General features: G+C 40.6%; 2 protein-coding genes across 4 annotated transcripts; both read left to right on the forward strand.

Annotated features, from left to right (window-relative positions):
- Positions 1-1891: 1891 nt before the first annotated feature.
- Positions 1892-3367, forward strand: LOC148025306 (uncharacterized). Its single transcript, XM_087692243.1, has one exon. It carries the CDS (start codon positions 1892-1894, stop codon positions 3365-3367), a length of 1476 nt encoding a protein of 491 aa, XP_087548369.1.
- A 1754-nt stretch (positions 3368-5121) lies between these two features.
- On the forward strand, positions 5122-47460 carry LOC148025307 (uncharacterized). Of its 3 annotated transcripts, XR_015693041.1 has the most exons (4): positions 5122-5385; positions 45285-45446; positions 46655-46797; positions 47080-47460. XR_015693041.1 is itself a non-coding variant. In XM_087692333.1 (3 exons), exons 1-3 carry the CDS (start codon positions 5233-5235, stop codon positions 47188-47190), a joined length of 426 nt encoding a protein of 141 aa, XP_087548459.1. In that variant the 5' UTR covers positions 5124-5232; the 3' UTR covers positions 47191-47407. The 3 variants fall into 3 exon arrangements, 2 of the variants coding, with proteins under 2 accessions (XP_087548459.1, XP_087548460.1); XM_087692333.1 differs by lacking the exon at positions 46655-46797 and having other exon boundaries at positions 5124-5385; positions 47080-47407; XM_087692334.1 differs by lacking the exon at positions 46655-46797 and having other exon boundaries at positions 5144-5385; positions 45281-45446.
- The last annotated feature ends 24629 nt before the right edge of the window (positions 47461-72089 follow it).

Consider the following 72089-nt stretch of genomic DNA (forward strand, 5'->3'; position numbering starts at 1 on the left):
TTCTTTTTCCAAATGGAGAGGATGGATGGCATACTAAAGTTCCATATGCATTTATGGATGCTCATATTAATGCCAATAATCTTGTAAATAAAGATTTTGTCACTCAAATGCAGTATTACGCTTTTCGACTTTAGATTCGAGACGATACTAATGCATGCCTTTTGCGTGGTGGTCGCTTGCTACAACAATACATTATCGATGCTTATTGTAGCATTGAACAATGTAGATTGGCTTGGTGTCGTTGTAATCAAGCAACACTATGAGTTGAAATGTATAGGGCATTGGCTGATATGGTCAATGGTTCAGATGCAGTTGATACTAATATCGCTGGGATTGGTGTGGGTAGGAGAATAGTATTGCCATCGAGCTTTACAGGTGGACCAAGATTCATGTACTAGTTACATCAAGATGATATGGCAATTGTGCGTAGCAAAGGCAAACCTGATTTGTTTATCACCATGACATGCAATCCTAAGTGGTTTGAAATTACAGATGCTTTGTTGCCTGGTCAAACTGCACATGATCGACTTGATTTAACTGCTAGAGTTTTTCATTTGAAACATAAGGACATGATGCAGTTGATAGTGAAAAAGGAGTTGTTTGGTAAAGTTGCTGGATATGTATACGTCATAGAATTCCAAAAGAGAGGCTTGCCTCATTCACATACGCTCTTGATATTAGAACCACGCTTTAAGCCACTAGAAGCACGTCATTATGATAGACTGGTGTGCGCTGAGCTACCTAATAAGGAAAGGTTTTCGGATTTGTATCGAATTATTACTAAATGTAACATACATGGTCCGTGTGGTGAGTTCAATCCAAAAAGTACTTGCATGGTGGACGGAAAGTGTATAAAGGATTATCCAAAAAAGTTTATACATATAGCTACAGTTGATAAAACTGGTTATCCTTTATACAGACGTCGAGAGGATGGAAGGACTCATAATGCTAATGGTAACCTCTTGGATAACCGATGGATAGTGCCTTACAATTCTTATTTGAGTTCCAAGTATAGTGCTCACATAAATGTTGAGGTTTGCTCGACAATTGCAGCTATCAAATATTTGTATAAATAAGTATATAAGGGCCATGATCGAGCAACCGTTCAGTTTACAAGTACGTGTGGTTCCGGATCCAATGATATTGACACATAAAATATTGATGCATAAAATATTGATGAGATTGAGAGATACTTAGATGCACGATATATTTCAGCTTCTAAAGCATGTTGGCGAATATTTGAATTCAAACTTCATGATGAGAAACTCGATATTCAACGATTGCAAATACATTTATCTGGAGAGAATACTGTCTCCTTTCGTGACTCTGATAACATTTGTGATGTGGTGCAAAATGAAAATGCTCAAAAGATAACTCTCACAGAATGGTTTACATACAATCGTTTGCACCCTGACGCTAACACAATTCTCTATCAAGACTTTCCAATGTTTTGGGTTTGGAATGCACACAAAAAAATGTGGACAAAGAGATAGCAAGGAAACACATGTGGTCGAATATACATTGTTTCACCTACGTGTGGAGAAAAATACTATTTGCGCCTACTACTCATTGTATGCAAGGGGTGCACATCCTTTGAGGCATTGCGTACAATTGATAATGTGGTATATTCAACTTTTAAGGAGGATTGCATTGCAAAAGGAATGTTGGAAACATATGATGAATGGAAAATGTGTTTACGTGAAGCTGCATTGATGCGAACTGGTGCTCAATTAAGAAATTTTTTTGCATCCATCTTGGTATTTTGTTTGCCCGACCTGGGGCTCTATGGGAAGAATTCTTAGTTCCGTTGACAGAGGATATAAAACATCGACTCTCCTTGCAAAATAGGCAAAATGTTGATATGCAAGATGAGGCCAATAATCATGCGTTGATGCATATTCAAAAACTTTTAGATCAACATGGACGCAATTTGGCAGAGTATCATGGATTGCCTAAGGTGACAATGCAAGAGTACACAAATCCTTTGATCCTTGATGAACAACTATATGATAAGGTAGAACAAGAGAATACTTTCTTAACAATGCAAGCTATGTTGAATGATGGACAAATAAATTGTTCTATGGCAATAATGAATGCTATTGATAGTGGTTTGGGTAAACCATTTTTCTTAGATGGCCCAGGCGGTTCTGGAAAAACATTCCTATACAAATGTTTGCTTGCAAAGCTTTGTAGTCAAGGTCACATTGCCATAGCTACAGCATCCTCTGGTATTGTTGCATTGCTTTTGCCACATGGTCATACTACCCATTCAAAGTTCAAAATTCCATTGCAAGCAGATAATAATTCTACATGCAATATACCTGTTCAAAGTCACCTTGTAGCACTGTTAAAAGAGGCAAGTCTTATTTTGTGGGATGAAGCTCCTATGTTGCATCGTAATACCTTTGAGGCACTGGACAGAACTTTAAAGGATATAATGCAGTGTGATATGCCATTTGGTGGTAAAGTTATTCTACTAGGTGGAGATTTTAGGCAAATATTACCTGTTGTACCAAAGGGTACCCGTGAGGATATTGTTGATGCTACTATATGTTGTTCCAATTTGTGGCAATATTTCAATGTTTTGAAACTTACACAGAATATGCGGGTCGCATCAGATCAGGATCAGTTTGTTGCATGGTTGCAAGACATTGGAGATAGAAAAGATTTGACACATACTAATAATATATTGCAAATTCCACCTGCATTGTTGTTAAAGGGAGGATCTATGCAAGACTTGATCAAATTTGTCTATTGTGAAATGAATTGTGTAATTGATTACAAAACGTTCTTTAGTGGACGTGCCATTCTTGCACCTCGAAACAATGATGTGGAAATGATAAACAATCATGCATTGCAGCTGATGCCGGGAGAGGTTAAACAATACTACAGTTCTGATTCTGTGGATAGAACTGAGGAGAACTCATTCCTTTATTCTGTGGAATATCTAAATTCCCTTGACCTCGGTGGAGGTATTCCTCCTCATATCTTGCTGCTCAAAGTAAATGCTCTAATAATATTGCTCAGGAACTTGAATCCTTCTAAAGATTTATGCAATGGTACTAGGCTGGTATGCAAGGCTTTCAATAACAAGGCCATTGATGCAAAGATAATTACAGTTTTTATCCCAAGAATAACTTTCATCCCAACTACATTGGAACTTCCTTTCTCAATGAAACGCTTGCAATTCCCAATCCATTTGGCGTTTGCAATGACAATCAACAAATCTCAAGGCCAAACGTTATCATGTTTGGGGATATATCTAAAAACCCCAGTCTTTACTCATGGTCAACTCTATGTTGCTTTCTCAAGAGTAAAGTCTCCGGACAAATTGAAAGTCTTGATTGATGAGATTTTTCTCTTCTAAATTGGTCTTCTAATTTCGATATTGTAAAGTCATTTTTTCTTTTTTTTAAAAATTTGATCAATAATACTAATTTTTATGTTTTCTAAATTTTATTAATAGATGGCCCAAACAGTATTCGAATATTATCGTGCCTCTCCTTATTAAATGAGACTTCAAGAAGCATTGTGAACTATTGCTACGGATGATATTATCCATAGAACTTTGGCTAGGGTAATCGAAAGATTACCCAATGATGGATTTACTAATGGAAACACTCCTTTATATGTAGAAATTTTATATTTTGGATGGATCCAATGCTACTATGTTGGATGGATTTACTAATGGAAACACTTCTTTATATGTAGAAATTTTATATTTTGGATGGATCCAATGCTACTATGTTGGACAAACAGATGTTGAGTACTTCATATCTCGGTCCCACACTAGACACATACCGAATGATTGGAGTAAATGGGAGTTTCAAGATTTATCATGTTTTGTAACTTTGCATCAGTTTCATCCAAATTTCACCGACTGCTCTACTAATGTTAGAGCCAATCATATTACGTCCCCAGGTAATACTTACTCACCATTTTCATTAATGTTTTGCTTTATAAATTTAATATTGTTATTTCTAAAGTTCTTTTTTTTTTGTTTTTAGATGTTGCAGCACAATCTGGGGCGGGGCGTGTCACAACTTCGCCCACACATGTTTCCCGTGCTAGATCCACTATTGATAATTCATCTAAGAAGAGAAAGCTTTCTTTTCGACAGTATAACTATCTTTTTGAAAACATTATATACTTTCTTTTCCATTTACCTGTTGTTATAGTTGGAATTCTTTTAGTGATATTTAAAAATCACTTTTGCTTTTGTTATCTTTTCCAATTATTATGGTTGAGATAATCAATGTTATTGTATTGAATTGTTAGATTTAATAATGAAGTTTAAAAATTGCAAGACTATTTGATTCATTACTAAGTGGAAGAATGTGTGAACAAATTAAAACATTTGTGCTTCACATTTCGGCGCGAAGTGCCAGGAGAAAGCTGGCACTAGGCGCTAGGCGTGGAGTGCCTAGTACATACATAAAGCTCGATAGGAGTTGAATTGTTGAAATAGTGTGCCATATGGATTCAAGGAAAATCCACAAGAGATATTTACAAGAGTGCACATTTATATAAAAAGTGATGTATGTGTGAAATTTTTTTGATGTCCTCAAGTCTCTTTAATTCAATGATGTGGGTCAAGCAAATCTATGTATATATGCCATTGGCATTATATTTGACATAAATATTTGTTGGTTAGTGTGTTCTTTCTCATTAGTAACATTCACTTAGAAAACCAAATAGGTTACATGCTAAGTATCCTCAAAGTTGCATCTAAATGGTTCAAGCATAATACAAAGCTTTAGTTGATTCAACACCCACATCTTAAGAGAATAGTCACCAACATTTTGAAAAGAAAATGATACAAATGTATATACATATATTGTACCACAATCACACGTGCTTTTAACCTTTTTGATGTAATTCAATCATAGTTTTACGTTTAATGGAAAAATAATAAGGAGAAAGTTGGCAATTGCATTGTTGGTAGGTAGATGACATTGTATCCATTACAATCATACTATACCATGAATGGATGTAATAATGGGGCACTCCCTAGATGGATCAAACTATATTAATAATGTCGATAACTTTAGTTACGTTTACTTTTGGATGTAAGCCAAATATAGTTTTAGCTTCAAATGGAAAAATAATAGCTTCAAATAGAGGGGTAAACCCAATAGCTTTAGAGGCGCCGTGCGGACCAGCGCACAGCACTGGTTTACAGACATATCCATCATACACGGCTGAATTTTTATTAGGCTTCGAGAGCTAAAAATGGCTGATCAGTCGGCTTCATCTTCTCCTCCACCGCAACACGTGTTCGTCTATGGCAACTCAAGGCCGGACGTGCCCGGCGCAGCAGAAGCCCCTCAATGTGTCCAAGCCAAGCGAGCATGGCTTCTTGGAAGTCGCTTGTATTCTTGCAAGGTAAGAACCTTTCATCCTCTGAGAGAGAGAGAGAGAGAGAGAGAGAGAGAGAGAGAGAATCACTTGTAAATCAAAGGATCCAGACAGGGCTATTGTATCCATTATGTCTTTGCTCCATCCACTGCGCCGGGATGGCTTTTGAACTTCTCCTTGCTTCAAGCCTTTAGTTGCTGTAAGGTCTGATACCAGACTCCAAGTTCGTCTTGACATCGATCCACAGGAATAGACCCCTGACATAGCTGCAATTAGCGTTACGTAGAAGATTGGTAGTGCCAACGTAAGAGCCACATCGTAAGTCTTTCAATTTTGCATCTGCAATCTGGCCTCATTATCCCTCTTTTTCTTCTCTTTCACATACGCTCATCTATTGTGAACATTTCTTTCTTTGTTCGCACCATACATAAATCCTAATCCTGCCATCGGCTGCCGATGACTTGAGCGGGCAACAACATGTTCGGTGCTGTAATCTATTTCTTCATTTTCTTCTTCCCAGATGTATAGTATTGAAATAACCACATTTTACTTGTGGATCGGCTGACAACGATCCAAATTTCATACTGCCCTTTAGATGTTCTGGACAAAATCATGCATAAATTCAGGACAGAGGAAGTAGATGCTGCAAACCTTATTTGAAATTTAACATTCTGCACGCATAATCAAGACTTGTAGAATCTCTTTTCAAAATCTTTTATGGTAGAAAATATTTATTTTATGTGGCAGCTTGGAATTTTACAATACGTCTCAACCTTCATAATATACACGTGTTCATGCCACATAGTAAACTATCTTTATTGTGGCGAGTCACAAGTAAGATATCCTACAAACCTATCCAAAATCTAGCATTATTAGCATAGAGGGTTGTGATACTAAGTTCTTATGATACCTGATGCGTAATATTCTCTCATTTGTTTTAGTATAGTTCGGTGGACCGTTTGTGAAATCGATAACAGTACATTTTGCACCCTCGCCGGAAGTTGGGCTGCATTGATGTCGAATTTCATACAAAGACTAGACAAACATCAGGTAGTGTAAATCCCTGTGTAGAGTAGACCTCGAGTGAGGAATACATCAAGCTCCTTGGCAATTAGGGGCCCCGCATCTTGCACACCCTACCTCCACCCGCTTGTACCAACTATGTATAGAGGCCCATTGGTAGTGTGGTATATGGTCAACTCCTACAACCAATGCCTTCTAGGAGTTCAGAGTTCAAAGGCTTGATTGACTAGTCCATTGGAGCTTCTTTGGACTTTGGTTCTCAGGTCGATCTTATATCCCTTGTGGGAGTGGGAGAATAGATGCATCCTTGGCTGCTAAGGAGAAACACCCTTGAGGTATCTTCCCCTTTAGAGACTTGGTAGAGGAGTGTTCTGGTGGTGGCCCTATGCTTAAGCTAGTCATGCAATAGATCCCTAGGCTAGTTAAGCTAGTTGTTCAATAGGATCCTCAGGCTAGCTAGGCTAGTCATGTAGTATCGTGAATAAGGCATTATTTTTATTTAGAACAAATGTCAAAAATCCCCTCTAAAAGGACATATTGTGCATTGAGTCTCATCCATGATGCGTGATTATCCATCGTCATATAACCATAAGAAATTGCCCACTCCTTTCCTGTGCACACCCCTTGGGGGAGCTGCCATCCAGCCAGAGGAGATGCCACATTACTGTCTGGAGGTGCTGCCTTAGCTGTCCAGCCTGCCACTTAGCGGCTGGATGCTGCTGTTTTGTCCTGTAGGACATCATTAGATGCTGCGTAGCTTGTCTTCATCATTGACAGCTGCTGCCTACTATTTGCCACTTGCATAATCTGCTGCAGCCTGTGTTTTACATTGTGCAGTTTGGGTTTTCTGCATACAGTGGACAGCCAGCTGACATCATCATTTTACCCTCATTCATGGCCTGATTGGGCTGCGTTTTCAGCCTGCTCACATTGCGTTCATTGTTCCGAGTCTCTATCGAGATTCTGCTGGTCATGAGGGCTGCCTTTCTCTCCCTCTAGTACGACCCATCTTCATAAGCTATGGTGGATTGCTGTGTCAGAGTGCAGCGATGCGGAGGCGTAGGACAAAGACTGAGAGAGAGAACATAGAGAGAAGGGAGAGAGAGAAAAGGAGACAGTGTAAACACAGAAAATCTGCGGTGTAGTATGCTGTATAAGAGTGCAGAAATACACAAGGGGGCAAAGGAAATATCTGCGTATGTCTCTGACTTGATGACCTTGATCTCCGTCAGCCCGAGCACAGTCTGTCTCAGCCAACAGATCTTCAAGATCAGAATCTGAAATCACTGAAGAGTGAATGATGAAGTGTGCCACAAGAACCGGCTATTAAATAGCTAGGAAATAATAAAAAAACAGCATCAGGTCGGCTGTGGCAGAAATCTGGCCGATTGTGCAGTCTGACTGCACTGCTGACGTGGCACTGATGACATGGCACCTCCTTTGCCATACTGCACTGACTGTCCAGGAAATGACTGGCTAACACCCCCTCTCAGATCCTGGACGGGTGAAAAGACTGAGGGATTTGGAATGCTACTGAAGAAGAGCTTGGGGAAGCGCCTTCGTAAACAAATATGCAAGATTATCCTCCATCTTGCAAGACTCCACATCAATGGTCCCATCCAGAAGCTTCTCCTGAATGAAGTGATATTGGATCTCAATGTGCTTCGTCCGGGCATGGAATACGGGATTCCATACCAAGGCAATGCAACTCTCATTGTTGCACTGCAGAAGAGTAGGACAACTCTGGGGGCAGCCAAGCTCCTCAAATGATCTCCGAAGCCGCACAACCTCACATGTAGTGGAAGATGCAGCCCGATACTCTGCCTCAGTAGAAGAAAGGGCAACCATGGGCTGCTTCTTGCTACTCCAAGAGATAACACCTGTACCCAAGATAAAACAGTAGCCTATAGTAGACTGTCGGTGGTCCACATCTCCAGCCCAATCCAAGTCACTTCAACCTGCAAGAACCAGATCGGAAGCATCTGTACCGACGGGATAAGAAATCCCTAAGTCAGAGGTCCCCCTTAAATACCGAAGAATCCTCAGGGCAGCCTACCAATGTACCTGTTTGGGTTCCGTCATGAACCTTGCCAAAAGACCCACAGCAAAACAAAGATCAACACGAGTGTTGAGAAGCCAAATCAAGGATTCAATCCACTGACGGTAGTGTGAAGCATCCATTATGGGAGAATCGGAGTGTGAAGTGGCCTTCCAATTCAGATCCATAGGAGTAGTAAGGGGCTGACAAGTCTCCATCTCAAAAGTCACCAAGAGCTCTTGAATGTATCTTTGTTGAGAGATGAAAATCCCCCTATGAGACTGATAAATCTCGTGACACAAAAAGAAATGAAGAAGCCCCAAATCCGTCATCTCGAATGCCTGATGTAGAGCTGTCTTGGTCTCTTGGACCTTCTGCGCATGATCCCCTATCAAAATCAAATCATCAACATATAACACGAACAACACACGACCAACCTCGGAAGTGTGCATATAAAGCTGCGGATCAGCCTTGGAGCGTCGATATTCCAACTTCGTCTGAAGAAATGAGTCAATCTTCTCGTTCCATGCACGCGGAGCCTGCTTAAGGCCATACAAGGCTTTCTTTAACCTGTAAACTTTCCCATCTGAGGAGCCAAAGCCAAGAGGCTGCTCAACATAGATCTCCTGCTGCAAGTCACCATTCAGAAAGGCCGACTTCACATCCAACTGATAAATAGGCCATCTCCTATGGCCAGCCAAGGCAAGAACAGCTCGAATAGTCGCCATACAAGCAGTGGGGCCAAAAGTATCATGGAAATCAATGCTTGGGTGTTGAGCAAAACCTTTAGTAACAAGGCGAGCCTTGTGCTTGTCCAAAGAACCATCGCTAAGGTACTTGGTCTTGAAGACCCACTTGATACCAATCACCTTCTTGTGAGAGGGACGAGGCACAAGAGACCAAGTGCCATTCCTCTCAATAGCCTCCAACTCGGCTTCCATGGCTTTCCGTCAATGATTAGATTGCAAAGCCTCCTTCACTGAAGTGGGCTCTCGATCTTGCATAACACGGGTCAGCAAACAATAGTTGGAGTAAACAAGCTCCAAAGAATGTGTCTGGTGTCTCCATGACCTCAGCGGTCCATCTTGTGGTTCCCACTCCTCAGGGACCCCCTTGATCCCTAAATCTCGGAGGGTGTCACAGGCCCAACGAGGACCTCTTCCCGTCTCTCTCCAACTATTGAAGACTCAGGAACATCCATCGGCGGAAGCTCCTTGGGGGTGGCCGGTGGAAGAGAAGACTCTAAATCCGAAGAAGAATCTCCATCAAGAGGCTCTGGCTCCAAAGAAACTGTCTCGGGAGTCCAACTTTTCCCTGGATCTCCAAGGACGGGGTGCTCCTCACCCCCCTCTATGGCCGGTACTTCCACAAACCGCACATCTTGACTCGTGTAAACATCGCGTTTAATAGGATCAAACAAACGATTACCTTGGGATTGGGAGCTATAGCCAACAAAAACCTGTCGTCGGGAAGCCGCCTTGAACTTATCACGCTACGTCTTCGGAATGTGCACATAAGTGTCACACCCAAATTCACCTCTCTTGTCTGAATGCAAGGTCTTCAATTGCCGGCCTAGAATGGTTCTCCTAAAAAAGAAGCCAATCCTTGAAATGAGAGAAAGCCTCTGACTTCAAGTCAAAAAATAGACCCAAGTCATCCTGTTGTAGTCATCTACGATCAACATGAAGTACGAGCTCCCCTTCAGGGACTCGGTCCTCATCGGGCCACAAAGATTCGTAGATACAAGCTCCATGGGTGAAGTAGACCGCCTAGAAGCTTTGTTGGGAATCACATCCTAATGCAGTTTCCCACGAATGCAAGAGACACATGGCTGATGGCTCACCACTATGTCCGGCAAGCCTCGGACAAATGACCCTCATGACGCCTTCCGAAGATACTCGTAGTTCAGGTGGCCAAACCGAGCATGCTATAGCTCGGACTGTGTCTGAGAAGTAAGAAGAAAAGTAAGAGCTAAAGAAGACTTCAATTTGTAGACTCCATTCTACTCGTATCCTGCAGAGAGAACCTTCCTCGATCCACGATCAAGGACTCGAACAGTATCACTGTCAAACTCCACCAAGAGGCCAAGAGCACAAATCTTATGAACCGAAAGTAAATGATATCCCAATCCTGGCACATGCAACACCTCAGAGGTATGGGTACCACCACATCCGTCTGGAATAAGCTGCATCTCACTCTGCGCAGCAATAGACATAGAAGAGTTGTCTCCAATGAGAATTTGCCTACGTGAAGGTCGCAAATGGGCAACACCAACGGAAGGAGTTATGTGCCGTGAGGCACTGCTGTCCACAATCCACTCTCGAGCTTGGGGAGCTGTCATCGCAGCATCAGAAGTTGTCGGTGTAAAGTCCTCAATGACTGCTAAGTGTAGAAAAGCAGCTGATGAGGGTGCAGCCACTGCTCCAGAGTCCTTTGTGTCCTTCTTCTTGGTATCCTTCTTGTCTTTGTCGGGGCAATCTTTCTTCCAGTGACCGGTCTTGCCACAAATATGGCAAGTTGATTCTTTCTCCTTGTCCTTCTTGGATTTGTTGTCCTCCTCCTCCTTCTTTTGGTCCTTCCCCTTCTTTTGAGAGGCTTGACCAACCAATGCCTCCGATTTGGAAGCATTCTATCCCTTCAATTGTTCCTCCTGGTCCAAGACCATAGGAACCAATTCTTCCCACCGAAGAGTCGACTCCCGCCTTGAAGCAATAAGAGCGGAATAAAAAGTACTGAATCGTGGCGGCAACTGGGATAGTAAAGTGATCGCCATGTCTTCGGAAGAAATAGGCTTCCCCGCATTTTGAACCTACATCTGAAGCTGCTGAAGCTTGTCTTCTTTGCCATACTGCACTGACTGTCCAGGACATGATTGGCTAACATGCTGTTAATGTCTTTCGGGAATCGAGATCTTTTTCAAGTTCAACACACTCTTGTAGCTGTTCTTGGCATCTCCAAGACCATTCTCAACTCATGTTCTCCTTGTCCTTGAGGCATTGAGCTTGAAGGCCTCATTTGTATCATCTATATTCCTATAGTCACATTCATTAGATTTTGTTCATCATATTGTCATATTATTTGCGTTTCTCTACATTTCTTCATTGGTATGAGGGATGGGTGCTCTCGACTTACAACCAAAAAAGCTTGGCATTTTGAGAGCATGCAAGAAGGCTCTTCATGATGTCTCAACCATCTCCACCAAAGCAGTCTCCCTTAGAGCCTATATCTTTGATCCCAATTTTCCCTCATTGCAAGCTTTGGGGGAGTGTATCTTGACCCTCCTTTCAAGTTCACAAGCATATAACTCAAAGAGAAGGATTATTATTGTGTCTCTTGAGAAGATACTACAAAATCTTGAGATGGAGGAATAGAGATAAAATAAGTAGGTCCAAGTAATCCTTTACCTCATGACCCTTCTCATAACGCTTAGGTTCCTTTGACATATCATCCCAATGACCAAGTCTACAAATTGGAGGGAGGTGCGCGGCAGTCAAAACTAGAAGTTGGTGAGAATTTAGGATCCCTAGCTCAAAGGGGATATATTAACAAGGGTATAATGTCATGTCCAATAGACCCACTCCCATCAGAATTAGTGCAAGTAACATATGATTTTCATTTTGCTAGTTCTTCCTTTGTTACTTCAATTGTTGAGTAGGCTATTTGAAACGTCCCCCTAAGGTCCAACTTGCACACAAGATATGACACGAGCCAAGCTCGACATAAAAGGGATTGGATATGAGACTCACCTCCTAGCTATAGAGCCAGACAGGCTCACTCCTGAGCCTAGGAACTAGCTACATTTCGAGCCATGATCACATTCCAAGGGTTGGGGTCCCATACCACCAGCCTATATCATCCATGTATACGAATGCGTTAGCCAATGGGCCAAGAGTCCAAAAGTGGTTATCACACAATGAATGTGCACAATAGGGTCGTGAGTCCTATTTATAGGACTCAGTTGCCCTAACCCTAAGGTGTCCTTAGTGCATTCATACTCACTCACCTCATGACCACTATGACTAGTGCTACTAGCACCCACCATTCGGATGTCCAGGGACATAACACCTTCCCCCTTATGAATGATTGTTGTCCTTGGTAATATCCTTAGGAATGGAGTGAGAAAAACAATTCTTCAATGAATATACTAACTCATAAGTAGCCGTCTTCACTTAACTAAATACTCGAGACAAACGGTTTGACAGGATTGTTTAGTCTTAAGGTCAAGAACCAATTTAGATTTCAAGTGGAACATAATGAGTAGTACTCTCAAGTTGTGGGACTTTTTCAATTGGAACAATCTGCTCATCGAGTCATTCTTTCAAACGATTCAAGTTTCCAAAGGTAAGTCCAACTCATAGGATATGCTACTTATCTTCTTGGGAGTTTGAAAAGGATCATAATACTTGAAAGAGAATTTATAACACTTGTGGGTAGTCATCGAATTAGAGTTCTTTGGGACTTTTGAGGTAAATCCACATACCTTTTTGGAGCTCTTTGGGAGTATGATGTCGGTTAGTATAAAACGTGGCACGATCCTGGGCCGATTTAATACTTTTCCTAGCGATTGTTAATATCTCATGCATATTGTGTAGAAAGTTGACTACAGACTTTATTTTCACCCCCTTGAGTTGTATCGCAATTAGTTGTTTCGGCTCATAACTGTCTATAAGCATAAATGGGCTATAAAGAGTAGCCGAATGCTTAGTACTATTATAAGCAAACTCAATTTGAGAAAGGTAATGCTCCCAATCAAATTGCCTATGGGAGACATATGCTTGAAGCATATCTTCCATGGTTTGATTCATCCATTTGATCTGCCCATTGGTTTCTAGATGTTTCAAGGATGACATGGACCATAGTTTTTTCATACGCATATGCATATGGCTAAGAAAGTAGGAAAAAGTTTGTTTCACCGATACTGTTTGAAACACATGTGACCTAAAAATTTAACATACCTTTCCTTTGGGTTATTCACACTACTATTTGGGAATTCAATTCACCCAAAATCAGCATGGCGTTAGCATGCTGCAATGATAATATATGGATACGCTTTTGCATAGGTTTAATATGCAAAATTACAAATCTATGTGCACTCCTATGGAGCTAGGGCTAAAGCTGTCCATGCATGATGGTGAAGAGATGTTTGATGTTGAAATTTACCGCCCGGTTGTTGGCTATCTTATCTACCTTTGCAACACATGCCTTGACATACAATTTGCAGTATTCCAAGTGAGCAGGTTTATGCAGAATCCATGGACAGTACATTGACAAGCTATTAAGTGGATCTTTAGATTAAGGTACTCCGTCATATGCATTATTATTTCCTAGGGAAAGAGACTTGCACCTATAGACTTGGAGCGATTTAGATTGGATTGGTGATTTAAACACTAGGTAACCTATTAGTGGACACTGTTTCTTTCTGGGCCACTTATGCATTCCATGGCCAAATAATAGACAACCCATAGTAGCTATGTTGTCTTGTGAGGCTGAGTACATGGCAGCCTTCACAGCAATAGCGGAATGTGTGTGGTTATGTAGATTATTGGTTGATCTACAGATTTCATTGGGTGGTTCTACACTCATTCTTTTTGATAGTATTGACAAGCTATTAAGTGGATCTTTAGATTAAGGTACTCTGTCATGTGCATTATTATTTCCTAGGGAAAGAGACTTGTACCTATAGACTTGGAGCGATTCAGATTGGATTGGTGATTTAAATACTAGGCAACCTATTAGTGGACATTGTTTTTTCCTAGGCCGCTCATGCATTCCATGGCCAAATAAGAAATAACCCATAGTAGGTATGTTGTCTTTGAGGTTGAGTACAGGGTAGCCTTCACAGCAATAGCGGAATGTGTGTGGTTATGTAGATTATTGGTTGATCTACAGATTTCATTGGATGGTTTTACACTCATTCTTTTTGATAGCTAGAGTGCTATTGCGGTGACATGGAATCTTGTGTTTCGTGCTTGCAACGAAGCACATTGAGGTACATTACCATTATGTCAAATAGAGATGCTATGCAGGAGAGATCAACTTCATATATTTTCCTACATAGGAAAATGCTGCTGACGTTTTTGCCAAAGCACTACCTTGTAAGAAGTTTGAGGATAGGCTTTTCGAAAGTCATTGAACTTGCTATCCTTTGGTGATTGCTCTTCTTGTACTTCCATCACATTGGCACTGCAGAGGGGTGTTAGAATTTACTAATTCCATGGGGTAGTGTCCAATGTTTTAGTTGTTTAGCTTGTAGTGTGAGCACAACTAAAGTAACAAGTTGTGTCAACTTTTACAGTTACTACTAGAGTTAGTTGACTCAAGTTGAGTTAGGGCTTAGGTCTATCTTAGACCTTAGTTCTACTTTTATACTATCACTTTCAGTTTAGCAAGTATACTCTCCATTTTTTCAGCTTACATACTATCTATTGTCCACTCTCTCATTTCTCTCCTTCGTAGCTGGTTGTATTTCTTGCACAGAGTTTCACCTATACGACCTAGATTTCAGCATTGTTTTAATAATGTATTTGTAAAGAGCTTTCACATGACATCCATAATTTTTTGGGGAGGGGGAGGAGAAAAGGGGCTAGGGGGGAGGGGAGGTAGTGTCTAAATTTTAGCAGGGAAAAGTGGTTCCTAAATTTTAAGAGACTCTTAAAATTTAGGAGATCCCTAATTTTTAGGAGTCTCAGATCGGTCAAAAAATGCTAGTCCTAAAAATTAGGAATGACATTTTATAAAATAACAAGTTTTGTATTTTGATACTGCTTAGTAAATTTTGTTGTTTTTGTTCTTAACAATACTTAATTTAAAAAAAAAAAGCCATAGAGGAGACACTTGTTACACAGACTTCCAAATGCCACACCATTTGTTGCATCTTGTGACATGTGGTTGGACATTTGTTTTGTGCTATTTCATTTTTCTTTTTTGCACTAGCTCCCCCTTTTCCTCCATAAAGAAAACTCGTTTTTTCTTATTTTACATTAGTTTTCTTAGCCATAAACTGTAGACTTGTAAATTCATTATAACTATTTTTCTCGAGCTCTTTTTCTATTTCAAGAACAAGAACTAAGCTATATCAATGTGTTGTTGCTCATTGATGGAGAAATATCGATTTTTTCTCTTTTTATTCTTATCTTGTAAATAAATCAGTCGTTTTTATTGCATACTAAGTGATGCATGTACATCTTTTTATGATCTTGTGAGAAAGAGAGCTACTTCTTTTCTCTCTCTGGTTCATTGTAACTCAACTATTTCTTTAGTTGATTATAATTAAGCTCTTTCCTAAAGGACTCGGGGTTGAGTTGAGATAAACTCCTTCGCAAATGAAACATAACATAAAAATTTAGGTATACTTGTGGATGTATGTCTACTTCTAGAGCCTTCTCTATTGAAAGTAATATAATCGAATTGATCATGATTAGGATCCTGTGTATTAGAAAGAGAAACAGGGAAGGTTTTTGTTTCATATGACTCAAAAAGGGTTATATGAACCTGATACTACCCTTGGCTATGATGAAGAGATGGGTCGCTGGTTGTTCCGAATACATGTCCTCCTTGATTTGAGAGGCGGCCATTCTCACCATCAAAAGTTTGATGCTTTGCAGTCTAGAGAAACATTAGTATAGTTGGGAAATTTGATATGCATGTACCCTTTTAACTTTTCATTGATATGCAAGAGTTCTTTAAACTCTACATCCGCCATTCGCTTTACATCTACATTCGGAAAGAATATGAAGAAGTTGATGCATTATCTTCCTCGCTGGCCATAATGTCTCCTCAAGGCCTCTAATGATAGAGAAACTAGAGAAGGTATTATAGCATTCCAAGAGGAACAAGTCTCATCCATTGTGAGCTGGTTACATATCGTTTATGTATCTTGCATAAACCAGGCCTCCACAATAGGCATATGTATTTCTTTAGAAGAGCAGTGGGTTTGATACTGAATGAAGATATGCTAGGGTGTTTGCACAGAGAAAACACAAAATGTATGAACACGACTAAAGCACAAAAACTTAGAGAAACACACAAAAATACAAGTAGAGAAAAAAGATAACTCTTAGAGAAACACACAAAAACACAAGTAGAGAAGAAAGATAACTCTGAAGTAAGTGAATGAACGTTGAATGAATTAATGAGTGTATAAGATACTCAAAGGCAAAGCTGTCAATAATTGATGGCTCTCATGGGAGGGGGACTAAGGGAGTAGTCGAAGAGTGATGTATACTGGAGATGGATCTTGACGATTGTAATGACTAATGGGAGTAGGCAGGCATCAACATGTAGCCTATAGAAGAGTGATGCAGAATTGATGCGCGGTTTAAGAGAGTTTTAGTGGTCCCCTAAAACCCTAAATTTTTTGGGGGCACCCATTAAGATCTATAAATAGATGGGTTGCCCAACATTCAACCTTATCCTTTTGTGTAGGTTTCTCTCTCTTTAGTGAAGATTTTAGCCATTAGCCTTCACTCACGTGGTGGTATCACGAGGACGTGAAATTTTGAGATGCTTTAATCTTGTTGATAACATTTGATCAACTTATTAATCGAATGTGTAAGGTTGTTTAAGTACATGTGATGCACATGGCAACTATTCCAAAGTAAGATGCCAAGGACCTCGAGAATGCAGAAGCAAAAGTTGTGATAATGGTCAATTGGTATCAGATGTGACCCTAGGACATTGGTTTGACCAACAAGTGTTAGTGGTGACACTGGAGACTAGCATTAATTAATTAATTAATGCAAGTCTACGGGCCAATAGAGGTTTGGGACTACTTTAGGTTGCAAATGGCCTAGCCAATTAAATTATGGATGGCCATATTTAATTTTGGGCATGGTTAGAATGGCTGAATTTAATTTTCAGAATTATTTAATTTTGAAAGTTGATTAAAAGGTTGGATAATGCTGAAAATTTTTAGAAGTCTGCCACTCGGCAAAAATGCCCATACAAGATTGGAAAACGTCGTTTGAGTCTAGAAAGAGACATTCAATGCATTTAGCTCGCAAGAGAGAGAGAGGAGATGTTGTTGGTCTGATCTACAGCCATTGGAGGACCTTCTGAGGTAGCCAAGGGCAAGAGAAGGGCAATCAGCAGCAGGTGACAGCAATTTTGAGGCTTCTTGAAGCTAGTGATAGCAGCTTGGTGGCTAGTGATAGCAAATTTTGACATCCTTGCAAATAAGCAATAGCTTGTAGGCCTCTTTTGACGGAATCTGAAGGACTTTCTTTCCAAGAATTCTTGATCTCTCCTCTTTTGGCATTCTCTCACCTTCTCTGGCTTGTGGTTAGTCAATCTCGACATTTCTCAACCTTTTGGATCAGAGTTCAATCAAATTTGGTGGATGGTGGAGAGATCTCTGTTGGAAACCTTGAGGTTTTGTAGAAGTTATGGTTTGATAGCCACCTTGGGATCCATGCCAATTGGTGAAGGCCAATGTGCAGTGAATTTATCACCTGAAATTTATGAATTTGTGTAATCATGAGGGAATTCGGATGCCAACCCATTCATTGTAATTCGGGGCAGCATTTGGCCAGTTGGAGGTTCCATTTGTGCAAGTCGGTGGTGAAAAATCAAGGGGCAATTGGCTTGAATTGATTGCTGATTGATGCTATAGCAAAGGGGCTTTTGGAACAGCAAAGGAGATTGTGAATCTCAGCTTATACTCATTCCACTAGCAATCAAGTTAAAGAAATACCGAAAGGGGCGCTAGTTTTGGGGCCAACAGGGTGTGCAATGTCCGAGATTATTAAGGTAATTTGTGCAATTTAAGTTATGTTCATTTATTGATTGCTGTAATTAAGTGCTTGATCAGGGAATTATGATTCTTTCCAAGAATGAAGGCTGGTTTCAGGTGGTCTACTGTTCATGACTATTGCCACTTCTCCATTAGTCCTTGTAGTGCTTGGTGCCTGCATCCTTAGCCATCATCCACTGTTTGGTGCCCTTCTTCTTGCTGCCTTTGGACTCTTTTGCCATTGCTAGCTCAATCTGCCTCCTTTAGTTTGCGTTTGGACACTTCTACACTAGGCGATAGTTGACAGTGATCTCCCACATCTTTCGGTGACCTCCTTTTGCTTGCATTTGGCCTTCACCCTACTTGGTGGAAGTTGGCGAACTTCCTTCTCCATGTGGCCCTTCTACTGATATGTTTGTAGCCTTCTATTATCGCCCTCATCATCCTTTGTAGTTGCCTAAGCTCTTTGATACTTTGGTTATCAATGTTTGGTGTTTTTTTCACTTCAACACTCAGACTGGTGGTCATAGCACTTGGGGTCCATCTCCAAGGGATGTCACTCTTCGACATTGTATTGCTCTGCCCTTGTGCATTCTGTGCACTCTTACGTTCATTTACAATATTCATTCATGTCAGAGTTTCTTCTCTCTGTGTTTGTCTCTGTATTTGAGTTTTGTGTTTTGCATTTTGTGTTTAGGGCGTGAGTTTTACTTGTCTCTATGCGAGGCTTTGTGTTTCAGTCTTGGTCATATATATTGTATTTTCTTAGTGCAAACCCTGGCATATCTTTACATGGTGTCAGAGCCGGTACTCATATAAAGAGTATTCTACGGTGATTGTGGAGGCAAGTGTTTATGTAAGACTCACAAGCGGTTCGATTTTGACTCATTATGTCTTAGGCACATTTTTCTTAGAATCTTATAAATGCCCTATTAGGCTTTGAGAAGACATTATGGCCTTGAGAAGGAGGTAGATACACCATCACCTTTTCTATCTTTTTTTTCTCATTTTGGTCACCTTATGAAGAGTTTGAGGAGTACTTGTGTGTGCATCACATATAGTTCGGTTTACACTCCTCCAACGAGTGCTACTACTTTGCTTGGACCAATTGGTGAGATTGGCCACCTCTCTGATCTTGGAGGGACTATGACATTTAGTTCATTTGGCGATCCATCTTTTTTATCTTAGCCAGGCCTTATGTCAAGTTCCTATAATCCTTTTGAGTAATATGAGCCAAAACCCTCTCTTGTTTCTTCTTTTGTTGTGCAGGATTCGGATGATTTTCAATATGTTAACTTTAATAGAGGAGGCTGTCAAAGTAGACACCCTTCATTAGGTATATCACTATCATCTGTTTCATTTAAGGAAGTAAACCATGTTTCTCGACTCTCTCCCATCCCACCACTATCTTCTGTCACGAGGACATGAAATTTTAAGATACTTTAATCTTGCCGATAACATTTGATTAAGTTATTGATCAAATGTGCAAGGTTCTTTAGTACATGTAATGCATATGGTAGTTATTTCATAATAACAGGCTAAGGACCATAAGGATGCAGTGGTTGTCAAAGGTAAAAGTTGGTTAAGTTATGCCAGCTAGGCTTTGGGGTTCAATTGGTGTAAGATTTGACCCTAGCATAGTTATTTGGCCAATAAGTGTCAGTGATAACACTAGGGACTAGCATTAACTAATTAATTAATGCCAGTCTAAGGATCAATAGAGGTTGGGGACCACCCCAGGTTGCAAATGACCTGGTTAGGGATGGCCAAATTTAATTTTGGGCAAGGTCAAAAGGGCTGAAATTCATTTCTAGGATGATTTAATTTTGAAAATTAATCAAATGGCTGGATAATGTTGAACAATGGGTTTAGAAGGCTGCCACTTTGCAAAAATGCCCATGCAAATTGAGAAAACATTTTTGGCGGGTAGCTAAATGTCAGCCATTCAGTTAGTTTACAACCTAGGGGAGAGAGGGAGTTGTTGGTCCATTTTTTGATTAGAGAACAACAATTTGTTATAGAAGACAGCCATTTGGGGACCTCAGTAGGTAGGGGACAATAGGGAGAGACCTTCTAGGAATTGGCAATAACATTGTTGATTAGGTAATAATATTTTGGAGGTGTGCGGCAGTTGGTGACTGCATTAAATGCAGGCTGGAGCAGGCAACAAGCAGATTTTAGGGTTTTTATGTGAAGAAAATCAGTTTCTCTCTCATCTTGACTTTCTCTTACGTTCTCCAATAATTAAAAAAAAAAAACTCAGCACTTCTTAGTCATTCTCAAGAAATCTTAGCCAAATTTGGTGTATAGTAGAAGGATTTCTACTGTGAACCCTAAATTTTTGCAAAAATTAGGGTTTGATAGCAACTTTGGGACCCGTGTCAATTGGAATAGGGATTGTACACTGAAATGAGTACTTGAAATTCGTAGAATTGACAGGGATTTTGGATGCCAGGTCATCGAATGTAAACCAGGGCAACATTTGGCTAGTTGGTGGTTCCACTTGTGCAATTCCTGGTTGAAAATCAAGGGGCAATTGGTCCATCTTGCTTTTTGCTAATTGTATATACAGCAAGGGGCTTTTGGATTAGCAAAGGAGATTGTGAAATCTCAGCTTGTACATTGTTCATTAGCAATTAAAGATGAAGTAATACGAGAAGGGGCGTCAGTTTTGGGCCCAAGCAGGTGTGTACTATCCAAGATTTTTAAGATAGTGTGTGCATTTTCAGTTTATGCTAAGCTATTACTTGTTGTAATGAAGTGCTTGATTAGGTTTTATGACCCTATTCGAGAAGGAAGGTTGGTTTCATAGTTCCATTGCCTTGATTTCACTCAATCCCTTGATTTGGTGGGCCCAAGGCACCTCATTGCAAGCCAAAGCTTTGTGCTAGTGTTGAGTTTTCTCCCAATTGAGAAATTACAGCAATATGTTTTAATATAGTGAGATGCAATCAAGTAGTGATGATGCCTCTCAGTATGGATACTCACATGGGGAAGAAGGAAATGTAATGCGCAATCTTCTACAAGGTTCAGAGCATGGACAACAAGCTGAAAATGTTGCTGTTGGGCAAGATGTAGGGCCTTCAAGGCATAATGAGATTGAATACTAGCAAAGTGAAGAGGAATGTGATGACCAACTTAAGAATCCGATGAGGACAACAACAAATCTCTTTGTTGAATTAAGAAAGGGTCCTCAGTTCACTGATTGTTAAATGCTCTGAAGAAGGATAGCAAGGGTAAGAAGAGGAAGTCATTTTCTACACCTTCGGGATAGCAAGGTTCATTGAAGGGAATGCCAAAGCCTTCATTTGAAGGCTTCCAAAGATGCGATGGAAGTAAAACAACTAGTACCTATGGAGCAAGGAATGGCTCAGAGATGCTATGGAAGCAAAACGGTTAGTACCTATGAGGCAAGGAATGCAAATACAAGGCCATCATGGAAGTGCCAATCCAATGGATTTTGGATAGCCAAACATGCATGCTATGATGGGCAGTCAGGTTACTTTGGTGGTAGCACGATTTTTCATGCTATGGTTGGATGGAAACCGCATATGGGAATGTATGGCACAAATCCCTATGGTATGCAGCAGCCAATGCATGGTGTGCAAGGCCCAATATATTCGAGTGTGGTTGGAAATATACAAAACCCTATGTATGGTAGCATTGGCTTGATGCCTTGGGCACAACGTGGTATGTTTAGTATAGCATTTGCATCCTTGAATGCTTATGGGACTCAAGGAACAAGTGCTTGTTATGCAAATGCTTCATTTACTGTCAGTTTTGATGTAAATTCAGCGAAGCACCCTTTTTGTAGCAGTTAGTGTATGACAACTTGATATCTAAATGTGCAACAAAAGACATTGATGAGGGTGGAAAAGTAATGAAGTTTGAGTCCTTTGGTGGTGCACAAGATAGGTTGAAAGCTTTGACTCTCATTCGGTGGTTTGATATAGTCTATTCAGAAGGAAACTTCATTGAGTTCTTGAAGATTCGAAAGGCAGCCACTTTCTTAAAGGGGAATGCATACTAAGGGAAAGAAGCCCAAAACATGAGTGGCATTGGTGTCCAATGTTATTAGTGATTAGCCCAATGATGATGCTACTGAGTTGTGTAGAGCATGAAACAAAATCAGGAATTGACATGCATTGATTTTCTTTGATAATGGTGCACGAGTCAACTTTATCTCTGTTGACATAGCAATCCATCTAGGCATTAGAGAAAAGGATGAGATGGGGCCATGGAGGAAGTTGGAATGGCATGTAAAGGCCATGTAGAGCATGTCACACTACTCATTGGAAAGCTTCCGTTGCATATGTAGGGACGTGGACAACAAAGAGTTCTTCATTGGTCCACTTGAGGGTCGTGATGTATTGCTTGGTATGCTATGGTGTCACCGTATGGATGTAGTGATTGATTCTTGTGCAAAAGAAATCACTATTGAGCATAAGGGAAATGCACTGACACTTGATGTAAAGTTGAAAGGTGAATTTATCCTTGTTGTATTTACAACTGCCATTTCTTAAGTAATGAAAAATCATCCTTAAGCATACTTGGTTTTTACTAAGTATAAAGATGATAGTGAGAATGTTGGAAATATTTTTTAAGTCAGAGAAGGATCACATGCAATTTTTGAAAATGTATAGTGATTGCTTCTCTTAATCACTTCTAGGGCAGATACCGTCTGAAAGATCAAAAGATCATGGCATAGATCTTATTCTTTGAAGTAGCCCACCTATTTTTTAAGTCAGAGAAGGATCACATGCAATTTTTGAAAATGTATAGTGATTGCTTCTCTTAATCACTTCTAGGGCAGATACCGTCTGAAAGATCAAAAGATCATGGCATAGATCTTATTCTTTGAAGTAGCCCACCTAATAAGCCACCCTACAACATCAGTGCAACCCAACAGGAGGAGATTATGAGTTAGGTGAATGAGCTGTTAGAAAAAGGGTTGATTCAGCCCAGCTCATCCCCTTTTGTTCACCAATGCTTTTTGTGCAGAAAAATGATGATTCATAGCGTATGTGCATTGATTATTGTGCTTTGAATAAGATCACGATAAAGAATTGCTTTCTAATTTCTCAGATCGATGATGTTATCAATAGATTGTAGAAGATAATCATATTCAGCTGTGTAGATTTGAAAAGTGGGTATTATTAGATATGCATTTGATTAGAGGACATGCCTAAGGTAGCTTTTAAGACATCTTTTGGGTTATATGAGTTTCTTGTCATGCCTTTTGGGCTTATGAATGCTCTTGCCACATTCAATTAGATGATGGATTGCATTTCACGCCACACAGAGGATTTGTGGGCATTTTCTTTGATGACATGATTGTCTATTCAAAGAATGAGGCAGAGCATAGTAGACACTTGAACATTCTGTTCAATGAACTGTGTAAGCATAGATTGGTTATCGATGACAAGAAAAGTGAAATTTTTTGGTATGAAGTCCACTTTTTGGGGCATATTGTATTGGCTAATGGTATTCGTATGGACCCTTCAAAGGTTGAGGCAAAACGATCATGGCCACCTTTTAGAAATGTATATGAGATCTTAGGTTCGTGTTTTTACCACAAAAAGTATGCATGCAGGTTTGCCGAATTTGCATCTCCATTGCATGCTTTAGAGAAGAAGAATGTGCCTTTTAGATGGATAGTAGTGGAAATTTCAACATTTGAAATGTCAAAGGAAAAGATGACTTCAAATCTTGTGCTTGTGTTGCCCAATCTAAGGAAGGCATTCTTGGTTCAGTGTGATGCTTGTGGTAGTGTTGTGGCTTATGAGAGCCGAATTTTCCATGTTGCAAAGAAGAATTTGTAGGTCTATGAGAAAGAGGACTTGGCTGTAATTTATGCACTGTCTATGTGGAAACATTATTTGTTGGAGTCTGATTTTACAATGCAGACAGAATATCAGACTTTGAGATACTTTTTGATGCAAACAAAGGTGTTAGAGAAGCATATGAGATGAGCGAATTTCTCTCTATGTTTCATTTTTAGACTGAACATATTGATGGTAAAAAGAATCTTATGGTTGATGCATTGTCACATAAGCCTCAAATTTCAACTGTTAGTATGATTTATCACATTGAGTTGGATGCCATGAAAGAGCAATATGTTATTGATTCAAACTTTGCTAATGTTTATGATCAGCTGTATAATGGCGAGAGACATGAGCACTTTATACCTAGAGATGGATTCTTAATGATATATGAATGATTGTGTCTGTCACGGGTACGTGAAATTTTGAGATGCTTTAATCTTGCTAGTAACATTTGATTAAGTTATTAATTAAATGTGCAAGGTTGTTTAGCATATGTGATGCACATGGCAGTTATCTCATGGGAACGGGCCAAGGACCTCGAGGATGCAGTGGGTGTTAAAGGTAAAAGTTGTGTTAAGTTATGCCAACTGGGTTTTGGTGGTTAGTTGGTGCCATGTTGGACCCTAGGACAATTGTTTGGCCATTAAGTGTCAGTGGTGACTCTAGGGACTAGCATTAATTAATGCTAGTCTAAGGGTCAACAGAGGTTGGGAACCACTCCAAGCTGCAAATGGCCTAGCCAATTTCATTATAGATGGGCATGTTTAATTTTGGGCAGGGTCAAAAGGGCTGAAATTAATTTTTAGAATTAATTAATTTTGAAAAATTAATTTAATGACTGAAAATGCATTAGGAAGGTTGCCACTTGGCAAAACTTTCCCATGCAACTAGGGAGAAGGCTGTTGGAGGGTGGTGGAAGATGAATTGCAGCCATTTTGAGCTTGGCGGAGGGAGAGGAGGTGATCAGATTTGGCTCTGAGAGGCGACGATGACTGATCGTGTGCCGCAACAGGACAGGGGGCAGTAGGTTTTCTCTTCCGCCTCAAGAGAGGTGGCGGTAGAAGAGGAGGGCTCGCCAGCTGAGCTAGTGTTTTACCCCCCTTTTGAAGCTGTTGGTGCCATCAGAGCTACGAACCAAAAGATACATTTCGGCTGATTTTCTCTCTCTCTATAGCATTCTCTCATCTCCTCTAGTCTATGCTCAAGCATTCTCAATAATTCTCAGCCATTGGTAGCAGAGTACAACCAAATTTGGTGGACAACAGAGAGTTTACTGCTGTAAATCCTAAATTACAGCAGCAATTAGGGTTTAGTAGGCACCTTGGGACCCGTGCCATTAGTCAAAGGCATTGTACACTAAAATCAACAGCGGAAATTCGTGGAATTGTGAGGATTTTAGATGCCAGCCCATCTATTGTGAATTTGGGGCAGCATTTGACCAGTTGGGGTTCCATTAGAGCAAGTCTTGGGTGAAAATCAAGGGCAATTTGCCCGAATGCTTTGTTGATTATTGGAACAGCAAGGGGCTTTTGAATCAGCCAAGCAGATCATGAAATCTCGGCTTGTAATTTATCCATTAGCAATTGAAATTAAAAAAATACCGAAAGGGGCGCCAGTTTTGGGCCCAACAAGGTGTCCATTGTCCAAGTTTATGAAGGTAAAGTGAGAGCATTTCAGTTTATGTTCATTTGCTGATTGTTGTAATTAAGTGCTTAATCAGGTTAAACCACCCTATCTGAGAAGATAGGCTGGTTACAGTGTCATAAAGCAATTGAGGCTTAGAGTTATCATTGAAAGTCATGCTCCTTTGTATGCAAGGCACAGAGGTATTGATGCCACAATCAAGGCAGTGGAGCATTTCTTTTATTAGCCAACTTTTAAGCATGATGTGGAGCAGTTTGTCTAGACATGCATTGTATGTAAGAAGGTAAAGCATGATAGGTAAAAAATATTGGGTTTGTTGCAGCCCTTGACTATTCCAGATAGGCCTTGACAGACTATTGCAATGGACTTTATTTTTTAGTTTTCTAGAACCCTATTGGGAATGATGGGATATAGATTATCATTTGCAGGTTTAGTAAACAAATCCATTTCATTCCGGTGAGGAAGAAAATAAAGGCTGATTGTCACGAGGACATGTATTTTTGAAACCTCACTTAACATGTGGATTAATTCTTAATCACATGATTAAGTAAATGTTGCACATGTGAGGTGCAACTGGGGTTAAAGTAAATTTACTAGCTCGGGACTTTAAGAAATCACGGGATATCAAAGGCAAAAGTTGCTATAAGTTATGCTGTACAGATGCTTGGTAGTATCTGGTGCCTGTTGTTGGTCTAGGTCATCTATTTGGCCATAAGTGTCAGTTGGTGACAACTAGAGAAGTGACGTTTAATGGTACCGAACGCCAATCTTTTGATGCAAGGTAGAGCACCGTCAACGTGGGTACAATTCAAGCAAATGTTTGCATCGAATTGGTTGACAAGTACCTTTGAGGTGGACATCATGACAGCTTGGAATAAGCTGGATGCTAAGGAATGTAAGAATTTGGAGCAATCTAATAAGAAGTTTTGGGATGCATTGCTGCCTATTATTTCTTATCGCCCCATACCCCTTCATGAGCAAGTGGAAAAATATGTTTGTGGGTTGCTCAAAGAATTAGGTATTTTTGTATTAAATCCACCGTGTCTAGCATGTCTCAGCTTATAGAGACTGCTGTTACAAATCATTGGCATATCAAAGGCCATGCAGAGCTTGTCACACCGCTCATTTTAAAGCTTCGGTTGCACATACAAGGATATGTGGTCAATGAAGAGGTCTTCATTGCTTCACTTGAGGGTTGTGATGTATTGCTTGGTATGCCGTGGTGTCATTGTATGCATGCAGTGATTGATTCTTGTGCAAAGAAAATCACTATTCAGCATAAGGGAAAGGTACTCATACTTGATGTAAAGTTGAAAGGTGAATCTGTCCCTGTTGTATCTGCAACTGCCATTTCTAAAGTAATGAAAAATCATCTTTCAGTGTACTTGGTTTTTACTAAGGATAAAGATGATAGTGAGAACGTTGGGAATATGTCTAAGGATCGCATGTCATTTCTGAAAATGTATGCTAATTGCTTCTCTCAGTCACTTCTAGGGCAGCAACGCCTGACATGCCAGAGGATCATGACATAGATCTTATCCCTAGAAGTAGCCAACCTAATAAGCCACCCTACAAAGTCGGTGCAGCCCAACAGGAGTAGATTATGACTCAAGTAAATGAGCTGTTAGAAAAAGGGTTGATTCAGCCCAACTTATCTCCTTTTTGTTCTCCAGTGCTTTTGATGCAGAAAAAGGATGGTTCATGGCGTATGTGCATTGATTATCGTGCTTTGAACAAGATCACAATAAAGAATCGCTTTCCGATTCCTCGGCGATGATGTTATGGATAGATTGCAAGGGGCAACCATATTTAGCTGAATAGATTTGAAAAGTGGGTATCATCAGACCCAGAAGATGTGCCTAAGATAGCTTTTAGGACATCTTTTGGATTGTATGAGTTTCTTGTTATGCCTTTTGGACTTACGAATGCTCCTGCTATTTTTAACCGGATGATGGATTGTATCTTTAAGCCACATAGAGGATTTGTGGGCACTTTCTTTGATGACATGATTGCCAATTCAAAGAATGAGGTAGAGCATAGAAAACACTTGGATACGGTGTTCAATGAACTGCGTGACCATAGGCTGGTTATCAATGACAAGAAAAGTGAATTATTCTTGCATAAAATTCACTTTTTGGGGCATATTGTATCGGCTGATGGTATTTGCATGGACCCTGCAAAGGTTGAAGCAATATGATCATGGCCACCTTTGAGGAATGTGCATGAGATCCGCAGCTTCTTGGGTTTATGTTTTTACTACAAAAGTATGTATGCGGATTTATTGAAATTGCATCTCCATTGCATGTCTTGTAGAAGAAGGATGTGCCATTTAGATGGACGACAGTGGAAATTTCAGCATTTGAAAAGTTGAAGGAAAAGATAACTTTAGATCATGTGCTTGTGTTGCTCGGTCTAAGGAAGTCATTCATAGTTCAATGTGATGCATGTGGTAACAACATTGAGGCTGTTCTTATGCAAGACGGCTGAGTTGTGGCTCACGAGAGCCAAATTCTCCACGGTGCAGAAAAGAATTAGCAGGTCTATGAGAAAGAGCTCTTGGCTGTAATTCATGCACTATCTACGTGGAAACATTATTTGATGGGGTCTGATTTTACAGTATAGATAGACCATTAAACTTTGAGGTACTTTCTGACGCAAACAAAGTTGTCAGAGAAGCATATGAGATGGGCAAATTTTCTCTTTATGTTTCATTTTTAGATTGTACATATTGATGGTAAAAAGAATGTTGTGGTTGATGCACTGTCACGTAAACCACAAATTTTAGCTGTCAGCATGGTTTATCACATTGAGTTGGATGCCATGAAAGAGCAATATGTTGTTGATTCGGACTTTGCTAATGTTTATGATCAGCTTTGCAATGGCCAAAGGTATGAACACTTTGTGCTAAGAGATGGATTTCTAATGATGCATGGACGACCATGTGTCACAAAGCTAAGGCCTAGAGTTATCACTAAAAGTCATGTTCCTCCATATCCAGGACACAGAGATATTGATGCCATGGTCAAGATAGTGGAGCATTTCTTTTATTGGCCAGCTTTGAGGCATGATGTAGAACAATTTGTTAAGACATGTATCGTATGCCAGAAGATAAAGCATGATAGGCAAAAGTTGTCGGGTTTATTGCAAACCTTGCCTATTCTAGATTGGCCTTGGCAGAGCATTGCAAGGGCCTTTATTTTTTAGCTTTCTAAGACACTTATAGGGAATGATGGAATATGGACCATCATTTGTAGGTTTAGCAAACAAGACCATTTTATTCAAGTGAGGAAGAAAATAAAGGTTGATTATATGATACGATTGTTTTTGCAGCACATCTTTAATTATCATGGTATGCCAGAGTTGATCATTAGTGATCGAGATCCTCGGATGATTAGTTTATTTTGGAAGGGCTTGTTTGAGAATATGAGTACCACATTGAAATTCTCATCATCCTTCCATTCGCAGATAGATGGTCAGTCTGAGGAAGCAAATTCCACAATGTTAGATCTTTTAAGGTGCTATGTTTCAGACCACAAGACACTGTGGAAGCAGTATTTGCCCTTGGTTGAGTTTGCTTACAACAACACAATGTATAGTTCTACGGGCAAAGCTCCATTTGAGGTGGTTGAGGGTGGCAAGAAGGTACCACCTATTTTGCAAATTAAGGATAAGATCTTTAAGGCTGATCGTTATGTGGAAAACTTGGATGTAGGCTATGCAAAGATAAAATATGCACTTCAAAGATCACAAGAAAAGCAAAAGAGGGCAGCTGATCGACATAGACGTGCTTTGCAGTTTGTAAAGGGTGATTATGTATTGCTGCGTTTTGAAAAGCCAAGGCTGAAAAAGATGAAAGGAAGAGAAAGATTGTATCCAAAGTTGAGTATGAGATACTATAGGTCCTTCCAGGTGTTGGAAAAGATCAACAATGTGGCATATTGGTTGAAATTACCTCCACATCGGCTAATACATAATGCCTTTCATGCCAGTTTGTCGAGGCCTTCTCATGGTGATGTGCCAGAGGATACGTCTGCTGAAATTCAGCCTGAGGTTGAGGAGCTAAATGAGATTTTGGTACCTGAGCAAATTTTGGCACATAAGGAAAGAAATGTCAAAGGTAAAGTTTCCAGGAGATACTTGGTAAAATTCCAGAATTATTCACCAATGGATGGAAGAGGATGACTTGAAAGACCATCCTCAGTTGTTGCAGCTTTACCTAGATGCCTTTCAATTAGAGCCGACTTTAGTTCCGGGCTCCGTCAGGTTCAATAGAGCAAGGGTTTGGAGTATTGCTTGATGCTCAAGGGGGAGGTAGCACTTCTCCTCCTTTAGTTAAGGACAACTCTCATATGTAGTGGATCTCGGATGTATTCAGCATGCATCCAAGGTATTGCGCTGACAGTATGTTTGCCATGAGGTCACTACTTAGTGTACTAGTCATTGTGAGATGTATATAGATGAGTATGAGTTTTACACGGGCACTGGAACTATACTTTTGCATCAGCTTATGATCAATTTAGCATGAATTTTGCCTCAATTTTGAGACAGAAATTCTGATCAATTTCAATTTAGTTTTTGATCAGCTTGAGAACCGTTTATGGTTACTTTTTGGATGAGTTGTGCATCAGTTTTTGCACAGATTGCTGGTCAGTTTTTGCAATGAGTTTGTGATCAGTTTGGGGTCACATTTGCAACAGTTTGTGATCAGTTCTCAGATTAGCAAGTGATCAGTTTGTGATTAGATTATGCTCGGTTTTCAATGGTTTACATCTAGTTCCATGGACAACAGCATATGCTATGATGCCATTGATGCTCTAGCCATGGTTTATGCTTGGTTATGTTATGCTATGATTTGGTTTTGCCAGATGAGTTGAGCTCATGAGAAATAGACATGTCACATGATAATTTGACAATGTTTTTGAGATTCTTTGTGAGTCTTATGTTATGTTATGTTGGCTGGTAATTTTCAGCATATGTTGGGCATATGGAATGGTTGAATAACAGTGGGCAATGTTGTGTTGACTATGATTCCCTATGGAAATTCCAGTGTAGTAGTTTGCTTTTGATGCATTTGGCAGTGCAATCGAGGATGATTGCAAGGATTTCAAGAGGGAGGGCTGTCATGAGGATATGTATTTTTGAAATCTCACTTAACATGTGAATTAATTCTTAATTACATGATTAAGTAAATGTTACACATGTGAGGTGCAACTGGGATTAAAGTAAATTTACTAGCCCAGGACTCGAAGAAATCACAAGATATCAAAGGCAAAAGTTGCTATAAGTTATGTCGCATAGATACTGGGTAGTATCTGGTGCTTGTTGTTGGCCTAGGTCATCCATTTGGCCATAAGTGTCAGTTGGGTGACACTAGAGAAGTGGTGTTTAATGGTACCTAATGCCAATCTGATGGTCAAAGATGGTGTAGAGATACTCGGGAATGGAAGTTGCCTAGCCAATTTAATTATTGGCTAGTTAGATTATTTTTCAGGGTGTCGAAATAATTATTAGATTAATTTTCAGCATTTAAAGACTGAAAATTAATATTTAATTATGAAAAATGCTTGAAAAACCATTTTGGAAGGTTGCCACTTGTGAAAAATGCCCATGCAAGACTGAAAAACGTCTTTAGAGACTGGAGAGAGGCATTTCTATAAATTCAGCTTGCAAGAGAGAGAGAGGGGAGGCTGTTGGTCTGATTTGCAGCCATTGGAGGACCTTCTGAGGTAGCCGGGGGCAAAAGAAGACCAATCAACATCACGATACAGAATCTACAGGCTGTTGAGGCAGGGCAGCAGTAGTAAATGATTAATTTTCTTTAGTTCTTTGCATCTACATGCTGTTGTGGCAAGGCAACAGTTGCAGTTGATTGATTTTCAGTTATTCTTTGCGACAGAACTCTGAATTTTCTCTCTCCACAGCTTTCCCTCTCATCTCCCATCCATTTCACAGCCTTGCTCCGAAGATCTCAGCATTTTGACTCTTGGAGGTTGAGAAATTGCAAATTTTTATGTTGTAAACTCTAATTTATAGCAAAAATTAGGATTTAGCAGTAGCCTTGAGAAGTGTGCCAGAAATTGGAAGCTCCAAAACTTGGATTTAACAAGATTGAAGATGAATTTCAGTTGAATTCAGGTGGAGGACTAGCCAGCCATTGAATTTGGGGCATTTTCATCGTCTATGAAGTGGGTGAAGGCCAATTGAGTCTGAATCAAGGGGCAAAATAGATTGAAGACCTGTTGGTCACTTTGGACAGCAAGGGGAGTTGAAATACCGAAAGGGATTGGGAGAATCCCATTGTAAGTCGACTTTTCTTCAATAAGGCTAAAGAAATACCGAAAGGGGCGTCAATTTTGGGGCCAATCGGGTGTGCATTGTCTAAGATCAGTAGGTAAATTTGTATTTTCAGATTTGCATTTATTGTTTGTTGCTGTAATTAAGTTGTAATTAGGGATTTACCATGCTATCCGAGGAGGAAGGCTGGTTTCACTGCTCATATGACACACTTGTTTTTGCAGCATATTTTTAAATATCATGGTATGTTAGAGTTGATTCTCAGTGATCAAGACCCTCGGATGACCAATTTATTTTGGTAGGGGTTGTTTGAGAACATGGGTACCATGTTAAAATTCTCATCATTCTTCCATTTGCAAACAGATGGTCAGTCCGAGGAAGCAAATTCCACAATGTTAGATCTTTTGAGGTGCTATGTCTCAGATCACAAGACAGAGTGGGAGCAGTATTTGCCCTTAACTAGAGTTTGTTTACAACAATACAATGCATAGTTCCACTGACAAAGCTCCATTTGAGGTGGTTGAGGGTGGCTCATCACCTCAAGATTAGTTCATGAGCAGCTGGGCATGAGCTTTTGTCTCAATTTTGAGATCAATTTTCGATCGGTTTCAGCTCAATTTTTGATTAGTTTGAGAACCGTTTATGGTCACTTTTGGGATTAGTTTTGCATTGATTGCAGATCAGTTTGCAATCAGTTTGAGGTCGCGTTTGGAGCAGTTTGTGATTAGTTCTCAAATTAGCAAGTGATTATTTTATGATCAGATTATCCTTAGTTTTGAATGGTTCACAGCCGGTTTCATGGACAACAGCATGTTAGTAAATGCCATTGATAGTTTAAGCCATGGTTTATGTTGAGAGTATGCTTTACTATGGTTGTGGAGTCAGAACAGTTGAGAAATATGAGTTATGTATGCATTTGGGCTAATTCTTAGTATTATCTGATGTTTATAATGGTTGGAAATGTTCAGCAAGGTTTGGGGCATTTGGCATGGTTGGGCAACTGTGACTAATGTTGTGACTATGATGCTTTATTGAAATTCTAGTGCAATATGCTTTTCTTTTTGGCACAATGTAATGCAATCAAGGATGATTGTAGGGATTTTAAGGGGAAGGTCTATCATGAGGATGTGAAATTTTAAGATTATTTAATTTTACAGATAACATTTGATTAAGTTATTAATCAAATGTGCAAGGTTGTTTAGCACATGTAATGCACATGTCAATTATTTCATGGTTACTGGCCAATGACCTTGAGAATGTAGTGTGTGCCAAAGGCAAGAGTTGTGATAAGTTATGCCAGTTGGGCTTTGGGGGTTAGTTGGTGTCAGTTTTGACCCTAGCACAATTGTTTGACCAGGTGTTAGTGGTGACACTAGAGACTAGCATTAATTAAGTAATTAATGCCAATGTAAGGGTTAACAGAGGTTGGGAATCATTCCAAGTTGGAAATGGCCTAGTCAAGTTAAATATGGATGGGTACAATTTGGGCAGGGTTAGAAGGGCTGAAATTCATTTTCATGATGATTTAATTTTAAAAATTAATGAAATGGTTGGATAATGCTGATAAACAAATTTGGAAGGTTGCCACTTGGCAAAAATGCCATGCAAACTGAGAAATTTTTTTGGGGAGTTTGGTGTTAACCATTCAGTTAATTTATAGCTTGGAAAAGAGAGAGAGGGAGTTGCTGGTCCATTTTTTGATCGTTGAAGAACAATTTGCTTTCAAAAGACAGCCATTTGGGGGACCTCAGCACACAGGGGACAGTAGGGAGACACCTTCCAGTGGCTGGCAATATCATTGTTGATCAAGTAAGCATTTTTGAGGTGCTTGGCAGCAGATGATTGCATGCAATGCAGGTTGGAGCAGGTAGTAGGCAGATTTTAGGGTTTTCTCACGAAGAAAATCAGATTTCTCTTTCATCTTGACATTCTCTCACCTTCTCCAGTAATGTCTCAAAAGATCTCAACACTTCTCAGCCATTCTTTGTAGATCTTAGCTAAATTCAGTGGACAGCAAAAGGATTTCTGTTGTAAATCCTAAATTTTTGTATAGATTAGGGTTTGGCACCCACCTTGGGACCCATGCCATTAGGAATAGGCATTGTGCATTGAAATCAGCTCTTGAAGTTTGTGGAATGGATAGGGATTTTAGATGCCAAGTCATTCAATGTAAATTAGGGCAGCATTTGGCTGGTTGGTGGTTCCATTTGTGCAATTTTTGGTTGAAAATCAAGGGGCAATTGGCCCAACTTTATTGCTGATTGTATGTACAACATGGGGCTTTTGGATTAGCAAAGGAGATTGTGGAATCCCAACTTGTACATTGTCCATTAGAAATTAAAGATAAAGAAATACCAAAAGGGGCGTCAGTTTTGGGGCCAATCAGGTGCCTATTATCCAAGATTGTTAAGGTAATGTGTGCATTTCGGTTAATGCTCAATTATTAATTTTTGTAATTAAGTGTTTGATCAAGTTTTACCACCCCATACGAGGAGCAAGGCTGGTTTTAATCTTCTCCGTAGTTTGATCTACTCTCGTTTTTATTCCAAAATATTGGATTACATTCCACTTTTGCTCTAAGCACACTAGGAGTTGGATCTTCCATCTCCGCTCCTAACACTTTTACTTTCTCCATCCCACCATTTACCTACCCTCCATTCACTCCTCCTCTTGGTGTATCGTTAGGGAGAACGCCACCCTTTAACACTGTACCTTTCACTTACCCGTACTTTACCACATCCTTTAATTTGGAACGGTTGTGATAGGCATTTCCCTCACTACTCTCGAACACTCACAACCCCCCCCACATGACTCGTTAACACTATACCTTTCACCTATCCCTACTTTACCACGTTCTTTCAATTTGGGACGGTTGGGATGGGCGCTCCCCTCACTATCCCCCGAACACTCACAAACCTCCCATACGACCTTTTAGACGCAAGGATATCTGTCCTTTACTTATAGATTGTCATCCCTTGGGTCACTTCTAAGTAGGAATTTCTATCGTCTGCTCCCCGTGTCCCTATGTCTCCACCTTGGGCTCCACAGGCAGTTACCATGCTCATACCTAGTCCGCCCTTCCTCACATTTGGATCTGCATTGCACGCTTCTCATATGCATGGTGGGGACTATGGGATGCCTTTTCAAGTGTACTCCACTCCCCCACCGTATCCCCCCCATTCACCCTGCCTCTGCCCATTACACACCTTCTCCATCTCCTAGCACTATTAATCCTATTGCAATGGCCAAGAATGCCTTCACGGATAAGATACATTTTAATGGGTTGAATTTCACAACTTGGTGTTGAGCTAAAATATGCTTTACTTGTTGATTAGCCTCTTAAACAATCCCAAAACACATTAAAAATGTTCTTTTGGAGTAAAATCCAAAAACAGAGAGCGGTTCGAGAGAGTTCAGTGGAAACCCTAAAATGGGGAGTGGTTTGAGAGAGTTTAGTGGAAACCCTAATTTTTGGGATGCCCTTCCACATCTATAAATAGATAGGCTGCCCCCATTTAGCCATCATCCTTGTTTGTAGGTTACACCAACCCACACACCCTCTGCTGCTGTTGGCGCCCATTTCCAGCCTGCAGCCCGCCTCCACCTGTTGTCCAGCCATCATCGACTGCAGCCACATTATCTTCAACTTGTCCATTGCTATAGATGATAGCTCTCAGCTGTTGGCGATTGCTCCAGATTGCTCTTCAGCGTGGTGTCCATCATCTCCAGGGTCAGCCAGCTTGCGTTTTCAGCATTGCAAGCCCTGACACTCTCAGACACTGTTTCAGCCTGTTGTTTACAGCAGACTATGCACAGTTTCCAGCCTCTGATTGGTGGTACGCTGCTGCGTTTACCAATTTCCAGCCTCCAGACTGCTGCGTTTTGGTGACCAGTCTGCTGCCATTCACTATTTAGCACTCCTACACTCTGACTGGTGGTCATAGACTTGGGATCCGTCTTTGGTGGACGTTATACTCCGACATTGCTCTGCCCTTGAGCACACTGTACACTCTTACATTCATTTACATCATTCATTCACTTCAGAGTTGTGTTCTCTCTCTCTCTCTCTCTGTTTGTGTTTGAGTTTTTGTGAGTTTTGAGTTTTGCGTTTAGGGTTTGAGTTTTTGAGTTTTGCATTTAGGGTTTAAGTTTTGCCCTCTGTGTCTGTGCCTGTCTCTTTGTGTTTCTGTCGTGGTCGTACACTGTGTATGTCCTCAGTGCAAACCCTAGCAGTTTCCTTCACATAGTACTAGAGCCAGTGCTTTTGTAAAGAGTATCCTGCAAATATTGTGGATAGCTAGTCTTTGTGTGAGACACACAATACGACTCGTAACCAAATCACAATGTCCCAGACACCTTCTTCTCCAGTTCCTATGATGTCTTATCAGGATTCTCCATCATTGGAGGCCCTGAGATGGGATTATGGACTTGGTGAGGAGGACAACACTCCACCTTTGCTAGATTTCACTAATATGACAGAGGAGGACTTTGAGGAGTACTATGGCAACAAGTATGGTGATGTTTACACCTCTCCTACCAGTTTTGCTACCACATCCGGACCAGTTGGTGAGGTTGGCTACCTCTCCGATCATGGAGGACATACCGCATTCGGAACGTTTGGCCATCCATCTTCATTATCTCAGCCAGGTCCAATGTCAGGTTTGTACGGTTCTTTTGTGTTGCATGAATCAAAACCCTCGCCTGTTTCTTCTTTTGAGGTATAAGATCCAGATAGCTTTGCATATGTGAACTTCAATAGAGGGGGCTCACGAAGCAGACGAAATTGAGGTACATCTACAGCTTCTGTTTCATTTGAGCATATCACACAGACTTCTCACTTACCTCCCATTCCACCTTCTTCTATATCACACCTTTTATCATCTTTCCAAAACCTTGGATTACACTCCACATTTGCATCATACACCCTAGGGGTTCGATCTTTCATCTCCGCTCCTAGCACCTTTTCCTTCTCCACCCCATTCTCTACCTCTTTGCACCATGGTACTTCGTTAGGGGGAATGCCACCCTTTAACACAGTGCCTCTCACTTTTCAGCACATGAGCATACCCATAACTCTTGGGATGACTGTGATGGGCATCCCCCTCATTATCCCCAGCTTCACATCTTCCATGACCACTCATACGTAGGGGTTTCCATCCTCAGCTTATGGTGCGTCTTCACACTCTCCTTAGGTTATACCTATGCAGGGATTTCCATCTTCTGCTCACCTGTTCCCGTTCCACCTCCTTGGGTTTCTCATGTGGCTACCATGCCCATGCCTAGTCAACCCATCCCTACCTATGGATTCACCTTGCGCGCTACACGCATACCTGGTGGGCACTCTGGGGTCCATTTCCAAGTGTACTCCACTCCCCCATACTACCCACACTACACTTTTTTACACTATCCATCTCCGAGTACTACGACTCTTGTTGCAATGGCCAAGAATGCCTTCACGGATAAGATACGTTTTAACGGGTCAGATTTTAATACTTGGTTTAATTTCATGCAACAAGTTCTTGAGTCTCAGGGTCTTTGGGACCTCGTCATTGGTCTAGAGCCTATGCCAGACCCTTGACTAGCTCACCCTGATTACATCCATCAGTGGAGAGCCCGCAATGCCACAACCAATGTTGAGCTGATGCAAGGATTGCTTCCTAAGTTTCACTCTTAGTTGCAACACTTCCTGCTTGCGTCAGAGCGTTGGAGTCACCTTCTTGACCACTATGCGGCTCGTGATCGTACTCGACGCGTCAATCTCAACTTTGAGCTTCAAGAGTTCTCTATTAAGGAAGGGGATGATTTGAAAGTCAAGCTATCTGAATATAGACGGTTACTTGCCGAGTTCGCCACTACTGGCTCTCCAAAGTTAGATGACGATTAGGTTACATTCTTCTTGAATAAGTTGACCGATAAGTACTTCAATTTCATTCAACACATCATCTCCCAACCTAGATTGCCAACCTTCTACGAGTTTGAGTGCCAGTTCTTGCGTTGCGCAATGCTGTATAATCAAGTCCACAAAAAATTCCTCATCACAGCCTTATTCAGAGCAGAGGGGGTTGATTGCCTCTTCTTCGGAAGGAACAACCACTAGTGGCAAGAACTCGCCAGATGCGAAGGCAAGCCAATCAAAGGGTGACTCCTCTTCCTCAGATGGAACCAAAGAATCTAGATCTATCTGATAACAACTCCCTAAGAAAAACTGGTTTTGGACACATTGCTAGAGAACAGGCCATGTGGACGAGGAGTGTCGCTCCAAGATCCAAGGACTTCCACCTAAAAAGCCTCAGTAGACCGCTGTGATTGCATAGTCCAGTGGGGCTACGGCCTTCGCTCCTGCTTCATCTGCTCCTTCAATATCCGTTGTTGTTGCTGTTGGACATGTGGCTCAAGTATAGCCGCAGCGGCCCATCTCTTTCACTACCCTTGAGGGATTGGTTGATTGGTCTGCACGTTCTGATTCCGTTGCACTTCATGCATCCATCTCACCTTCCTCTTCACCTCGTTCGGCGTTTCCTTGGCAAAGCCTTGCTACTGGACATACGCGATGGTAGCCACCTTCTTCGACTCGCATGCCTCTAGGTCCTTTCAGATAACCTAGGTCAATCTAGCATTCATTTTTCGTTCTCTTAGAGTCGGACCCATAGAATTCATTATCCTTAGTTTTTCAAATTTTTTGTCTTCCGTTGCATTTACTCACACACATACACATTCATTGCATTTATTTTGAGGTAGATTTTCTTTCTGTTCTGTTTTGCTTTGGAGCATCTCACTACTAACCTCTGTGTTTGCAGATTCTCATCTCTTTTGCAGGGTTTTGTCTTTCAGTGTAGGGCTAACTTACAGATTGCTTTGGTTCTCCCTAGGCTAGAGACGTGGGGATGCGCACCGTTTCTTTCATGGTTTCATCATCCTAGGAGTGCTAGCTCTTCTTCTAGCATGGCGGTTTTTTCTCCCGAGGCGGATTGTGCAACATCTCTCTCGATGCTATCATGGCGGTGACTTCTACCTTGCTCTTCTAGCGGGGTGCTTCATCCACTTCATCTTCTTTCATTCCTTATGGTTCTCAGCACCATATGAAGACCGACATTAGACTCCTCTTCCTTCTTCAGCATCTACATCTAGGTTGAGAGGGGGTTTCTACCCTTCTTGGTATGCTATAGGCTTCAGCACTTTGTCTTCGACATCGACTTTTTTCCCCTGTTGTACCTTACCCTTTGCATTGCATGATTACATTATCCTTGTACTAGGACGCTTGGGCAAGTGAACAATTTTTCCACGAGGGACATTGTCCAAGTGGCACCTGCTGCATGAGCATTCTTCCATGTAGCATACTTTGCATCTCATTGTGCAGAGCACCACTTGCACAGATCGTAAGCTGTTTCCACCGGCGGCTGTTGTTACCACACCACTATTCTTCTTCATCACATGGATATCTCATCATCTATTTTTCCTCGTCATAGATACCCTGAGTGGATGGGTTAGCTTGTATTGTTTTGTGATGTGTTGGGTGTACCCTCTCTACTCCCGTCTTCTGGGCCACTTTTACTCAATCGGCCGTATCCCATCAAATTTACTTCACTTATTAAAAAAAAAAAATCCATGTAGTTCCATCTGCCTTTGTAGGGCTTGGTAGGCCATTGGGCAGCCGACGTGCACCCTTTGTCCGATGCCCTACCCTCTCTGGGGTGACTACTTGGATTCCCTTGGTAAGATAACCATCGTCTCTGTAGTCTTGGTAGGCCACTGGGCAGCCGACATGCACCCTTTGTCCGATGCCTTGGCTACTTTGGAGTGGGACGCCTTGGGGTACATAAACATCACAATGGATGGTCTAACCTTTCAGCTCAGTTTTAGGCCTGAGAGGGGATATTGAGCTAAAATATGCATTACTTGCTGATTAGCCTCTTAAATAGTCCCAAAACACACTAAAAATGTTATTTTAAAGTAAAAACCCTAAAACGGGGAGCAGTTCGAGAGAGTTCAATGGAAACCCTAAAACGGGGAGTGGTTTGAGAGAGTTTAGTGGAAACCCTAATTTTTGGGCCGCCCTTCCACATCTATAAATAGACAGGTTGCCCCCATTTAGCCATCATCCTTGTTTGCGTGTTACACCAGCCCACATATCCTCTGTTGCTGTTGGCGCCCAGTTTCTAGCCTACAGCTCACCTCCATTTGCTGTCTAGCCATCATCGACTGCAGCCACATTATCTTCAGCCTGTTCATTGCTGTAGGTGACAGCTCTCATCTGTTGGGGACCGCTCCAGACTATCCCAGATTGCTGTTCAGCCTGCTGTCCATCATCTCCAAGGTCAGCCAGCCTGCGTTTTCAGCATTGCAGGCCCTGACACTCTTAGACACTGTTTGAGCGTGTTGTTTACAGCAGACTATGCATAGTTTCCAACCTCCGATCGGTGGTACACTGCTGTGTTTACTAATTTCTTTCCTCTAGACTGTTGCGTTTTGGTGACTAGCGTGTTGCCATTCACTATTCAGCACTCCTACACTTCGACCGGTGGTCATAGACTTGGGATCCGTCTTTGGTGGACGTGTGCTCTACCCTTGAGTACACTGTATATTCTTACATTCATTTACAGCATTCATTCACTTCAAAGTTGTGTTCTCTCTCTCCCTTCTTCTGTTTGTGTTTGAGTTTTGAGTTTTGCATTTAGGGTTTGAGTTTTTGAGTTTTGCTCTCTGTGTTTGTGTTTGTCTCTTTGTGTTTCTTTCGTGGTCGTGCACTTTGTGTATTCTTAGTGCAGACCCTAGCAGTTTCCTTCACACTTGGTTGAACTTTGTGTAACAAGTGCTTGAATCTCAATGTCTTTGGGTATGAGTCTATACCCAACCCTTGATCAACTCATGCTGATCACATCTGTCAGTAATGTCACAGCTAAGGTTGAGTTAATGCAGGGGTTGCTTCTTGAGTTCTACTCTCAATTACAGCATTTTTCCCTCACATCTGAGTGTTGGCGTCATCTCATTGGCTGCTATGTGGCTTGAGATCGCACTCGACGTATCAATCTTGATTTGAGATTCATGAGTTTTCCATTAAGAAAGGGGATGATCTAAGAGTTGAGTTGGTCGAATATCGGTAGTTACTTGTGGAGTTTGGCATTATTGGCTCCTCGAAGTAAGGTCACGTTCTTCTTGAACAAGTTGCCTGAAAAATATATCCATTTTATCTAGCACATTATCTCAATATCTAGATTGCCAACTTTCTACGAGTTTGAGTGCTAGCCCTTGGATTACGTTAGGCTATACGATCATGTTCACAAGAAGTCATCCACACAGATCCCTTCCGAGGGGTGAGCATTGGTTGTCTCTTTCTTGGGAGGGCAACTCACTAGTGGCAAGAACTTGCAAGATGTAAAGGAAAGCCAAAACAAGGGTGACATCACTTTCTTCAAGGGGACCACCAAAACACGATCCCTTTGGTATCAAATTCCTTGGAAAAATAGGTTTTGCTTTCATCGTCAAAGGTCAGGCCTTATGGATGAGGAGTGTCGTACCAAGGCGTAGGGTCTTACTCCTAGAAAACCATCGCAAACTGTTGCGACTTCATGGAGTCCGGTTGGCTAGTCTAGTGGGGCTACACCTCTCGTTGCTGCACCATTTGCTCCATCTATCTCGATAACTACTGGATATGTGGCGTATGGACAGTCCCAGTAGTAGCTTATCTCCTTCACTACTTTTGAAGGATTAGCTAATTAGTTTACTAGTTGCTTGCCTATTGCACTTTACACATCCATTCCGAGGGCATCCACTCCACCTTCTAGAATCTCTTTTCTACCTCTCTGTATGCGATGGTGGCTACACACTTAGCCTTTCGCTTTTAAGACTTACACTGTATACTTACATACTCATTGCATAGCACTAAGCTTTGCTTTATTTTTATTTTTTTTCTGTTTTTTGGAGCATCTCACTACTCACCTTTGTGCTTGTAAATTTTGATATCTTTTGCAGGGTTTTGTATTTCAATGTAGGCCTAACATATAGACTTGCCCTAGTCCTTCCTGAGCTGGAGACAAGGGATGTGTGCCGTTTCTTTCATGGTTCCATCTACTTGGAGCTTTGCTCTTCTACTAGCATGGAGGCTTTCACTTCCGTGGCGGATTATGTAACATTTCTCTTGATGCTATCATAGTGGTGTTTTCTATCCTAGCTCTTCTAGTTGGGATGCTTCATCATTTTCATCCATATGGTGCTCCGTATCACACAAAGATCGATAGCCTCAGGCTTCTCTTTTTTCTTTGGTCCAAGTTGAGAAGGGGTTCCTATCCCTCTTGGTATTTTGTAGGTTTCGGTACTTGTCCTCGACATCGGTCTTTTTCCCTATTGTACCTTTCCCTATGCATTGCATGATTTCATCATCTTTGTACTAGGGTGCTTGGGTTGGGTAAGCTTGTATCGTTTTGTGATGTGTTGAGTGTACCATCCCTACTTTTGTCTTTTGGGTCACTGTTGCTTAATTGACCATCACTCCTAGAAATAACTTTTTTTTAAAAAAGTTCAATTTAGTTCCATCTACCTTTGTAGGGCTTGGTAGGCCACTGGGTAGCTGACGAGCATCTTTTGTTTGATGCCCTGTCCTCTTTGGGGTGACTACTTCGACTCCCTTGGTAAGATAACCATTGCCTCTAAGTCTTGGTAGGCCATTGGGCAGTTGACACGCATCCTTTTTTCGATGCCCTGGTTGCTTTGGGGTGGGATGCCTTGGGGTAAACGTTGCTGACCTTTCCTTTTAGGCTTTGTTTTGGGTTTGAGAGGGGGTGTTGAGCTAAAACACACATTTTAAACAGCCCCAAAATACCCTTAATTAATGAAAAATGCAATTTGGTGCTCGGTTCGAGAGAGTTTCAATGGTTCCCCAAAACCCTAAATTTTTTTTGGGGGCACCCTTCAACACCTATAAGTAGACGGCTAACCCACCATTCAACCTTAACCCTTTGTGCAAGTTTCTCACTCTTTAGTGCAGATTTGAGCCATTAGCCTTCACCCATGTGGTGGGCAGCCCTTCATGATTGCTGCCACCGCTCCATTAGCCCTTTCCATGCCTAGTACCTTCCTCCTTGGCTGTCGCCCACTGTTTGGCGCCCTTCTCCCTGCTGCGTTTGTACTCTTTTGCCATCGCCAGCTCATAGTTTACCTCCTTCAGCTTGCATTTGTACACCTCCACCACCAAGCAATAATTGATTGTGATCTCTCACACCTTCTGGCGACCTCTTGCTGCTTGCGTTTGGCCTTCACCCTACTTGGTGGCAACTAGCGACCTTCCTCCTCCTCTAGGTGACCCTTCTACTACTGCATTTGCAGCTTTTTGCTATTACCCTCATCATCAGGCATCATCCTTTGCAATCGCTTCAATTCCCTGACACTAGTGTTTAGGTTTTGTTGTTACCCCCACTGTGACTCTCCGAGTGGTGGTCACAGCACTTGGGATCCATCTCTGGTGGAAGTCACTCTCCGACATTGCATTGCTCTGCCATTTACAGCATTCATACACTTTAGAGTTTCTTCTCTTTGTGTTTGTCTCTATGTTTTGAAATTTTGAGTTTTGAGTTTTGCATTAAGGGTTTGAGTTTTTCCTATCTGTGTCTGAGTCTTTGTGTTTTCAGTCTTGGTTGTACATGCTGTGTTTTCTCAGTGCAAAACCTAGCATATCTTCACATCTTGGAATAGGGCGGCAGTAGGAGGAACAGACCTGCAGAAAAATGCAGCAGTGGTAGCACTCTTATCTGGTCAGGGTGGCAGTTGGAAAGGGAAGATCTGGCACTGAACACTTTTGGTGAATCTGTCTGGCTTGAAGGCAGGTGCAGCAGCCTGTTGCCTGGCAGCAGGAGCTGAAAATCAGGTGGCAGATGTGGTGCAGCAGCTGATGTCAGCAGACAGGCCATAAACACATCTGTGTGGAGCCTCTAGTGAGCAGGGTGGCAGCTGTAGGCAGGGTGCCTGGGGCTGGAGAGGTGGTGGCAGCAGTTGGATGAATGCTGTACAGTCATTTGGTGGAGTAGACTGATGGCTGAAATGAACGGGATGCTGAATGGCTGAGCACACTATCTGTTTACAGATGAGGAACCAACCAATCTGGGAAAGTTTGCTTATGGGAAATAGAAACTCTTTTTAGCAATAAAGTTTGCATTTTAGGGCTGTTTTAATGAGTTCATTAAGGTTAAATGAGAGATGCTCCTTTTTTAGCTTAGTAATTGCAAGTGTCTTAAAGGATATGACCCTTGAATGGCATCCACTTTTACAATATCCCATATAGGTTGTTCCTAGTTATAAAGAAGATTATATTAGCGGTGGTTCACACAGGAGGTGGCTTTATTTTTTTTCCTAGATAACTAAACCATTTGGAGGAAGTTCCAACACACGCGACTCCCTTGCATTGTTTTCCCAGCACACTACTGAGGGAACCCATGCCTAGTAGTGAGCTATCACTTTTACCACTGGTGTTATCCTGTTATCAATGACATTACCTATATCATATATGTGACATATAGTGCGATGAGCATTGAAATATCAATAATAAGATCATGACCAGTAAAACTGGGCAGGACCAACTGATGGCAGAGGTTGCCTCTGCCGTGTGGCAGTCAGGTTGGACCTGACCAGATCCAGCTGCCAGGCCAGCTGCTGCCCCTCCACCAGAACCGATAAGAAGGCTTTTCCTCCTATGCCTCCTGTAACCCTAGAAATGCTGTTTACAGTAGAACTCCTGCTTTATGCACCATGTTTTGGCCTGGGCTTTCTGTTCTAATTCTAAAGTTGAAAGACCTTATTAATCACATACCATTTTTCAAAAGCTCACACTAACAAAGGATGTCTGCATATGCTCGACAGTAATTCTCCACTGATCTCAATAAATCCTAAACAAGACAAATGGAAGGGCAATACATTCATCATCACCTTTGAACAAGTCCTTATCGTGCCAAATGTAGACTAGTTGCATAGCAGAGACCTGCTATAACAACCAAGATTTCAGTAACCAACTTCAATACAACCAGAATCAGTGATCTGCCAATGTTGACATGCAATTTATGGCTAAATAATGTAGTCCTCCCATGCTTGGTGAAGTAGCTTAAAGAAATCACTCTTTTAAGTTTTCAGTTCAAGTCTCTGAAGAAGGCATTGTGTTGTAATCCCTTAACTTATCAAGCTTGCTTTTACTTACACACGTAGGGTCAAGAAGATTGCAAATTTCTGGTTACCGTCTTTTCATACTGAAGAATTGAGAATCAGCTAGGTGCATTGTATTGTAATTATTGTCATGACATAACTTGTACAATGTATGTGTATGAAAATATTGTTTTAGGTGTGTAAGTCAAGGGAGAATTGACATTTGCATTATGGTTTTTGACCTAGGCAGAGGGGTGGTGTCCAGTCTGCAGCTGTAAGACTTGATGAACCAGGCCATGCAGTCTTAGGGTATGCAGTTCCTCTCAAATCTCCTGATGGTTTTGGCGGGCTGTTGGATACACTCGAAAGGCAGGAATTCCCTCGAGACCACTATGAACGAGATGTAGTGGAGGTAGTTTCCCTCTTTTATTTGTGTTTATCCAATTATTTCAGAAATTGGTCTATGGAAGAGTGAATGAATGGTGTGGCATGATGAGGTGCAGATTGATATTTGAACAAAAACCTCTACCATATAAATAATGCATAATTAGACCTTGTCATGAGCACATAGCTTGCGATTATAATTCAATAGATAATCAATATTTTTCAAGGGTCGTATTGTCTTGTATGGCTTGTGTACATACTGTCATGACCATGCCCCATTGAAAAGGAGGGTAAGAATGCTTTAGAATAAAGATAAACATAAAGACAAAGACAAGAAAGATGAGGACAAAATAAGACAAACAGCACAAAGATGGTAAAAATGACTTCTCTAGATAAATATAACGAGAAAGAAGAACAAAGTCAAAGATAAAAACAGACAAGAAACATGGAGACAAGATGAAGCTCAAAGATGACGAAATGAGCACCTCTAGTTCTGGTGAGGGACCAAGCTAGTGTCTCTATATTAAGGTGGTTGAAGCTTAGAGTTAAGTGAGCGTTAGTGGTTGGTTCACTGTGCTAGCATGGCCACAAGAAAGAAGATTGCCCAAAGAATGCAGTGTTGAAGAAGTTCCATGTGGCTCATTATGTTTTTGAAGCCATTAGTGTAAGGTGTCAGACTTAAGGCACCTAACTTGGGGGGATTTTCACTTTGAAGTTAAGTCAAGGTTTGAGCAATGAGCATATAGAGAGACTAAGCTGCACGGAATTAACTGGCTATTAATATCTTTATCGTTCTTGTGGGATATTGTATCGGGGATTTTGCATCCCTTAAAAGCAATATGGCACTCTTTACAGCCAGTAGCACAGTAGCATGGCACTTAAGCAAATCATGTACTGATGCATTAACATTCTAAGAACCACTTTTTTGCTTTAAAGTTGGCAGTGGGCATGCTGTATCTTGGTATTGGATCCCACCTTGTCATTGGCTTTTTACCCTACTTCATCCACCTGTGCTGGGAACTGTTGATATTGTTGTGGGTATGCTAAACCGGCAGCAGGAAAATCTGTGTTGTTGCAGATTGGATTCACTTTGTCTCACTTTTTTTTTTCTGGGCGTGATTTACTGTTAAGGGTTTGTCTCTTGATCTTAGGATGGAGGAATCTAGAGCTTTGTTTCTACCTCTCTCAGGAAACAGTTGTTCCTTGAATAAAAACTAAACTTCCTCATAACACTAGGTTCAGCAACAGCTGATGTCAGGGTGTAGCCCAGCTGGTTGAAGCTTGGGTTCATGAGCATGGGGGTGTGAGTTTGATACCATCCTCCAACAATGGACCGTCCTCATCGAAAATTACTCTCACATGAAAAAGAAAAAAAAAAGGTAGTACAACAGTTGACTATAATTGTCTCCTGTCCTGTGGAGCATATTGCATAGAAGAGCTATTTCAATGATTGTCACCTATTGTGGCTAGTCTGTTTGCTTATGGTGGTCTTTAAGACTAACACAGTAATCTTTACATCTTGCAAGGACCATAAGGCCAAGCTCCATTTTCCCTGCAAAGGACACACCCCATAACAGAGAAAGCCCCTTAGATATCCACAAAGATTTCTGTGCGGTCACGTTCAAAGGCATTGCCATTAACATGAATCAACGTTCTTGCAGGTAATCACTGAGCAGGGGGAGCATCTGATATCATTTGTTTATCATTGTCCAGAAGTAGAACGGTCCAGTCCTGTCTCAGGTGGTGACTGGTTGCTGCATTTAAAACAATGACGTGTGGTGTCTGTAGAATGATATTGCAAGGGCCCTTCATCAAATGCACTGCAGTTTTGTAACCTTAACTCATAATCACGATGAAGATCATCACACTGCACTTCTGTAAACCTTAACTCTTCATCATGATGAAGGTCACCACATGGCCATGCTGCGGCGTTATGTGAAGGCTCATTGGGTCATTATATATCCTGAGGTCTCTGGTTGATCTTTTAAACTTGCTTTTACGTCCGTTAGGCTTAACCAAATAATCACACTTACCTTCGTTTATGTGCTTCTTAATTCACTGGTGACTGTTCAGTTTTTATGTTAGTACATAATGAACTGTTTCGCAACATCTTCACTTTCTGACTTCACTATGCCAAAAGTACCTTAGCACTAGAAAAACCAGTTTCATCTTAACACCTTCATCTTGGCAAATCACACAAAATCTTGTGGTCATTTAGTCATAGAAGTTGATGCAAGACCACTTACATAGTCATGTGATCATATCTTGTGTATGCTATATTCATTTCACACTGCACTTAGCAGGAACTAGGCTCTCTGCGACCAAGCTTATCTAACGTTTCCCCTCGAGACTCAAAATTAAGAAAAAAGAAATGTTTGTACCTTTCGCTTAGGCTTTGCCAAATGATGACTGCGATAAAGTAGAGAGTTAAAAAGCATAGCTCGAGTGCCAAACAATTGTAGTTTTGGGGTGAATATTAATCGAGTGGCAACATAGGAACTCTGAAGTCGCGCATCTTCTAAATATTCCACTTGATGAGATGAGGACTTCCATCTCTTTCTTTATCGTACGACTGACATATCCGGAAAAGGGCTACAAAAAGCAAATGTTTTACGATTTGCTCATTTTGCATAAACGAGGGAAAAATGTATTAACTTTGAGGACATCCTTTATTTCATTCTAATTTCATCATTACAATAATGCTTGCTTCATAGTGTTAAAGTATGTGTATAATAAATCATTTCAACATATTTTAAAGTTTGGGAATGACAATGTCAAGATAAAAGCGCTCTATCGAAAGTAGTTTTTAAAGATGGTAAGCCATTAGTTAGATTGTTTTACGGCCAATTTAACGAAACATAGGAGGTTGCCAACCACAACCCATGAGGAGTTAACCATGGAAAATTGGGCATTTTTACTTTTTACAACTCAATTGAAAGTATTGCATGGGAATTATAGCCATTTGTCAAGGATGTTTTAGAATTTGCTAGGTGATTTGAATTTATTTTACCTCGACAATGTATTTTTGTGTAACTTTGGTTGTGATTCAAATTGGTTTTTCCACCCTCGAAAAGGTAAAAGTTGACAATAAATTTGCATGAAGGTCCCCCAAAAGAATGTCCAACTCTTAAACCTCTGTGTATAAGAAACTACGAAGATATTCAACTAATGAAGAATAGATGTAGGCTTCAAGGATGCTAGGAAATTGGGTGGCTATGAAAGAAGGGAAGAAATGTTTATGATGATGCCATTCAAATAATAGCGGAGATCAATGGTTTACGCTTTGCTTAGGTATTTATTAGCAAATTGTTTTGAGTAGTTATCGGTGTGGTAAGAGGAAGAGAATTGAACATACTACAGATGATTGATTTGAAATGTTGATATGTTGGAACTTTTTTTTTTCTAACAATGCATTGCTCAAATGTTTATTTGTAATTATATCCATACTTTGATGAAGGTGAGGTGGGCACGCCTTGCTCTTAGTAAAAAATTGAAATATGCAGTAGAACCCTATTAAAAGTAACGTGTCATTGTGCCAAATCAGAGCAAGAGTGTTAGGTGCATGGGTTAAGTTGTGTGTTGATTACGACACTTATTAAAAAGGATTGAATTTATTTGTTTGATGTGGGCAAGAGAACCTTCCAATGTTTTTGTAGAGGTGGCATCCATTTGATAATGTCTTGCAACTCCATGCACAATCAAGATGAATTGAGTTATATATTTCCATGTCGTAGTGGTGCTATTTTGAGAGAGAATTTTTTTGGGTATATGTCATCATGTTTTCGTTTTAGCAAGAAATTCAGCATACTACACAACTTTCAAGCACTTACAAGAAACTTAAAGTGTTCTAAGTGCTCTCTAAAACTCATTGGTGGACCATGTTGCATGTTTGAAAGTGTAATGCTTATTGAATGATCAAGAAATTTGTATTAATTGAACGTTAGGGCTTACATTGGTACTTGTAATCAAGGGCACCCAAACCTTTGACTACTAAACATATGATCTCATTACACATCCTGGTGACTAGTTAAGTGGAGCCATAATCACTTTTTACAATGTGCAAGGTGTCTTTGCCATTTTCAATGAGAATGGAACCCTTGGGTAGTCATTCACTACCAATTGAGCTTTCAAGTCTTGGCAAAAGTGTGATGCTTATTGTTTGGCTAAGTTTCTTCATTAGAAGCATTGTTTTTAGAGTAGTTATAAGGAACACACTTGTTGAGTTCTGTTTTGCATGTAGCTCAATAATAATGGGTCTATAGATGATCTTGTTGGCATGACTTTGAAAGTAGTCATCTAGCTTGCCTAGCATCATGCTATCAACATCTATGAGAATGCATGGTTCATTACGTTAAGATGGTAGATGTAGTGATAGTGGCTCTTATGGTTAGATGCCACTAAGTTGCAAGTTATTTTGGACTTATTCTTTGGCCAGCACAATGTGGTGGTTTTGTTTGCAATACACAAGCTAAGGCTTTAAAGACTTAATAGCAGTTCACATTTGTGTCTTGCACGATGTCTTTGGCTTGAAGTGTGGTCTCGTGCAATTCACCACCAATATCACCTAAGTGATTATGGACCCATTTTGTTTGTTGTAAATTGCCTATCTCTATTTGCGAGTTTCCATTTGGCACAATTTGCTCAAATGTGCTAGCCGTTTGATTGACTTACTGGCAAGTTGGCTATATTTCTTTCATTCTAGTGAATAATGTTGGGAAAACCACTTTCATAGTAATAATCCTTGAAAGATTTAGAATAGAACATTCTTATGATGTCACTTGTATTGTGAAGTTTTCTAATAGTCAACCACTTCTTGTGCCATGTAGAGATAATGTAGTAACTGATATTCCTAATCACACCCTTGACCCAAAACAATTATACTTATTTCAAGTTGTTAAGAGTGCACAAATATGCAAGACCCAATCTTTATCCATGTTCACGTTATTTTTAGCATAAAGCATTTATCTAAGTGGTTGCTCGAAGGCTCTCATTGTAAGAAGAGGATTCATGACACCATTAAGGTAGTAGTGTTGATATGAATACTAATAAGGGTCATGTCATGCTCACAAATAGATCTTGGTATTCCATGTCACATTTCATTATCATAGCAATATCATACACATTAGAGGCATTTGTTAATTCATACAAATTTATCACCATATTCCAATGTTGAAGATTATTTCTTGCACAAACTTTCTCTTTTAGTTTGGCCAAAACATATAAATTTTGTGTCAAGGTATTGATACTTGATGGAACCACATATCATATAAGGTTTGCCTAATCATAAGGTTCTTCATGGAAGATATATGCAAGCACATTGAATAGCTCTTTGTACTTTATAGTCTTGACCAACATGATATTGGGTCAAGATATTGATCAATATATATACATGATGACATGGAAATATTTGAATAGCTCTTTGTGCTTTTTAGTCTTGACCAACATGATATTGATCAAGCTATATACATGATGACATGGAAATCTTTGAATAGCTCTTTGTGATATATAGTCTTGATCAACACGATATTGATCAAGATATATACTTGTTGACATGGGGATCATTCCAGTTTAGTTGCTCCTTAGGTTGTTCACATCAATCACGATGAAAGCTAACCAGATAATCCATGCACATTCTACCTACTATGCGAAACTTCTTACCTTGGTTTTGGGTCTAGTAGATTTGTAGCTTAACAAAAGTATCGTGTAGGTTAGAAGGTTAGTGACGTAATGCTTATTATAGTAGATTATGCATTAGTAGATTTATAGTAGGTTTAGGTTGGTAGCCCATTTGCCTATTACTTCAATGTTTCTTGGCTCCTTAATACCTTGATACCATCAATGGTGTGGATTTTCAACTTGTTCATGATTCGGTTAGCTTTGAGGAAGCATGGGCATGGAGATGTTAAGAAACTTACATAAGATAGAAGATCAAAGGGGATGAGTGACATCTCCATGAGTTCCAACAGTCACTTTGATCTTCTATTCAACGATCACTTTTAAGAGGCATGGGCATGGAGATGTCAAAAAACTTGCATGAGATCCAACACTCACAATGTGTGACTTGCCTTCGCTAATTATATTGTCATAGAAAGAATAAATAATAAAATAATAGTGATGGGGGTGGCCTCCACTTGAAGTGTATAGGTATGCTAGAATTGTGTACAAAGTGAACGTAGGTGACTAGGCACAAGCAGCATTTAATCCCCAATAACCTCCCACTTAAAGGAAAATTTGCTCGTGTGGAGAAAACAAGAAAAAAGTGACAAAGTACAACGTATGCATAGAAGTATGACAGGATGAGGAATAGACGTCATCTTATTGTCTTCGTAAGGAAAGCATAACGTTTCATTAGGAGACTTTAAGTGAGCAGATCTATAGAATTCTTGTCAATCAACATCTTAACAAGCTCTATCCGCTTGTCCTTGATCACCTCTCTGAGAAAATGATTACCTCGATGTGCTTGGTCTTGCATGAAAGATCAGATTATGAGCCAACTAGATGTCAATCATAGAGTTTAATGTAATGTAGGAGACATAGTCATAACATGGTTTGCCAGTAGTACATGGCCTAACCATAGGATCTCCTTGCAAGCCTCAGTGGTTGCAATATACTTAGCCTTGATAGTAGAAAAGGTCATGTATTTTTGCACCCTAGACATTCAAGAAACATCACCTTCAATGAAGGTGAAGATATAGCTAGAGGTAAACTTCCAACTACTAACACATGCCTCGCATTATCAAAGTCTATCTAGCCCATGACTTTACTAGCTTGGCCACCATAACAAATACAAATATCTGCAATGTCCTTCATGGCATTTCAATGTGAGCCACAACTCTGACTACAAATGCTATGTCAGGTCAAGTGGCTATCATGGCATACGTCAAGCTACCCATTGCAAATGCATACATGATCTAGGCTATCTTTGCCTTCTCATCATCTGGCTAGGGATAGTCTGCCACATTGACATTCTCATAAGAAAATAACAAGGATCCAATAAGCTTACTACCCTACATATGGAACTACTCAAGGAGTTTATGAATGTACTCCTATGATAAGTAGAGAGACCTATAGAGTGATCATGCATAATACACATACCAAATATGTGAGGGGCATACCCCATGTTCTTCATCTCAAAGCTCGTTTTAAACCAAGTCAGCAAAGCATCTAGCTTATTATAAGCACTCTTAGTAATCAACACATCATCAACATATAGCACCAAAATGATAAGGCTACCATTATGGGCTTTTTTAGTGCAAAGAGACAGATCTATATCATTGTGGGAATAACCTTGTGAATGCATAAAATTATGATACCACTCCCTTGGTGCATGCATTATATCACCATGACATTATGGGCCTTTTTAGTGTAAAGAGATAGATTTATATCACTATGATACCATTCCCTTGGTTGTGCTTTATATCACCATGACATAATGCATAGAGGGCTCAAAATGATCAAGAGGATGTGAGGCTCTAGTAGAGCCTCTCAAAGCTGGCTATGGGGCCTAGATTGTATGTCCTCTATATCAAGCATTATGATCCTACACAACAAGCACATCTCAAAGCTGACTATGGGGCCTAGATTGCATGTCCTCTTTGTCAAGCATTATGATCCTACACAACAAGCGCATCCTGGGATACTACTGTGTCAACATCTATTAGGTATAACTAGGGTTAGCTGTACTGTAATAGGAGGCTCCTTTTGAAAAATCACCCTACGTATCTCAACTACTTGATTTGGTCTCATATATATCTTTTCCTCATGGAATATAACATCATGGCTACAAAAAATAACCAAGTCTATGGATCCCAAAGGCAATAGCGCATCTTGCATCACCATATCCAAGAAAGATGCATTTGACGGATTTCGGATCCAACTTGTTGCGTTTGTCTTTGGGAATATGGTAGAACGCCTCACATCCAAAGACTTGTAAGTGTGCATACAAGGAAGATTTACCATACCAAACCTCCTCAACAACTCCACCATCAACAAGAGCAATGCATGGGGATTTATTAACCAAATGAATTGCATTAGTAATTGCATCAATCCAAGAGTATTATGGTAAGCCTACCTAATTAAGCATACTTTATACTCTTTTCTAAATATTCCTATTCATGCACTCTACAAAACCATTATGGGGTGGGGTCTATGAGGTGGTCAACTAATGCTTAATATCCTGCTGATCACAAAACTACTCAAATGCCTTATAGACATATTCATCTCATTATCAGATTGTAGGCATTTCAGCCTATGTTGAGAATGGTTCTCAAGCATAGCAAGAAAGCATTGAAAAGTGGGCAACCCCTCTAACTTCTACTTAATAGGATAGGCCTAGACCTTATGTGAATATTCATCAATAAACATATTGAAATACTTTGCATCACCTAACGACTGACATGGCATGGGACCACAAATATCTGAATACACAAGATCCAATGGCTCACCCATGTGTGTAGAATCAAACTCTTTATGCGAGTTACGAGTTTTCTTACCATAAAAACAATGATCACACGAGTCAAAATACTAGTAGTCAAGATGTAGTAAATACTTTAAATGAGTTAGGACTTTCACTTATTTAAGGGATATACCAAATATGGTGATACCAAAGAGATATATATGGAAGATTGGTCATGGCTAAAACATAATCAATAGATCCAAATATAAGCAAGGGGTATAGGCTACCAATCTTGGCACCTCTAGCAACAATGAGATTGCCATGTGTAATCTTCCATGCAAACTCACCATAAGAGACATGATACATGTCATCATCCAACTGTCCAATTGAGATAATAATTTTATTCAAAGCTGGGATATGATTGATGGACATCATGTAGCATAAATGAAGTACTAGTACCAACTGCAATCCCATAACACCTATGGCAACAATGTCACATACATAATCCTCACCCAATTTAACTGAACCTATAATAGTGTGGTAGGTATGAAACCAATGATGATATGGGATAACATGGAAGGAAGCCCCCAAATAAAAAAGACAACATCGAGAGTAAGCAAAGCGAGTAGTATTAAGTGAAGAAGCAACAAGTATACAATAATCTAAGATTTACTTGAAGAGGTTCATCTCTTTTATCTTAATACTAGACTTTGGAGCAATGCTACAATTATTAGAAGACTTGGCATTGTGAAGATATGCTAGGGTTTGCATTGAGGAAAGAAGTATGTGTATGAACAAGAGACTGAAATACAAAGACTCAAACAAAGACAAGTAAAACTCAAAAGTAAAACTCAAATCCTAAACACAAAATGCAAAAACTCAAAACTCAAACATAGAGATAAACATAGAGTGAAGAAACTCTAAAGTGAATGAGTACTATAAATGAATGTAAGAGTGTATAGAATGCCCAAGGGCAAAGAAATCTAGTGTTGAGAGTGGCATCCACTAGAGACGAATCCCATGTGTTGTGACCACCAGTCAAAGTGTGGACGTCGAGAAAAACACCAAATGTTGATCAACACAAGAGGGTCAAATGATTGAGGTAACAACAAGGAAGGTGCATGGATCAGAGAGGGCAACAATAGAAAGTTGCAAACGCAGTTGTAGAATGTGTACTGATAGGGAAAAAATGGTTGCCACTTGTGGCATGGGGGTGAAAAGGCCAAACACAAACTTCAAGGATAATGCTTGATGATGAGGGAGGGCTGCCATGTGTAGCCTAGCTAATGGAGAGTCGAATGCACGATGAAGAAGGCAATTTGTAGACTGGCGATGGTAGATGGACCAAACGCATGAGAGTAGTGATAACTTGCATTGAAGGGATTAGGGTGAATAACAGGCAACTTGTTTATTTATAGATGTTGAAGGGTTCCCCAAAAAATTAGGGTTTTGGGGGACCACTGAAAATCTCTCAAACCGTGCACCAAATTCGTATTTTTCATTAATTAAGTGTGTTTTGGGGTTGTTTAAAAAGGCTAACCACCACAACTATAAAGCGTGTTTTATCTCAATATGCACGTGCTTTTCTTTGCCTTTGTTGCACATATTATTGCACATCTTATGGCACCGTGGCCTTATAAGGGTATGTTTCTTGTAATAATGACAAGGGAGGACTTATGACTACGGGACTTACTGCATGATTGCTCATGAGACTTAGACTTGCCCCTATCCGGCTATGAGTCTCTACCACGATTATTATTCCATATACCATTCATTATGTTTGCCTCTAACTATAAGTATGTGAAAAGTACGGGCTACATCAATGTTTTTTATATTCACTTGTTTTGTAAGTAATGCACTCTTTGTAGTATTAGAGAATTTAAAGCCATCTTTAGGAGGATTAGCAATCATATTAGTACAAAATATATCCCAAGACTCAGGTAGTGTGACAAGCAAGTACAAAGACCTTATTATCCTCAAAGTGAATGCCTTGCTAGATAACTAGCTAAAATGGAGTGAAACTCATTTCAATGAGTAGATATAGGAGTATAAGCGCCCAACTTATCAGTTATAATAACATTGAAGTACACTTCCTTAAACAAGGATAAAATATATTGGATTTGCATAGCTCATCAAACTCTTATGCCCTTGGTTTTCAATGGCCTAATTTGATTCTTTTGCACCAATACCTGTAAAATCTGAGTCTTCCAATATGGAAAGTTATCGTCATTCAACTTCTCTATGTTAAAGATCAGATTGTTATTGGGTGCATTTGAAATACCTCCCATTACAACTCTGAAAACCAAAGAGAAAATAACATGTTATTGTAATAACAATAAATCATTCCCAAAACCAAGCCAAAATGTGTACAATAAGAGGAAAACTGAGCCAATGCACTAATGTTTATAAGCAAGAAGCACTAAAGTGTTGAATACAAGTGTCTGCTCTCAAACACCTCAACATTGAAATTTCAACATGGTTGGTCACAAAATTGTTGTAGATGAATGTACAACTAAATCACTATATATGGACAGTGAGGCTTAAGTACATAACTAAGCATGCATCCACAACTAACAAATCTGTTTGACAAGAGGAAGTATCGAGTGTATAAACCAAATCTAAATCATCCCACTCTCATCAATATCTACATGAACAATGTAGACCATAACGAGATGAGGATATATACATAAGGCAACTAGGAGGCTCAAGTACATAACCAATCATGCATCCACAATTGACACATCTGTTTGACAAGACAAAGTATCGAGTGTATAAACCAAAGCTAAATCATCCCACTATCATCAATATGTACATGAACAATGTAGACCATAACGAGATGAGCATATATACATAAGGCAAATTGTAAGAGTCTCCCATTGACTCAAGAATCCAACCTTTGCAAAGAAAAGATCAAAGTGTTCCCATGAAAGAAAATAAGAATTTCCAAGAGAAAAGTAAAGAAATCTCAATACATATGCCACATAGCATCTCGGTGTGCAATAACATAAAGCATATGTTGAGATTTGATACATAAGCCTTCATAATGAATGCTTATTGCCCATCGAGGATCATACTAAAGAACCCTTCAAGAAAATTGAGCTAAACAAGCTCTAATAAATCCAAAGGCCTTTCCTGAGCGTTGAGCTTTCCAAACTTGCCCCATAAGCGTCATTTGAGCATAAACCAAGCAAATACTTGTTGTCCAAACAATGAACATATCTATTTTGAAATGTAGAGAAATGTTTGTTCCAAAATCTTGCAAATGGAGCCTAAGATGGAGTCGTAGAAGTTCGAAAAAACCCTCAAAGTCTAGGCAATGAGATGCAGGAGTTTTAGGACAGGAAATAGCCCTAAATTTGTATTGTAAATGCAGGGCTATTCCATTGTGGAGCTCAAGGGCCACTTAGGGATGCTCAAGAACTATTGGGGAAAGTCTGATCAGGTCAGGAAGGGGCGAAGTTGATTTGGAGAGAGATGGAACTAATGTATACCTTATTGAGTGGCTACTGTGGAAGCTATGAGTGAAGCTCTCTTCCCAGCTGAAGTGAATGCTAATGAAGCTCCTTAAATCCCCGCTTTGATATACCGGTTGAAAGATGGAGCAAGAGGTGATAGCACAAGCCAAAGCAAGGGGATGCAAGAGCTTTGTGTGGGAACTCCAATAGTCACAATGTGTGACTGGCCTTCCCTTATTCTATTGTCATTGAAAGAATAAAGCATAAAGTGATAGTGATAAATAGTCGCCATTTGCAATGTATAGGTGTATAAGCAAAAAGTATAAGTAAATGCAAGCAGCTAAGCATAGGCGGCCTTTAATCCCCCAACACTCCTGTATTTTCCAAGAAAGGAATGCATTCATAAAGTCCTCGAGTGGTCTCTAATCCCCAACACTCTTGTACTTATTGTCACACAAGGAGTACATTCATCAAGTCCTTGAGTGGTTTCATATGCAAGATGGTAAGCCTATTGGCTACCCATCATCGTCTAATGTGAAGGTTAGTAAAGTAGATTGTCCTCAATTAGATTATGAGAGGGCCGAGATGGCCAAGATTCCATATGTATCTATAGTAGGCACCTTGATATATGCCATGTGGCCACTAGCCCTAGCATAGCATTTGTAGTGAGAGTTGTGGCTTGTATATTGATACCTAGTAGAGGCGATATTGGACATCATGAAGGATATCATGAGAGACCTTAGGGCATGGCATATATGTACATTTTTTATGGTGGTGAGGATATTGGAATCATGAGGTATACAAACTCTGATTATGCTGGATAGATAGATAGTAGGAAGTCCACCTTTGGAAATGTCGTTACTTTTGTTAGAGGTTTTGTTTCTTGGATATCCAAGGTGCAAAAATGCACAACTTTTTCCAGTACCTAGATTGAGTACATTGTAGCCACCTATGCCTAGCCACCTATGTTTACTTTGTACACAATGTTTGCACACCTATACACTATAGGTGGCACCTGTCCATCACTATATGTTTACATCGCATTAAGACTCTATGAGTGCCATCCAATTGACCCATAATCTGATCATTCATGCTAAGACCAAGCATATTGAGGTCCACTATCACTTTATAAGAGAGGTGGTTGAGGGTGTTGGGGTAAAGGCACCTCCGCCGTGCCGCCCCGTGTATTACTACACTGACAGTACCCGCCACTGCACACTGCAGGTGGCGGGCGCCCGTCACGTCACTTTATTCTTTACATTCATTTTTTAGTGACTAGTAAATAAAGGAAGGCCTGGTCACACATTGTGACTGTTGGAGTTCCCATTTCTTGTCTCTCTCTTTCTTGCTCTTGCTCTCCCGCCATAGCTCGTGTGCAAGCTTCGATCCTTCTCACCTTTCAACTGGTATCAGAGCTTGGCTTCCTCTTGCTCGAGCTCGACTCGGTGCTTCTCTACCTTCGCATCAACTCCCTTCACGCATTGGACCTCCATCCCGGCAGCCATATCCGATCTCCCTGAGCTCCCGTCACTCCCCGGCTTCCCGAGCACCTTCCCGGCCTATTGAGGCACCTTCAAGGCATTGATACTAAGGTATTTGATCATTCTTTCAGGGTTTTATTTCAGTCTACAAGTTGCAAACAGCAAGGGCAGCCATGGCTTCAAACCCTTGAAGCTTATTCTCCTCATATTGTGCCTTACACCTATCAAGGCTCAAAGAGGCTTGTCATAGGCCTTTGATAGGCCCTTCTTGAGCCCCCCATTACCCCCTTTTCAGCCCATGTGGAGCAGCAGCAAGTTCAGCACCAACATGGAAAATTGCACCATTTTTTTTCAAGCTGTTAGCACTCATCTACTTCAGCTCCACACTTGGCCATTGCTTCTTGCTCTCTACCTTGATCAAGAGGGCTAGACTTCATGTTTGATATCATTCAAGCTTTGGGCATTGGTCTTAATCATTCGGGGATGATTTCTTCAGATTTGGGATTGTCATAAACTGTCATAACAGGCTGAAAATAGGGCAGCACCATTGGCATTAGCATTTGTTGCTTATACTCCATTCCGGTTGTGCTATTTGATGCCCGTATGCGGTCTACATGATGCCTAGTGCCTTGGGAATGTATGCACATGATTATGCCATGATTTTGGCCTAAAATATTGGATGATTTGGGACTGTTATTTACTGTTATACAGTGCTGGAAACAGGGCAGCCACACTTGGCATTGGCATTTGATGCTTATACTCTACTCCGGTTACCTTGTTTAATGCCTGTATGTGGTCTACATGATGCCTAATGTCTTGGGAATGTATGCATTCGATTTGCCCATGATTTGGCATTGTTTTTGGGCTGGAAATTGACAGTTTTGGATTGTTTAGAGCTGTGCTGTACATGAGCGGGCTGAAGCTCATTTGTCACATGTATTGCTTCTCTATCGATACCGGATGTATGCTATGGGTTATGTCATGATGTATTACACTTTGGGGATCGACTTCGAACTCATGATCGTGATTCCGGAATGCTTTTGAGCATCGCATTCGCTCCGTTGTTATTGGTTTGTCATTGGCAGTTTGGTCGACTTGATTGGCATTTGGGCCGCTTATGCCTATTGTCTGTACTTGACGAATAAGCTCTATGCATTACATGCTTTGGTCTGTGGTTGATGCCTCTTAGTTTGTCCATGCTTGACATATATTTTGGAGCTCCGATTTGGATGTTTTGAGCACTTCCGACTCACAGGGATATTGACTTTGGCTTGCTACTGGATGTATTGACTTGACAGAGATCTTGCCATTGGGATTATGTCTTGCTTAGTAGTTGCTACATCAGTTGCTTCATGTATGTCATGCTCTTGGGAAGCGTATGACGCATTGACTTGGTCACTTGTCATTGGTACTTTGTCTTGGGTTGCTTGAGCCCTTAACTCGATTGTACGCCTTTTGTGCCAGTGGGAGCATCTTGCATGCTTACTTGACCTTGAGCAGGGATTACATGCTATTGGAGTAGTCTATGTCATTGAGCAGTTATGGATGTATTGAGACTTTGGGATTATACTTCGACGATTGGATGTTGCATTGAGTATATGTCTTGGTTCACAGGATGCTTATGAGCTGAGTCTCAATTTTGGATCCGCTTTCTTTTGAGCAGACACCTATTTGTGTCAGGTTTTGGCAGTTGGTTCTATATTTTGCCTAGATTGTCTGGGGTGTGCCTCTTACTAGCAGATGCTATTTGACATCTCTCGGTGTTATGCTCATGTATTTTCACTGTCATTTGGCTTTGCTTTGTCCTCTTTATGCCGGCTTTGGACCTAGCATTGTTTAGTTGACATTAGATCTAGTTTTGGGACAGTTTGCTCTCATTATTGCAATTCTGAAATTTATTATAGTAAGCATTTATTGGTGGACTGAGTAGTATTTTTTAATGCTGAAATATCCTGATTTGGTGTACCGCACCTAGTACTAAGTGGCAGCATATTTTGGCACACTTTTCTTGCCATTTGGAGCTCATTTCAGTGGATTTTGGGCATTTTCTGCAGTAAAACAGCCAGTAGTTTTACACTGTCTGTGCATTTCCAGCCTGCATTATGGCATCCTCTTCGACTGATAATGCCATATTTAACATCACAAAGTTGGATGGTACCAACTACTCTTATTGGAAGAGTCAAATTTGGTAGCTCTTGGTGCAGAAATCTCAGATTAAGCCACTTCGGTTGAGTGGGGAGCAGCCTGAAACTATGGACAATGACGACTAGCTTGAACTTGATGAGCTATGCAAGTCCACGATTGTATTGTCTCTCACTGAACAGGTACATTATAATGTATTTGAGGAAGCACAGAGTGCATGGGATCTATGGAATAAGATCAAGAATCTTTATGATAAGAAAAGTTCGATGAGTCAGATGTACTGGTTGAAGCAGCTTATGGATCTGCGCCGCATGAAGGATAATGCGACTATTCTGCTCACTTGAGCCAGTTCCATGCTATACTGAAGAACCTGACTTCGCAGGATATCACCTTTGGAGAGGAAGTAACTCCTCTTTTCTTGCTTGGGACTCTGAATGAGTCATGGGATGTATTCCGCACTGCCCTATGTGCCTCTAGTGCTACTCTGAAACTGAATGATGTTGAGAGTGCAGGAAGAGGTTAATCGCAAAAACTTGGATGCGTCTCATGTTTCACATGCTTTGACAGTTAGAGGCAGGAATGACAGGAATGATCGTGGTAATAACCATGGTCGTGACTCGCAGAAGGGTCGGTCTAAATCTCGTGGAAAGTCACGTAGTAAGTCGCGTGGGCACAACGCTAATGTCACTTGTCATCATTGTGGGAAAAAGGGCCATATCAGACCACAGTGTCATGAGTTGCGCAATGAGAAGCGCAAGGATAAGGGCAAAGAGAAAGTGCAGGAGAAGTCCTCTAATCGCAGCATAGTACCTGCAAAGTCCAGCGTCAAGATTGAAGAAATTAATGTCATGCAGACTAAGGATTCCGATGGTAGTGATGAGTTCATACTTGCAGCTAGTTCTTCTGATGCTTCACACTTGACTGAGACACCTAGTATGTATGCACAGTGCTGGTTATTGGATTCAGGTGCGTCCTTCCATGTGACGTCTTACCATGAGTGGTTTCACTCTTACCGTACTGTATCTGGATCAGTCAGACTTGGAGATGACAGGTCTCTTGATATTGTGGGCTGTGGAGATATTCAGTTGCAGTTTTCCACTAGCAGTTCCTTTTTGCTCAGGGATGTACGTCATGTACCTGCACTTACGCACAGTCTTATGTCTGCAGGACAGTTGGATGATGCAGGGTTTCATGTCTATTTTGGGGATTCTGCCTGGAAGATTACCAAAGGCAGACTTGTGCTTGCTAGAGGCGCAAAGGCTAGCAGCCTCTATCCTCTTGTTGTATCTGGGTCTTCTGTAGACCATGTTTTGGCAGTGGGCTCTATCCCACATGTATCACTTTGGCATGCCCGTTTGGGGCATACGTCTTTGAAGGGAATGAAAATGTTATCTCGTTTGCAGTATCTTCCGTCTTTGGACTATGCACGTTTTGACTCATGTGATCATTGTCTTTATGGTAAGCAGAATAGGTCTACGCATAAGAAATCGGGTAGGCCATGCATGACTGAGCCCTTGGCTTTGGTGCATTCAGATGTTTGTGGGCCCATGCCGTGTATGTCTATGGGTGGCGCGAAGTACTTTGTTACCTTCATTGATGATTTTTCTAGGAAAGTGTGGGCTTATCCCATAAAGCAAAAGTCCGATGTCTTGGCAGTCTTTCAGCGTTGGCTTGCTCTTGTTGAGAACCAGACTGGGTATAGGCTGAAATGCCTTAGGACTGACAATGGGGGAGAATATGTCTCACGTGTTTTTGAGCAGTTTTGTGATGACAGGGGTATTAAGCGTCAGTTGACCGCCCCTTACACCCCCGCCCAGAATGGTTTGGCTGAGCGCATGAACAGGACTATTCAGGAGCATGTCCGCTCTATACTTAGCCATGCAGGCCTACCACAGAGCTTTTGGGCTGAGGTAGTTAGTACGGCAGTGCATGTCATAAACCGATCGCCTTCTAGTGGATTGGATTTCCAGGTTGCAGAGGAAGTTTGGGCTGGTAAGCCACCCTCTTATGCGCATCTCTGTGTCTTTGGATGTGAGGCATTCTGCCATGTGCCCAAGGACAAGAGGAGTAAGTTGGATCCAAAGAGCATTAAATGCATCTTTCTTGGTTATGGTGATTCAGGAGAGATGGGATATCGCCTATGGGATCCGCAGGCGTGGAAAATAGTACGCAGCCATGATGTAGTCTTCCATGAAGATAAGATGCACAGGCAGCCTAAGAAAGTGGTTGAGATCCGCAGAGTGATCTTTCAGGAGGAGCCTTGAGCTCCTGCACAGCCAGTTGGACAGCCTACAGCTGCAGCAGATGCTCATGGTCAGGGTGTTGGACAGGCAGCTGGGCAGGCAGCAGAGCCTGCAGTGAGACGGTCTGCTAGAGACAGACGTCCACCTGATAGCCCTCTATACATTATATTTTGGTTACAGATGCAGGAGAGCCTTTCACTTATGATGAGGCTATGCACAGGGGTGACAGTCACTCCTGGGAGAGGGCTATGCAGTCTGAGATCGACATCTTGCATAAGAATGAGACTTGGGATTTGGTTGCCTTGCCTAAGGGCAAGAAGGCTTTGCCATGCAAGTGGGTGTACAAGCTGAAAAGTACCCCTAGACACCCCAAGCCGGCATACAAGGCTAGATTGGTAGCAAAGGGTTTTAAGCAAGAGCATGGTGTAGACTTTGATGAGATCTTTTCTTCTGTGGTTAAGATGACCACCCTGTGCTTGGTCTTGGCTTTGGTAGCTCAGCTTGACTTAGATCTATATCAGATGGATGTCAAGACGACTTTCTTACATGGAGACTTGCATGATGAGATCTATATGGAGCAGTCTAAGGGCTTTGCAAAACCTGGCAGGGAGCACCTAGTGTGCAAGTTGAAGAAAAGTCTTTATGGCTTGAAGCAGGCACCTAGGGAATGGTATCATAAGTTTGATACCTTTATGCAGTCACAGGGCTATAGCAGGAGTGCTATGGATCCGTGTCTTTACACGAAGAAAGCCCGTGATGGTTCATTGCTTATTTTAGTACTCTATGTGGATGATATGCTGATAGCATGGAAAGCTCATGATGAGCTAGATGCTCTTAAATCTCAGCTGAAGAATAGCTTTGAGATGAAGGATATGGGACAAGCCTCTCACATACTTGGTATGCGCATTACACGCGACAGGCATCAGGGACTACTCTACTTGTCACAGAGGGAGTATATTCATAAAGTCCTTGAGCACTTTCTCATGCAGGACGTAAAGCCTATTGGCTGTCCATTGCCTTCTTATGTGAAGGTATCACAGGCCGATTGTCCGCAGACAGATGAGCAAAGGGCCGAGATGGCCCAAATCCCTTATGCTTCAGTCGTGGGCAGTTTGATGTATGCCATGATAGCCACTTGTCCAGATATTTCCTTTGCAGTTGGTGTTGTGGCACTCTATATGGCTACACCTGGTAGGAAACATTGGGATGCCGTGAAGGGTATCATGAGGTACCTGAAGGGCACAACGGATATGTGTATTTGCTATGGCAGCCAGGATACAGGGGTCGTGGGGTACACTGACTCCGATTATGCAGGACATGCAGATAGTAGGAAGTCCACTTCTGGCTATGTATTCACCTATGTTGGAGGTGCTGTCTCTTGGATGTCCAAGGTTCAGAAGTGTACGGCTTTGTCTACCACTGAGGCCGAGTATGTTGCAGCCACTAAGGCTTGCAAGGAGGCCATATGGCTAGGCCGTCTAGTTGCTGACCTTGGGAATGATGCTATACCTACACTGCATTCGGATTCTATGAGTGCCATTCAGTTGGCTAAGAATCCGGTCTTCCATGCGAAGACAAAACACATTGAGGTGAGGTATCACTTCATACATGGTGTCATGGAGGATAAGTCTATTGACCTGGTCAAGATCTCCACTGACAAGAATCCTGCAGATCTGCTCACGAAAAGCCTCACTACTGGGCGCTTTGCCTTTCTCAGGAGATTGATGTGTTGGATGAGATGTTGCCTTTCCTCATCCCTTGTACCTATGTACAATTGTACTGTGTCTTTTTCTTCTCTTTCTCTCTCACTGGGGCAGATTCGCCTTTAAGTGAGAGGTTGTTGGGGTAAAGGCGCCTCCGTCGTGCCGCCCCGTGTATTACTACACTGACAGTACCCACCAGTGCACACTGCAGGTGGCGGGCGCCCATCACGTCACTTTATTCTTTACATTCATTTTTTAGTGACTAGTAAATAAAGGAAGGCCCGGTCACACATTGTGACTGTTGGAGTTCCCATTTCTTGTCTCTCTCTTTCTTGCTCTTGCTCTCCTGCCATAGCTCGTGTGCAAGCTTCATTCTTCTCACCTTTCAGAGGGCAAGTAGATAGAGACCAAATAGTGGGACATTATGCCTTTCTTAGGGAGATGATGTGCATGGAATGAGATGGAGTCAATTCTTCATCCTATTGTACTTGTATGTACTACTTATGCCTAGCCACCTATGTTTACTTTGTACACAATGTCTACACACCTATACACTATAGGTGGCACTTGTCCATCACTGCCACTTTATTCTTTATTCTTTCTATGACAATAAAATAAGGGAAGTCAAGTCAAACATTGTGACTATTGGAGTTCCCACACACTATCTTGCTCTCTTGCTTGAACCTCCATAGCTCTTGCTTTCGCTTGTGCTCTCACTCTTGCTCTACCTTTCAGGTTGAAATCTTGTAGTATATTTTTAATAATTGGTATGTTCTTAACAACAACCAGTGGGAAAGAGACTATGGTTAAAACCTTGTAGAATGTTCTTAATTATTAGAGTATCAAATGCTTTGGTAAGATAGGAAATTTTGTCATTTGGTTTAGCTAAGGATCTATCTTCAAGGATTGTTTTTCAACTCATTATCAGAACTTATTTCTACATATTCTTGATTGTTAGAAACATATTGATTAATGTCAGTGTGTTCTAGCCAAACAATAATAAACCACGTGCAAGTTGACCCATGGTTTGTATTAATGCCTTGGTCCCAAGGGTACAACGCTTTTATCATTAGAATACCTAGGTCAATGAGAGCCACGAACATAGCTTAGATCCAGGGTGCACATCCACTACAAGGTATTTTGAGAGAATAAATGATTTTCTTAGATCTATACACGGGTCTATTGCTTTGTTTGGATGGGTTCTTCACACACGGTATTCAAGAGATAAGAATTGATTGCTACATTGTTAGTGTGTTAATCTAAGTTGGAATTGTGAAGTAACTAGTGACCTTAGTTTTTGGACCCTTATAAGGATATACTAGGAAACCTAGTCTTTATGACAATATTCATTATCCCTTGCAAATCAAATGATTGCCAATTTTGATGTATGTTCATGCTCTGTGTTGATAAGATAATCATGCCTTAGGCTTTGCACATTAAGTAAAGCTAGAAAGATTGCTTAGTTTGTTGCTTGGGAAATGAAGATTTCTTCATAAGTATCAATAATCTCAATCAATCTCTTTCTTCCAATAGGTTACCTTATACAAAAGGAAATCATAAATCACGAAACTAGAAAGACAGTAATGCTGGACATGGAATTTATTGTTTGAATAATTATGAAATGCATATAGAAATGAGTGATCCTTGGTTATAATTTCTTGTGTTTTGTTCCATGCTTGTGTTTGTTTCTCATTTGTGTAACTATGATTGGTGGGATGCATTTATGAGGATTCTTGAAAAGATAAATTGCTCACAGTCTCTTATTTTGAGCAGCAATGGAATTGAAGCGAGCTCTCCCTAACTAATAGAGTTTGAATCCTTTACCTAAAGCAAACTCTATAAGTCTTAGAAGCCAACTTAGCCAAGGCTTAGCTAAAGTCAAGCCTAACCTAGGGACATTGACTAGACAAATAAGCATAAGAAACCTTGAAAAGATTAAGACACATTAATTTCGGTTGATCATCAATGTAATTTGTGCAATTTAGGAAAACGACATGAGGCTCACATAGTTAAGGTTTGAAATTACCTTTAAGATCATATACATATTCTTGTTGCTTCGTAAGAGGATACATAAAGACTTAATTCATAAATTCAAGTTTTAGTAAGGAAGGGCCTAGATATTAAATCTCTCATGGATTGTGTAAGCAACCTATTATGGATAAATACTAGATTGCTAGGTCATCAAGAACCAATCGTTGCTGTTGATCCTAAGGGATTATTTAAGAACTTGAAATGGCTATTGAAGACACATCCCAAAGAGTGAGAAACTTAACCTAAACCATTGGGACTAAAAATCAAACTACACCTAGCAATGAAGTGAATGTGATCCTTAAAATCGATATTGTTAAATAAATCTTTTAGAAATTTGTCTTTTAAGAGCATTAAATTTTGCTAAGGATCTAGCTTTGAGGATCATTTTCTAAATCATTGCTAGAACTTGGTGGATATCTATTCTTTGATGTTAGAAAATTACTTATTAACACCTATCCATTCCAGTTGGACACGTAGAATGAATTTCCATGTTGTGCCTCCCAAGGCATTCACATATGATTGAGAATTGATGATATTATCATTCCTAGTGAGAGCTATACATAAAACTTCTCAAAGTAGTGATCGATGTTGGAGGAAATATAAGGTCTCCAAGAAGGAACAATTCACTACTATGAGCTCCAAGGAACTAGTGGACCTCTCGTTGTAATCCTCTCTTTGGTCCCACAATGGAGAGGGAAGTCTTTGTAAACCCAATATTGTAGGCGTTAGAAGTTCCTATTTTAGATAGGGTGGGGAGCCCAACAAGCGGTTATGTAGCTTGGTGATTGGATAAGTACTCTAGAGAGAACAAGTTGTACAAGGATATTTTCAATAAAAGCATTGTTTTTAAAAAAAGAGTGTTAAAATTGTGTGTGTGTGTGTGTGTGTGTGTGTGTGTGTGTGTGTGTGTGTGTGTGTGTGTGTGTGTGTGTGTGTGTGTGTGTGTGTGTGTGTGTGTGTGTGTGTGTGTGTGTGTGTGTGTGTGTGTGTGTGTGTGTGTGTGTGTGTGTGTGTGTGTGTGTGTGTGTGTGTGTGTGTGTGTGTGTGTGTGTGTGTGTGTGTGTGTGTGTGTGTGTGTGTGTGTGTGTGTGTGTGTGTGTGTGTGTGTGTGTGTGTGTGTGTGTGTGTGTGTGTGTGTGTGTGTGTGTGTGTGTGTGTGTGTGTGTGTGTGTGTGTGTGTGTGTGTGTGTGTGTGATTAAGGAACATTTGGAGGAACCTTGTTTTAAATATTAAGGAATTTGCATTTATATCTCAAGTAGTGTCGCAATATAATGTTTTTAAAAAACTAAAGAGTGACTTGCACATGTGCGTGGAAAGTGGATGGGTGTTCCCTGCATGGGCATGCCATATGGTTGGGTGGATTGAATATTTAGATATTATTTCCATTGAATAAGTGATAATTAGGGAAGGGTGATAGAACCCTTTGATCAACTTATTTTAGGGGAAAGGAGCAATAGAGTACTAGTTCTTAAGGGTGTAGAAGTAGCTACCACTCTCCATAAGCCAAGTGACATGTGTTCTGCACTAATGCCTTGGTCCCAAATGTACAATGTTTTTGGAACTACATTACTTAGATTGACTAATGTGAAATGCATATCAAATGTAGGCCACATGTCTGGTACAAGATAATTAGGAGACCAAATGGCTTTCTTAGAGCTACAGTCAAATCCATTTCATTTACGATGTGTCCCTCACAAATGTTATATAAAGTTGGAAGTTAGGGGTTGATTGGCATATTTTTTATATTATTTTATCTTTAAGGTGGCACTATGAAAGTAATCAATGATCTAGGTTTTAGGATACTTACAAGAAAATAATGGGAAACATTTTCTTCAAAATAATATTCATGTTCTCTTGCCAATTGAATGACTATCGATTTCGGTATATGGTCACACTTCTCATTGAGAAGATGATCATACCTCGAGCTTTCTACATTGAGCAAAGCTAGAAATGTTGCTTTGATGGGCACTTGAGCAACAAATATTTCCTCTAATAAATCATAAGTCTAAGTATTTAAGAAGAGATCTAAAAAGGATTGGAGCAATTCGTCCTAAACATGATCATACTCTATCATTTCAAATGGGGAATATTATAGCCTATTTGTGATACCTATGGGCTAATTCATAAATTTGTAAAGCTCCGTGAATTTTGGAAGAGTTTCCCAAAATATCGTATCTTATTGAAATCAATATATGGACTGCTGCAGCTACTCAAGCTTAAAAGGCTCTCGGAGCATCCAAGGAATCAACCGCCCGCTAGCTCGAACAATGCACTAGTCATGATAATGGCATCGAAGAGGTGATTTGAGACCCACCGCCATGGTAAAAAAGTTGTAACTCTTCCAATACAATTTCAGCTCACCCCCCAAACAAAGGAGAGCATGTGTGGTGTGTCCCTCCTTGATCTGGAGCCCGGATGCCTACCATCGCATCCGACTGCATCATCGTCAACTTCCCTAGTGCCACCATCATTCCACCATTGTCATCCTATCCTCATCCTCCCAGCTCTCTGGGACTACCCTTCCATAGGATGGACTTGTCAGGGGTTTTTCCCACCCACTTCCCTCAATGGCCTTCTTTAGTTATCTAATTAGGTCCTATCACAATTATGTGTGACATTTAGAACCAGCTTCCTTCATTAAGCCTTTTAGGGAACAGGGTTCATTTGTGTAACTTATGGCACTGACACGAAAAACAATCCAAACAAGCATCTTAAGTGAAATACAAATCTTGTCCAAAATGACGAACTCCACAATCCATGAGGATGCGTCTTATTTCCTCCAAGATTCTGCATCTTTTGAAAGACTGGGATATGGCAAGTTTTAGTATAGAAAGTATAGGCTAAATGACTCAAAAATGGGGGTGTTAAACCTGAAAATATTGTGGCTAAGATTGGGATGAATTGGATGAGCTATACAAGTCCACAATCATTTTATCACTCTCTAAGCTAGGTTCACTAAAAGATTGTAATTGGAAATCAAACTACATATGAGCTTTGGATAGATTAAGAATGTTTATGACAAGTAGAGTCTTGCATCTCAAATGTATTGGTGGCTGAAACAGTTGATGGACCTTTGCATAAGGATGGGACTTCTATGTATGCACATTTGAATGAGTTTCACTCAATCATCAACCATTTATCTTTGCAAGAGCTTGAGTTCAAGGATACATTACATCCTTTATTACTTGGTACTCTACCTGAATCATGGTACACTTTATGTGCTTCCCATACGTCATATGATTGAGTATGAGAAGTTGGCAAATGGAAATAGCCATGTTAGAGCCTCTAATAGGCCTTATTCTAGGACACATGGACAGTCTCACAGTAAGTCTTATGGCCGTAAGTCCAATCTTACCTATCATTATTGTGGGAGAGCAAGTCATATTCGGCCACAGTGCCATAAAATGGGAGAAGACAAGCTAAGGAAAAGAATAAGAGTAAAGTGCAAGACAAGAATTCATTGTGCCTAGCAAGCCTAGTAGAAAGATTGATGAGAATAATGTAGTATAGCTTGATATATCTAATATTCTTATCTTGACAGCTTCTTCTTTGGATGCCTCACAGTAGGCTAACTAATGCTTTGTCAGGATATACTCAATGTTGGTTGATAGATTCAAGGGCTTCCTTTCATGTGACCTCTCATAGAGAGTATTTTCACTCCTATCACAGTATGATTGGATCTATCTATTTGGGTAATGAATTGGCATTGGAGATAGTTGGTATTGGTGATGTCCAATTGTGCTTTGGTCCAAGTAGCATGTTCACTCTTTATGATATATGTCATGTATTGGCTCTCATGAGGAGCCTTATCTCTGCTGGCACCTTGGATGATGTAAATTATGTTGTCTCTTTTTGTGATTCCTCATCATGGAAGATAACTTATGGGAATCTTGTTATTGCCCATGGTGTTAAGTCTAGCACCCTCTACTCTTTGCTTGTATCTGGTCAATTGACCATGTTTTAGCTATGGCTGCAGTTCCACATGTATCTCTTTGATCATTGTTGCCTTGGGCAAATGTTTTTGAAATGAATGAAAACGCTTACCAGTTTGTAATATCTTTTGCCCCTAGACTATAAGTGTTTTGAGTCTTGTGATCATTGTTTATATGGCAAGCAGACGTGTAGTATATATAAGAAGTTTGGCATTAAGTGCATGGGTGAGCCTTTGTCTCTTGTTTATTTGAATGTATGCGGTCATATGCCTTGGTGTGGCGCCAAAGTACTTTGCCACATTCATTGACAATTACTCACATAAGGTCTAGGCTTATCCTATTAAGCAGAAATCAGATGTCTTGTCTACCTTTTAGTTTTGGCTTGCTCTTGTTGAGAACCAGTCTGGGTATAGGCTAGAATGCCTAAGTCTAGATAATGGAGGTGAGAATGTCTCAAAAGCTTTCGATCAGTTTTGCAATGAGCGGGGTATTAAGCATCAATTGACCACCTCTTATACCCCTCCCCAAAATGATATTACTGAATACATGTAGGACGATTTAGAAGAGAGTCTGCAGTATGTCTAGCCAAATAGGCTTAACCCTACACTTTTGGGCTGAGGCCATTACTACTATCGTACACTTGATCAATAGGTATTATTGATTACTTGGTTTTAGAGGAGGTCTGGACTAGGAAAATTCTATCATATGCTCATTTGCGCATCTTTGGTTGTGAGGCATTTTACCATGTTCCCAAAGACAAGCGCAATAAGCAGGATCCTAAGTCTATAAAATGCATCTTTCTTGATTATAGGGATGCAAGTGAGATGGGCTGTCACCTATGGGATCCAAAGGCTCGTAATGTTATCCATAGCCATGATGTTGTTTTCCATGAGAAAAAGATGCATAGACAACTTGACCAGGTGGTTAAGGTACACAAGATGATCTTTTAGAAGGAGCCTCCTGCTCCCATGTAACCAACTAGACAGCTTGTAGTAGCTGATACTCCACTAGCCCAAGGGATTATAGACGAATCTAGACTGCCCATGTCAACAATTTCAAGGACGACACTCAAATAACAAGTAACAATAGCATTGTGAGGCAGTGAACGAACAATAACTCATCCTCTCCACCCAATCATTTATAAATGTTATGTATCGGCCATGGACCCTCCCATGCCCCGATATTCATTAGCATGCTCTTGGCTCCTCTTGTCTCTACATCATCCCACATGCACTTGTGAATGAGGGAGGATGTTTAGGACCAACTATTGTTGTGGTGGTTGAATGTG

Source organism: Lygodium microphyllum, chromosome 14, assembly GCF_053477565.2.
Source record: "Lygodium microphyllum isolate KBCC chromosome 14, Lygodium_microphyllum_v1.1.10, whole genome shotgun sequence".
NCBI classification, from domain to species: domain Eukaryota; kingdom Viridiplantae; phylum Streptophyta; class Polypodiopsida; order Schizaeales; family Lygodiaceae; genus Lygodium; species Lygodium microphyllum.

Excerpts from the sequence above, each read along its gene's own strand:
- LOC148025306 (XM_087692243.1), top strand. The coding sequence starts at position 1,892 with ATGCATATTCAAAAACTTTTAGATCAACATGGACGCAATTTGGCAGAG.
- LOC148025307 (XM_087692333.1), top strand. The coding sequence starts at position 5,233 with ATGGCTGATCAGTCGGCTTCATCTTCTCCTCCACCGCAACACGTGTTC. Across the intron at positions 5,386-45,284 it reads GTCGCTTGTATTCTTGCAAG|AGGGGTGGTGTCCAGTCTGC; the intron begins GTAAGAACCTTT and ends TGACCTAGGCAG. Across the intron at positions 45,447-47,079 it reads ATGAACGAGATGTAGTGGAG|GTAATCACTGAGCAGGGGGA; the intron begins GTAGTTTCCCTC and ends ACGTTCTTGCAG.